The sequence below is a fragment of the Trichechus manatus genome, unplaced genomic scaffold, assembly GCF_000243295.1.
Source record: "Trichechus manatus latirostris isolate Lorelei unplaced genomic scaffold, TriManLat1.0 scaffold00190, whole genome shotgun sequence".
Lineage (NCBI taxonomy): Eukaryota > Metazoa > Chordata > Mammalia > Sirenia > Trichechidae > Trichechus > Trichechus manatus.
The window spans coordinates 3060536-3131881 of NW_004444126.1; the positions used below are offsets into that span (position 1 = coordinate 3060536).

At 47.0% G+C, this 71346-nt stretch overlaps 2 protein-coding genes across 2 annotated transcripts; one reads left to right on the forward strand and one right to left on the reverse strand.

Moving 5' to 3' along the window:
- Nucleotides 1-24634: 24634 nt before the first annotated feature.
- Nucleotides 24635-34281, reverse strand: CRYBA4 (crystallin beta A4). The gene is made up of 5 exons (XM_004387621.3): nucleotides 34216-34281; nucleotides 32288-32406; nucleotides 29619-29760; nucleotides 26861-27003; nucleotides 24635-24921 (listed from the first exon to the last, which is right to left on the reverse strand). The coding sequence occupies exons 1-5, from the start codon at nucleotides 34252-34254 to the stop codon at nucleotides 24774-24776; spliced, it is 591 nt and encodes a 196-aa protein (XP_004387678.1). The 5' UTR covers nucleotides 34255-34281; the 3' UTR covers nucleotides 24635-24773.
- Nucleotides 34282-41825: 7544 nt separating this feature from the next.
- On the forward strand, nucleotides 41826-54847 carry CRYBB1 (crystallin beta B1). The gene is made up of 5 exons (XM_004387622.2): nucleotides 41826-41999; nucleotides 45192-45310; nucleotides 51838-51970; nucleotides 53115-53257; nucleotides 54478-54847. The coding sequence occupies exons 1-5, from the start codon at nucleotides 41826-41828 to the stop codon at nucleotides 54659-54661; spliced, it is 753 nt and encodes a 250-aa protein (XP_004387679.1). The 3' UTR covers nucleotides 54662-54847.
- The last annotated feature ends 16499 nt before the right edge of the window (nucleotides 54848-71346 follow it).

The following is a 71346-nucleotide window of genomic DNA, read 5'->3' on the forward strand; positions in this document are numbered from 1 at the left end:
TGCTGTCCCCCAAAAATATGTGTCAACTTGTTTAGGCCATGATTCCCAGTATTATGTGGTTGTCCTCCATTTTGTGATTGATATAATTTTCCTATATGCTGTAAATTCTAATCTCTGCCTGTGGTTAATGAGGCAAGATTGGATTATGTCAAAGAAGTTTAGGGTGGGATGTAACACCCTTGCTCAGGTCACATCCCTGATCCAATGTAAAGGGAGTTTCCCTGGAGTGTGGCCTGCACCACCTTCTATCTTACAAGAGATAAAAGGAAAAGGAAGTGAGCAGAGAGTAGGGGACCTCATACCACCAAGAAAGCAGTGCCCAGAGCAGAGCGTGTCTTTTGGACCAGGGGTTCCTGCGTGCGTGGAGAAGCTCCTTAACCAGGGGAAGATTGATGACAAGGACCTTCCTCCAGAGCCGACAGAGAACGCCTTTCCCTGGAGCTGATGCCCTGAATTTGGACTTGTAGCTTACTAGACTGTGAGAAAATAAATTTGTCTTTGTTAAAACCATCCAGTTGTGGTATTTCTGTTTATAGCAGCACTGGATAACTAAGACACCTGGGAACTGACTAGAAATGCAAATTCTCAGGTTCCACCAAAGAGTTACTGAATCAAAAACTCTGAATCCCTCCTCCCACGATCTGTGTTTCCGCAAGCCCACCAGAGAATTCTGACCAATGGTTAAGCTTGACAACTACTGTGTTAGAACATTCCAGTGGCCTCTATAATCAGACCGTCCTGAGTTTAAATTTCATCTCTGTACCCCTTACTGGCTGTGACCTTAGACAAGTTATATGCACCTTCTGAGACTCAGTTTCCTAGCCCATAAAGCAGGGATAATAATGGAATTCACATCATAGGTTTGTGTGGATTGAATGAGAAAATACGTGGGGGGGGGGCAGGGAGATCTCAGCAAAATGCCTGCCACCTAGTAAGGGCTCAAAACACATGCTCATTATTATACTATGGCATCTCCTTTAATTTTCACACTTTTGTGAATATTGTTTATTTGTTACTTGCTCAGATAAGGAAACAGACTCAGAGAAGCAGTGAGAGCTGCTAAGGCCACTGCAAGGGACTCAGGTGGGATTTGAACCCACCCTTTCAGTGTCCAAGTTTACTAACTGTCCTCTACTGCACAATTCTTGTTAGGCCACCCAGAAAATACAAACCCAATTCAACAAGCAGAACCCAAGGCCAGTGCAGGAACCCTGGAGGTCCCAGAGAGGGCCCAAATGCTGCCTCCACTCTAGCAGAATTAACAGTCTTACCTGAGAACTAAGACCCACATAGAACAGTTAGACAAAAAGCACAACAGGGTGTGGTCACCACATTGCCCAGAACCCGTAGCCAGACTGCTGTAATTACCCAGGTCTACGTAGGACTTTCCCCTGGTTCACTACTCTAGTCATCCTAAACTGTAAACAAGAAGAGGGATTACTAAGGTACCAATGGTTAACACATTCAGCTGCTGACCTAGAGGTTGACAGTTCGAGCCCACCCAGAGGCACCTCAGAAGAAAAGCCTGGTGATCTACTTCAGAAAAATCAGCCATTGAAAACTCTTTGGAGCATAGTTTTACTCTGACACATATGGGGTCGCCATGAGTTGGAGTCAACTTGACGGCAACTGGTTACTAGTTAAGATATGACATGTTTTACAAAATGATACTCGTGAAGAGTGTGCTCCTTAGCTTAAGTAGATACATGAGAATAAATGGGCAGCTTCTGTCCGGAGGTGAGATGAGAAGGCAGAGGGGGTCAGGAGCTGGTTGAATGGACACGGAAATCAGGGGTGGAAAGGAGGAGTGTGCTGTCACAGTATAGGGAGAGCAACGAGGGTCACATAATAATGTATGTATAAATTTTTTTCTAAGAGACTAACTTGAAATGCAAACTTTCACTTAAACTACAACAATAAACAAACAAACCAAAAAAAGATATGACATATTTTAAATGAATGCAGAGGGTGCTAGGGATTGATAATTTTAAGTATTCCCAAGCCTGTTTCATAATCTGTTTCCAAGTTCTTCTATTAGCTGTCACTTCCAGTATCTGTTTGGAAAAAATCAAGCCACTTGCCCACCCACAGGCTTTCAACACTTATCCTATTCCTTTGTCGTTGCTGTTGTTGTTGTCAGCTGTGACCCCGTGTGTGCAGAGAAGAACGGCTCCATAGGGTTTTCAAGGCTGTGACCTTTCAGAAGCAGATCACCAAGCCTTTCTCCCCAGGCGCCTCTGGGTGGGTCCGAACCCCTAACCTTTCAGCTACTAGTCCATCGTGTAACCGTTTGCACCACCCAGGGACTCTTCCTGTTCCCTGGGTCTTCTCAAAGATAAACAACAATAAGCTCACGATCCTGTTTCCAAGTATCTTTTGGTTTTAGGGATACATTTTCAAGGTGAGGGGGGCCAAAAGGGGTGATCACTGAGAATAGACAGGTCTAACTCAGATAGCTTGGGGTGAACTATAAACGGAGTAACATAAGCGGGAGAGACAGACTCCATGCATGCTTAGCAGGTATGGAAACCAGCACGGTCCTGCTGGCTGACCTTTGCCGTTGTTTCTCCAACAGCAACACTTGGATCTCCTTGTCACAGGGGGCAGCCCACACTAGCCCTCCTGGGGGATTCAATTGGTCCTTTGCCCTCCTTTTGTCCATCTGTTAAGCACCATTGTGATGAGCAAAACCTTCCCTTTGTTGTTGTTGTTGTTAGGTGCCTTGGAGTCGGCTCCAACTCATGGTAACCTTATGTACAACAGAACAAAACATTGCGTGGTCCTGTGCCATCTTTATGATCATTGGTATGATTGAGCCCATTGCTGTGGCTATTGTGTCAATCCATCTCATTGAGTGTTTCCCTCGTTTTCATTGGCCCTCTACTTTACCAACCATGAAGTCCTTTTCTAGCGAATGGCCACCACTTGTCTGTCCGTTTGTCTTACTGTGGTGACTTGCATGTTGATATGATGCTGGAAGCTATGCCACCAGTATTTCAAATACCAGCAAGGTCACCCATGGTGGACAGGTTTCAGCAGAGATTTCAGACTAAGAAAGACTAGGAAGAAAGGCCTGGTGATCTACTTCTGAAAATTAAGCAATGAAAACCCTATGAATCACAACAGAATATTGTCTGATGCAGTGCTGGAAGATGAGCCTCCTAGGTTGAAAGGCACTCAGAATACGCAGTGGCAGCAAGACTGGACCTCAACGAAAACCTTCCTTAGCATCCTCCATTGTCCTAGGGAGTGTTAGAGGCCTTCAGTTGAAGGTCTTTTGAAGGTTCAGTTGAAGGAGGGTTGGCCTCCTTCATCCCCTTTAGGTTCTGCCACTGTCATGGCCTCCCTCCCTTGCAATTCATGTCTAGTTTGATAGCTAGAGCTGGCACCCTTTTTGTCTCCCTATGGATGTAACTCTGACCCTCGCCTTAACCTGGTGGTTAGATCCAGGACACTGAAGAACACACACCAAGATGGCAAATGTCCTCCTTATGGCAAAGCACCAAGAGCTCTGATCTTTCAGAAGACACGTACAGTGTGAACCTGGGCCCCAAGAACCCAGGAGCTGACAAGAGCACCAGATGGTGCCAGAAAGAGAAGCCTCAACACCTCCCTTTCTGCCTCTCTTGAAAATTGCCTGACCACTTATTATGGAGCATCACCCATTATGGCAGCAGAGGCAGGGACTGGCAGAAGACGGCACCATTATACGCTTTAGAATAAACTTTGCTCCTTTAAGTTTGCTCCTCCATTCCCATGAGGTATCGTGGCTTCAAGGATCTGCAAGCTAGATAGTCTTTGTCTTCATGATATAGACCTGCAGCCTATGATCTCCAAGGGAATTCTAACACTGGGAGCGTGTCCAGGCGTGGGGAACCGAGTCCTCCATTCCCTTTATCCTTAGTGCAGCCCGTGGGGAAATGTGGGTGGGCCCAGATGCCTGGATTCCAGTCACAGGTTTGTTATCAGCCCACTGGGTGCTGCTGACCAGTCTTACACACACACATACACACACACACACACACACACACACACACTCCCTCATTTTTTTTTATTGAGTGGAAATTCACATAATATAAAATTAACCATGTTAAAGTGAACAATTCCATGACATGCAATCTTGTGCATCTACCTCCTTATCTCGTTCCAAAACATTTTCTTCACCCCAAAATAAAATCCCACACCCATTAGTGGTCACTTCCCATTCTCCCTTCCTCCCAGCCCCCAGCAACCACCAATCTGCTTTCTGTCTCTATACCAGTTGCCATCAAGTTGACTCCGATTTATGGCAACTCCTTGTGTGTCAGAGTAGAAATGGGCTCCATAGGGTGCTTCAGTGACTGATTTTTCAGAAGTAGATCACCAGACCTTTCTTCTGAGGCATCTCTGGGTGGATTCAAACCGCTGTTTGCACCACTTAGGCAGCCTGCTTAAAACAACACGCACTTATTATCTCAGTAATACATGCAATGTATACTTGTCAAAAGAATAAATAAATCTTGAAGATTAAAATGCCACAGTTCTGGAAGTTCTCTCAGAAACCATTTTATAGATGGACAAGCAGAGACCTAGAGAAGGAAAATGACTTGGCCGAAGTCTCTAGTTCTGTAGATCAGAAGTCTGACATGGATCTCATTGGGCTAAAATCACTGTGTTGGTAGGGCTGGTTCCTTCTGGAAGCTCCAGGGGATAATCTGTCTCCTCGCCTTTTCCAGCTTCTAAAGACCGCCTGCATTCCTTTGCTCATGGTCCCCTTCCGCCATCTTCAAAGCCAGCAATGGGGGGTTGAGTCCTTCTCGCATGAATCATTTTAATCTTCCTCCATAGTTCCATCTCCCTCTGCTTCCCTCGTCCACTTTTAAAGACCCTTGTGATTAGGTTGGCCCCACCCTGACAATCCAGAATAATCTTCCTATTTTATGGTCAACTGATTAACAGCCTTAATTCCTCTTTACCTTGTCATCTAACACATTCCCGGGTTCCAGGGGTTAGGATGTGGACATCTTTGGGGAACCATTATTCTGCCAACCACAGGAGGTAAAAATAACACAAATTCACTATAATTGACTACTGTGTCAGGCTATGCCAAAGTCTGGGTAATTTGAAAAAAAATAATTCCCCTTTGTTGAAGACCTACTATGTGTCAGACACTGGGTGGTGAGCTCCTCTAGGGCAGGGGCCATGTCTGACTCACCCAGCACATAGTAGGTTCTCAACTCAAAGCTATATGACTTCTTCCACTGGGCACAATAGCCCCATGATGTGCGCATTGCTGTCTGCATTTGACACACAAGGAAACTGAGGCTCAGAGAGGCGCAGTGAGATGCCCAAGGCCCAGCTTCCCCCGTCTGCAGAAGTAGTGGGAGGAGGAGCTCACCAGGAACTGCCAAGGCCTCAGGCCAGCCAACTCTTTGTCCTATTTGCTTTCTCTGCCTTCTTCTCAGCAGGGCTGGCAGGCAAGACATGGGCTCAGAAGTCAGGCAGACCAGAGTTTGAATCCCTCCTCTGCCCTATACTCACCATGTAAGTAACTTCACCTCTCTGGCCTCAGTTCTCTCTTCTGCAAAATGGGGACAACATAACCTCCCTTGAGGACCTTTTGGAAGAATTAAATGATCTGAGTGTGGAGAGCATCTGGCCGAGTCAGAATTCAATAAATGCCAGCTCCTTTCTTTGTGCGCACCCGGACTTCTCCCCATCTGTGATGGTTAAGATTGTGTGTCACCTTGGCTGGGCCATGATTCTCAGTGGTTTGGCAGTTATGATGTAGTTCGGCAGTCGTACAATGATGTAATCACCTCCATGATGAGATCTGATATAATATGATCACCTCCATGATGGGATCTGCTGTGAGTAGCCAATCAGTTGAAAACGAGTTTCCTTGGGGATGTGGCCTGCATCCAATATAGGTGGACATTCTGGCAAAGCTCACAGGCTTTTGCTCGCTCTGTATCCTGCAGCTGACTCCTGGTCATCTGACCTCCAGTTCTTGACTTGAGCTAGCAGTTTACCTGCTGATCTTGGGATTCATTGACCTCCGCAGCCTGTGACCCAGTGGCCTGTTGTCTGACCTGCCAGTTTGAGTTCACCAGTCCCTGCAGCTACGTGAATCAGGAGAAGCCTCCAGCCTGACCCGTGGACTTGGGACTTTACAGCCTCTACAACCACGTGAGCCATTTCCTTGATATAAATCTCTCTCTCTCTCTCTCTCTCTGTGGGTGTATGTATTATATATATATATACGTATATATATTTAGACACTTCCCTGGTTTTGCTTCTCTAGAAAACACAGCCTAAGACACCATCTCTCTTCCTTCTCTTTCTCTCTGCATCCAATGTTCTCTCCATCTCTCTTACAATTTCATTCCCTCTTCATCTCTCTTTCCATGTTTCTCTCTCCACTTCTCTCCCCCTCCTTCCCTCTCTCTCACTCTCTCACTTTTCTTTCTCTCTCCTTCTTGGTCTTGGTATGAAATACAACTTGACCTCTTATTTCTCTGCATTTTTTTCCTTCTTCTGAATATTTGAATATTTTGTGGTTTAGTTTCCCTGTCCCTTGGCCTCACGCAAGTCATTTTACTTGGGTCTTGGTATCTCTCTCTCTGGAGATATACGTTGTTACTGGCTGCCGTTCCGACTCATAGCAACCCCACGTACAACAGAACAAAACGCTGCCCGGTCTGCACCAACCTCACAATCATTTTTATGTTTGAGCCCGTTGTTGCAGCCACTGTGTCAATCCATCTCGTCAAGGGTCTTCCTCTTTTTCTCTGACCCTCTACTTTACCAGGTTGCGCATGAGCACAAAACCGATACATAAACTAAGAGGCAATTGTTCAAACAGAAAACCCTCTACTTTATGATATCTACGGTCTATTTTTCCTTCAAGAACATCATTGGGCTGGAGAAGTTCGGGGACCACCGGTCTCCCCAACCTCTTGGTTTTGTGGTGCCCCAAGCCAGGCTCAGAGACAAGGGGCCCCGGACCAAGGTCACGCAGAGCCCTTCTCCCCACACCCCTGCTTTGTGTGTGCCTCTCCTTTGTCCCCAGGCGTGTGTGCGTGCGTGTGTGTGTGTGTGTGTGTGTGTGTGTGTGTGTGTGTGTACACACCCAGGCCCTGAGGCCCTGCTGCTTCTTTGTCTGGGCTTTTGTGTCCAGATAACAGAGAAGGAGCTGAGCGTGTGCTGGTCTCATCCACCCCGTCTCATTATCCATCTGCAAACAGATCCTCCAGACGCTCTGCACCTGCTCCCTGGCCTCCCAGCCATCCTAGCAGGTGCTGTGTGCGGCAGCTTCTCGCTGCTGCAGAAAGAAAGGCGGAGAGGCGGGGGCGGCCGCCAGTGCAGCAGCTGCCTCCCCTGCCTGCACCCCACCTCTCAGCAGCAAGCGGGGCCTGAGGACATGAAGAGAAATCAGCCCCAGTGATTCTCATTACTCTTCCTATAGGGCAGGCAATGGCAGAGCCAGAGATGAGGGTGGGGAGAGGCTGAGCCCTGCAGAAGACTTTGCAAACACACCCTTATTTCTGAGTCAGCCTCCTCCCTTGATCCCGCAGATCCAACCCATCCCCAGACCTGTTCATTGATCCTCTTGGGCATTTCAGGAAGTCATTCCCACTGTTGCCACCCTGGTCCATGTCTCCACCATCCCCTGCTGGGGCCTCTGGCTTCCACTTCAGCCTCCCCCAATCTGTTACCCTTGCTGCAGCCAGAAGGTTCTAGAAAGGCAAAACTGACCTCATCAGTCCTTGTCCAAAGTCCTTCAGTGCCATCCTGCTGGTCTCAGGATATAGAGCAAGCTCTTCATCTTCACCTGCAAGGCCCTGCCCCCGCCCCCAGCCCCTGCTGACCACTCCACATCCATCTGTCACCAAGCTCCCACCACCCCAGCCCCACATTGCCCAGCCCAGCCCAGCCCAGCAGCATGGTCCCTGGAAAACCTTCTCTCACTCGCTGAAAGCCAATTCCTTTAGTTCCACTCACTAGTTAATTGGCCCGGGCCCCCTCTTCGGGGCACTGATTTCAGTTTGGGGTTATATATTCATCAGCTTGTCTGTTGTGTTCATGTCTGATTCCCACCCACACGTTCCACACTCACTTGTGGGTACCTCATGGGACGACTCTGGTCTCTCTCTCCTCCATCACGGTCCTCACCAGGGCTTGGCACAGGGTCTGTCCGACACACAGGAGGCACTCAGTGTGTATTTGTCAAAAGGAACGAATAACTCAGAACTGCAGTTCTGAAGGAAAAGCTAATTACTAACTTTATATGGAAAGGAAAGAGATCCCGGATAAGCAAAACATTATTGAAGTATAAGAATAAAGTAGGAGGCTTCACACTACCTGATCTCAGAACCTACTATACAGCCACAGTAGTCAAAACGGCCTGGTACTGGTACAACAACAGACACGTAGACAAATGGAATCGAGAATCCAGAAATAAATCCATCCAGCTATGGTCAGCTGATCTTTGACAAAGGACCAAAGGCCATTAAATGGGGAAAAGACAGTTTTTTTTGACAAATGATGCTGGCAAAACTGGATGTCCATTTGTAAAAAAATGAAACAGGACTCATACCTTACACTATACATAAAAATTAACTCAAAATGGATCTAAGACCTAAATGTAAAACTTAACACAATAAAGATCATAGGAAAAAAAATAGGGACAATGCTAAGGACCCTAATGTATGGCATAAATACAACACAAACCATAACTAACAATGAAAAACACCATAAGATAAACTAGATAACTGGGAGCACCTAAAAATTAAACACATATGCTCATCAAAAGACTTCACCAAAAGAGAACCTACAGACTGGGAAAAAAAATTTATCTGTGACACATCTGACAAAGGTCAAATCCCTAAAATTGGTAGAATACTTCAACATCTCAACAACAAAAAGACAAGTAATCCAATTAAAAAATGGGCAAAGGATATGAACAAACACTTCACCAAAGAAGACATTCAGGCGGCTAACAGACACATGAGGAAATGCTCACAATCATTAGCCATTAGAGAAATAAAACCAAAACTACAATGAGATACCATCTCACCCTGACATTACTGGTACTGATCAAAAAAACAGAAAATGACAAATGGTGGAGAGGCTGTGGGCAGATTGGAACTCTTATGCACCGCTGGTGGGAATGTAAAATGGTACAACCACTATGGAAAACGATATGGCACCTCCTTAAAAAGCTAGAAATAGAAATATCATACGATTCAGCAATCCCACTCCTAGAAATACATCCTGGAGAAATAAGAGCCATCACACGAATAGACATATGCACACCCATGTTCATTGTAGCATTGTTCACAATAGCAAAAAGATGGAAATGACCTAAGTGCACATCAACAGAGGAATGGAAAAATTATGGTACATACACACAATGGAATACTACACAACGATAAAGAACAATGAAGAATCTGTGAAACATCTCACAACATGGATGAATCTGGAGGGCTTTATGCAGAGTAAAATAAGTCAATCACAAAAGGATGAATACTGTCTGAGACCACTATTATAAAAACCCAAGAAAAGGTTTGCACACAGAAAAAAAAATCTTTGATGGTTATGAGGGGGCGGGGGTGAGGAAGGGAAATCACTAACTAGACAGTAGACAAGTTAACTTCGGTAAGGGGAAAGACAACGCACAATATAGGGGAAGGCAGCACAACTTGACCAAGGCAAAGTCATAGAAGCTTCCTACACACATCCAAACACCCTGAGGGACTGAGTTACTGGAACTGAGGGCTGGGGACTATGGTCTCGGGGGACATCTAGGTCAATTGGTATAACATAGTTATAAAGAAAGTGTTCTACATCATACTTTGGTGAGTAGTGTCTGGGGTCTTAAAAGCATGCGAGCGGCCATCTAAGACACATCTACTCACATATGGAGCAAAGGAAAATGAAGAAAGCAAAAGACACAAGGAAAATATTAGTCAAAAGGACTAACGGACCACATGAACCACAGCCTCCACCAGCCTGAGTCCCAATGGTACCCAGCTACCACCACCACCAACCACTCTGACAGGGATCACAGTAGAGGGTCCAAGACAGAGCAGGAGAAAAATGTAGAACAAAATTCAAGTTAACAAAAAAATGACCAGACTTATTGATCTAACAGAGACTGGAGGAATCCCCAGACTATGGCCCCCAGACACCCTGCTAACTCCTGAAGTCCACCTTTGAGCTAAAGATGAGACAGGCCTATAAAACAATAACACATGTGAGAAACGTGCTTCTTAGTTCAATCAAGTATACAAGACCAAATGGGCAACACCTGCCCAAAAGAAAAGACAAGAAGGCAGGAAGGGACAGGAAAACTGGACTAATGGACATGGAGAACCCAGGGTGGAAAGCAAAAGGGGGAGCATGCTGACACAGTGAGGGGCTTGCAACCGATGTCACAAAACAATTTGTGTATAATTTTTGAATGAAAAACTAATTTGCACTGTAAACTTTCACCTAAAACGCATTAAAAAAAAAAAAAAGCTGCAGTTCTGGAAAGCCTCTTAGAAACCATTTTATAGATGGACAAATAGAGGCCCAGAGAAGGAAAGTGACCTGTCCAAGGTCTCTGTTCCCATATGACCACGGTGACCATTTAATCCAAGTGTCCCCAGTGTTCCCACCTCCTTCTGCCTTCCAAAGGTCAACCTCTCCTTTATAAGCCAATCAAAACACCTCAAGCGCCCTCCCCTGAAACAGCCGCAGAAGTGCTGTCCCTTCCGGGAATTTGTCTGGCTTGTTGGGGTCGGTGGTGGTGTCTTCATCTCTTGTTTCAAATGGCTGCTCCTGTCACCTTCTTGATCACTTATACCTGTACCTCCGCATTGCTGTCCTCTCCCCAAGTACAGATACAGGCCCCAACCCCATCCTCCCTGTTGTCCCAAAAGCACAAACAACACAAGGCTCTTAGGGAAGGCGCTAAGGAAGTTTGTAGCAGATAAAAACATTTACTAAGCAGTTACTGGGTTCCAAGTTCTGGACTAAATGCTATAAATGTAATAACTAGAGCAGCCAAATGGCCCCAGTTACTGTTATCATCCTCATTTTGCAGAAGAAGAAACTGAGGCTAAAGGGACTCAGCTAGAAGGTGCCTGCGTCAAGATTCAGCCCCAATAGGCTGCATCCAGATCTTGGCCTCTGGAGCCCCCTCCCCAGCCTGGTCCCACTGTGCCTTCCCAGGCTCCTATCCTCCCCTGCCAGTCCATTGCTCCCTGGCTCCTTCCTAGTGGCTCCCTGCCGAATCCAGCCTGCCCACCCCCGCACTGCCCATCGCAGACATTCTGCAGAACAGTACATTTTTTATTTATGAGCTGCATCTGGGCTCCCTGCAAATCAGTACAGAACACAGTGGCGCCTGCAAGAGGGAGGCAGAGGGCTCTGGAAGCCAGAAGTGCTCCAGGGGGCAAGCAGGGACAGGGTACAGGATACCAGGCTCCAGCAGGGGCACCAGTGGGCCTACAGAGTGCAGAGTAGGGCTGGAGACAAAGTGATCTGTGCTTCAGATCGCCTTTATATCCTGGCCTGCTCAAGGCAGGCAGCAGAGAGCCCTGGGGGCACAGGTGGTGGGAAATATGATGAATATGAATATTACTTGAGCATCTCATCAAACTCACGCAGAACCATGAAAGGCCCACTTTACAGGAGAGGAGACTGAGGCTTGCAGAAGTTAGACAAGCTCTTTCTGAATGTATAACCCTGTTTTTCCTGCCCTCCTCCCCCAAAGGAAGGGAGTTAAGATGGCTTATAAGGATGCCTTCTGTAAAATCAGAAAAGTAAATGTGAAATAAGATAGAGAAAAGGGGCCCAGAAAAAGGAATATGGAGCCAAGGATTAAGTTCCTCTCCCAAATGCCTGCTACATGGTCCTGTTCATCTGCTAATGGTGACCAGTACACTGGTCTCAAGCATCCTGGCAGCCAATGCAAAAAGGGAACGCAGTTAGCTTCATAAGTTCCCAACGTCTACAAGGAGACATAGACACCGCATTGGACAGTGTATTAGTTTCTTACAGCTGCTGTAACAAATTATCACAAATTTAGTGGCTTAAAACAACAGAAATTTATTCTCTTACAGTTCTGGAGGCCAGAAGTCAGAAATGAGGGCTAAAATCAAGTAGAGTTGGTTCTTCTGAAGTTCCAAGGGAGAATCCATTCCTTGCCTCTTCCAGCACCCAGTGGCTTCCAGCATTCTTTGGCTTGTGGTGGCTTCTCTCCAGGCTCTGCTTCCATTGTCACATCGCCTTCTCTTCTGTAGCCAAATCTCCCAATGATTCCATCTCATAAGGACACTTGTGATTACATTTAGGGCTCACCCAGATAATCCAGGATAGTCTCCCCATCCCCAAATACTTAACCTAATCACATCTGCACAGTTCATTTTGCCATATAAGGTAATACTCACAGGTTCCAGGGATTAAGACATGGAGATCTTGGGGGTGTAGTGAAATGAGTTCCTTTCTGTGGCCTTTTGCCTTGGTTCTTTGGAAAAACAGCTTGAGAGATTTTTCCCCTAAACCCAAAACGTTTGCCCTAGTTTTCTGCCGCAGAAGTTTTATTACTTTTGTCCAGGTTAATTAACAATTCCTGGGCAAATTGTAAATGACTTGATAGTTTGATACTTTTTTTATCTAGCCCTGGGTTGCAGTCTGCCCTGTGATTGGTCTATTTTACTCACCTTGCAGGGATTGGTCCGTTTACTAAGCAAAGTGAGTGATTTGCAGTCCACTGAAGGGATTGGTCAGTTTGTGGTCCTTCTGGGAGGTCCATGCCTTGAAATTGTCAAGGAGTTTGCTTATATAAGCAGCCAACCCCATAGAGGTTTTAGAGAGGGAAGAAGAGAGAAGAAGCAGAGAAAGAGGAGGTGAGGAACCTCCTAAAAGATCTGTAACACAGGTCAAAGGCTGCCACATTGAAGACAGTGAGAAGCCTGAAAGAGGCCCTGTGGAACAGCCCGTGGTGACAGGCCATGATAGGGCCCTGTGGCAGAGTTGGTAGTGGCAGCCTGGAGGGGGCCCTGTGGCAGAGTCACTGGTGGTGGCAGAAACATTCTGTGAGAAGCGTGCGATGGTCTTTATTGTCCCTCAGGAATCCAGACAATTTTTGACGGTACCGCAATACCGGGGTCACTATTCAGCCTACAACAGACACATCGCTATGGGTGGTATTGAGAACAAAAGAGGAGGCTCAGGCCCCCTAATCTAATCTCAGAACCTAATCTCCCAGGAACTGCTCCGCCCCATCATCCTCTTTCCCAGTCCCTCCACCCCACCACGCCAGGTAGAATCAGAATCTTCTGACAAAGCTTCTTGTAGGATGTGTTTCCACATCTCACCACCAGGTGTCAGGATGGGGCAAGTCTCAGGAGCCTGGTGGGCTGGAGGGGAAGGGCCTCAGCAAGTCAGTGCCCCAGCCTTTGGGTCAACCTCAACAAGGACATCAGTCCCACACTCCGGTGGGATCAGGCTGCACTCACAGCAGGTACTCGAAGGAAGAACCCTGGACAGGGAGCCAGGAGTCCTGCGGTCAAGTCCTAGCTCTTCTCATCTGAGCGAGGGGGTGGTAATAATGTCTGTTGGCAGAAGAATAGACTGAGGCAGGGACAGGGGCTGGCCATGATCACAGCCAAAGGATGAAGGACCAAGAGATTCTGAGCTACAGGGGAGAAAAAGGGCCACCTTCCCAGAAATAAAAGCCTCCAGGACCCCTATCAAGGGACTGGAGGGGAAGTGGTAGGCTCCTTTTTATTTGTTCTGGTAAGTATGGGGAGTAAAAGAGTCATAAGTATTACAAGTGTAAATGACAGAAACCCCTTAAAATATCTTAAACAACAACACAAAAAGGAAGGATGTGATACAAAATGCACAGGGAGTTCGCATAAACAGATGATTACACGCTTCTCCACCTCTCCATCTCTGGACTCTGCTTCCCCCTACATTGGCTTGTTTTCAGAAGGGCTTTGATGGCTAGTAGATCCTTGCATGGCACAAACAGATGTGCTCATTTACTAACCTAAAGGTTGGCAGTTGGAATCCACTCAGCAGCGCAGTGGAAGAAAGGCCTAGCGATCTACTTCCATAAAGATTAATCCCCTTCAAAAAAAACTACGTTGTCGTTGGGTCAATTCCAACTCATAGCACCCCTATAGGGCTGGGTAGAACTGGCCCATAGGGTTTCCAAGGCTGTAGTCTTTACAGGGTGCAGCTGGTGGGTTCAAACCGCTGATCCTTCTGTTAGCAGCCAAGCACTTAACCCCAAGGCCACCAGGGCTCCTCCATAAAGATTACAGCCTAGAAAACCCTGTGGAGCAGTCCTACTCTGTAACACATGGGGTCTCCATGAGTTGAAATCAACTCAACAGCAACAAGTTTGGGTTTTGTTCGTTTTAGGTGACAAGTACTAAGCTTACATCCTGTCAACTTCACAACCACAGCGAAAAAAAGATCTTCTGTTTCAAGATAGTTCCAGTGAAAGTTCCAGAGTTGACTTTCATTGGCTCAAATTGGGTTATGTGCCCATTCCTGACCCAATCATAATGACTCTTATTGACCTTCCCCTGGGTGGTGCAAACAGTTAACTCACTGGGCTGCTAACTGAAGGCTGGTGGTTCAGGTCCATTCAGAGATACCTCAGAAGAAAGGCTCGGCCATCTACTTCCGAAAAATCAGCCACTGAAAACCCTACAGAGCACAGCTCTACTCTGACACACACGGGGTCATCATAAGTCAGCATCAACTCGACAACAACTGGTAATTAGTGACCAGAGCTGGGCCATGTCCTCACCTCCGCAATCAGGATGGGTCAGCCCCATTCCATATAATATACTGTCTCAGAGGGGAGGAAGAATGATTCCTTAAACAAAACTGGGGTCACCTACCAGAAGCTACCCAAGGTCCTCGGGACATACAAACAGCAGATGGCTACCTCAGATAGGGATTGTCAGGACCTATAGGCCTGCCTCCCTGGGCTATTTGCAGCAAAAGGAGATTCCAGGGAGCTCTTAGGAGGAAAAGGAAGGGCCTCCCCACCCCCTGATATTTCCCCTCCTTTAATCTTGTAATTACAGCAACTGTAAAGAGAGGCCCCAGAAAGTGGGGGTGGGCGGGCACTCACCACCCACTGAGCAGGCTGGAGCAAGACCCTGCCCCACAGGCAGAGGGTGCCTCACGGTCAGAGGGACCTGGGTTTTCGTCCTGGCTGGTCACCAGCTGGTGGCTCTGACAAGGGACTTCCCTGTGGGAACTCATTTCCCTCATTGGTGAAGTGAGGCGAGGCAGCCGGCCGCCCCTGTGAGGGCCTCAGAGACAATGGATGTGTGAGGGCCTGGCCCGGTGCCCAGCACGGAGTCAGCACTCAACAGATCCTGCTTCCCTCTTCCTCCACGGAGGGCCCTGGCGAGGTGTTACCATCATTGCTCATAGGGGCCCTAGGGGCCCAGTGGTTAAATCTCAGCTGCTAAGCAAAAGGTTGCCAGTTGGAATCCACCAGCCGCTCCTTGGAAACCCTGTGGGGCAGCTCTACCCTGTCCTATAGGGTTGCTATGAGTTGGAATCCAATAGACAGCAATGGATTTTTGGTCCTCATTAATAATGAATATGTGTTCCGAAAAAGACCAGATTTATTGGTCTGACAGAGACATGAGGAACCTCGAGACTACAGCCCCCAGACACAGACACCCTGCTAACTCAGAACTGAAGTCACTCCCGAAGTTCACCCTTCAACCAAAGATTACACAGGTTTATAAAACAAACAATAGCTGGGGATGGCAAAACACTATCTAGACAAAAAAAAAAAAAAAAGAATTATTGGCAGAGAGATTGAAAAAAAAAAAAATAGCATACGTGCGGAACGTGCTTCTTAGCTCAGTCATGTAATCATGAGACCAAATGGGCAACATCTGCCCAAAAGCAAAGACAAGAAGGCCGAAAGGGACAGGAAAACTGGACGAATGGAAACGGGGAACCCAGGGTGGAGAAGGGGAGAGTGCTGACACATCTCAGGGATTGCAACCAATGTCACGAAACAATCTGTGTATAAATTGTTGAAAGAGAAACTAATTTGCTCTGTAAACTTTCACCTAAAACACAATAATAATAATGAATATGCGTTCCATGTGGCCACTTCTCCTGGGACTGTGTAAGAGAAAGCTGATTCTCTCTCTCCCTCCCTCCCTTTTTCTCCCTTTTCTCTTTCCTCTTCTCTCTCTCTCCCTGTTCTCTCTCTCTCCCTGTTCTCTCTCTCTCCTTCTCTCCTTCCCTCCCTCTCATAAAAACACTCAAGATGAGTAAGATCTTCAACTTTTCACCCCGTGTCATTTTCTTGTTGTTAGTTGCCGGGTCTGACTCCTGTATAACAGAACAAAACATTGCCCATCCCTGGTCTATTTTCACCATCGCTGGTATGTTCGAGTCCACCGTTGTGATCATTGTGTATAGTGAGTGACTTCCAACCTGGGGGACTCATCTTTCAGCGCTATATTGGACAATAATTCTGTTGTGATCCATAAGGTTTTCACTGGCTAATTTTTGGAAGTAGATCACCAGGCCTTTCTTCCTAGCCTGTCTTAGTCTGGAAGCTCCGCTGAAACCTGTCCACCATGGGTGACCCTGCTGGTATTTGAAATATTGGTGGCATAGCTTCCAGCATTGCAGCAACATGCAAGCCCCCACAATACACAAACTGACAGATGGGTGGCCTTTCATTCTAGGTGGTTTCTTTCTTTTTTACTTGACATTCCCACTGATGTCTTTGTTACAGAGTCTTTACTCCTGCAGGAGCAGTAAGGCAAAGAGCAGGTGGTGGAGGGATAGGAGGAAGAACCCGACAGACCAGGGTGGAGGGGACAGGAGAGAGAGCAAGGAAAGAACCAGAAAGAGAGGACACCCGTTCCTGTAGCAGCTTATTTTCTGCAGAACTTTTCCAGGCATCAACTTCCTTGACCCTCCCAGCAACCTCCCCTTCAAGAGGTGAGGAAAATGAGGCTCAGTGAAGCAAAGCAACTGACCAAAGACCACCCTGTCTGGTGAACGTGCAATCCAGGATCCACACCCAGGTGTGTGCAACTCCAAACGTGTTCTCTTGCTTTGCATTGTGGCCCACTCACGGACGTGAGCAGCAACACCGACAGCACTTGCTGTGTGGTTTGGACAAGTCGCTTCCCCTCTCTGGGCTTCACTCCCCTCGCCTGCACGAAGAGGACCAAGAGGATGTGGTCAGTCCTGCCAGCAAAGCTCAGTGTTTTGGGTGATGGGTGTTCCATGCCTACCTCTCACTTTTGACCAAATAGCATCAATAACCCAAGTTCCCTTTCCTTTATAACCTAGGAAAATTGTCTCCTGGCAAGATATGAAAAATAATTTCACGCTCTCTTTCTTCCCCTCCCAAGATCCCCCCTAACAAATCTTCTCTTTATTGCCTATCACCCTAGCTAGCATCTCACATCTGGGGCCCAATTTTTTATAACTGCCTCTCTCTCTCGGCTCATTCTGGGGCTAGCTCTTAATTGGGCCTCCGTCAAAGTCCAGTGAGATTCCCTATTTATTCATTCATTCATTCCATAAATATTGCCTGCTTTGTCCCCCAAGGATCTGCGGGTTTCTTATTACAGAAGAGCAATTCCTTAGTTATTCACCAAAGTGTGAGGGGCTACTCTCTTAATCTTTTAAGACTTAAAACATTAACCCAGGAACTGACTGGTTACAAATTCCACTGGTGCCCATTCTCTCTTTAATTTCCCAGGAATCTTGCTCAACCCATAGTGGCCTCAGACAAGTAGCTTGACCTCTCTGAGCCTTGAGTTCTTGATGGTTTTTTAAATTTTGTTTTTGTTGTTATTTGTGACTTAGGAGGCCCCATGTGTTACAGAGTAGGACTGCTCCATAGAGTTTTCTTGGCTGTAACCTTTATGGAAGCAAATCGCCAGGCCTTTCTTCCATGGTGCCACTAGGTGGGTTTGAACCACCAACCTTTCAGTTACCAGCAGAGCACAAACCATTTGTGCCACCCAGGGACCTTACTTGAAGGGTTTTTAAGGGATAATAATGACGTCAAGGGGTTACTATGAAGTTAAATTATATACCATGTGGGAAGAAAAGGACCAGTATATAATTTATGGTCAATATTATCATTTATCATCATTATTATGAGGAAAGCAGGCCCAGAGTAAGGAGACTGTGGCGTGGAGACTCAAAGCAAAGAGACAGAGAAAGGTAGAATAACACTAACAACCAGAGAATGATAACAACAACTCCCATCAACCATTATTGAGAGCCTACCACGTGTCTTACACATGCCCTGAGCCTGGACAGGTATAACATGTCATTTAACTTCCTGCAAGCAGAGTGTCGGGTATTGCGTTTTCCTAGTTAACATTTAAGGAAACTGTGGTTATCAGCTGGTGAGCCCAGGATGCAAACCCAGGGCTGTGATAGCCTCTTTCCTGGAGGCTGGTGCCAAATAGAGCTGTCAGGTCAAACAGCCATCCCTCGCAGTGGATACAGCTGAGCCCTCTATGTTCAGTGCCTTCCAGGGCTCAGGAGTCAGAATGAGGACACATCTAGAAGATGGTGACCAGGCCCGGACACTTTCCTGCGCCTCAGCAAAACCTCAGAGTCCACAGATATTGACTTCAGGGCCCTATCTCTAAATTGTCCTCACCTCTGTGTCTTCGTAAGGTCCTTGGGCGATACAAATGGTTTGCACTGGACTACTAACCAAAAGATTGGCAGTTCGAATCTACCCAGTGGTGCCATGGAAGAAAGTCCTGGTGATCTACTTCTGTAAGATTACAGCCATGGAAAACCGTAGGGAGCACAGTTCTACTCTGATACATGTGGGTTTGCCAGGAGTCAGAATCAACTCAATAGCAATGGATTTTCTTCCATGTCTTTGTTGGAGTGCCTGGGTGGTGCAAATGGTTAAGCGCTTGGCTACTAACTGAAAGGTTGACAGTTCAAAATCACCTTGAGGCACATCAGAAGAAAGTCCTGGCTATCTACTTCCAAAAGGTCACAGCCATTGAAAACCCTATGAAGCATAGTTCTACTCTGACACACACGAGGTCGCCATGAGTCAGAATCAAACTCAACAGCAACTGGTTTTCTATGTCTTCATAAAACCTATTGCATAGGATTGACCATGAGACCACTTTCTGGACAGTACCCCCGTTCCCATAGTACCTCTTACCACTTCTGCAGTACATTCCCTAAAGCCCTGCTGAGTGTCAAGAGCTAAACAAACTACTTCATACTAGGCTGTAAATGGCTATCATGGCTAATTCCAACAATTCCCAACTTGTGTTCCACAGGACACACTCATCATGTGAAATGCTCCACGAAAAAGAAAAAAGATAATAATAGTTGTGTGATCAAATAAGTTTGTGAAATTCTAATACTTCATTCTCCTTCGCAGAGAATTACAACAGATGTTAAACTATTTCAGACTCTGAGAAGCCCTGCAATATAGAAACCAACATTACCTAAACCTACTGGACATGATTTTTTTTTTCAAGGAACAAGGTAATAACATCCACGGAACAGTCTTTGATAAATCCTGACTACTAAGGCACCATGGAGGCATGCAAGTAACATGTGTCTACACCATCTAGAATGGAAATCATTTGAAGAGGGATTATTTTCTGTTTTGTTCCCTGTTAGATCCGGAATGCCTGTAATAGTGTTTGGTACACAGCAGAAGTGTGGTAAATGTTTATTGGATGGATGGATGAATGGATGGATGGATAGATGGATGGATAGATGGACGGATGGATGGAAGGTGGCCTGGGGAATGTCATCAGGTCTACATTCTGATCCTGGATTTGTCTCCAACTCTCTGTGAGATGTTGGGCAAGTCCCCAGCCCTCCCTCAGTTTCCATTTCCTTACAGGTAAAATAAAAAGGTGAGACCGGACCATCTATTCTTAACGAGGGCAATAGCACCACCAAGGGGTGAAAATTGACTCTTGGAAAGCAAAAAATCTTACTCTTTTTATGTATAAGACACAGATGTACATACAGTACTACAGTACATAAAAAGATATTCATTATATCTGTCACATTTAAGTTTCATGAGGTGGGGGGAAATTAGGAAACAAATGTCTAGAAATACTCCTTAGGTGAGTGACAATTTAAAAAAAGGTTGAAAAACACTAGATTAGATGGTCTTTGAGGTTCCTTCCAGGTGTAACAGTCTATGAACCTTTGCCTTTAGGTAAGGGGGTGGATGGAAGATATCTGGAAGAATGTTCTAGAAACAGGGAACAGCAAGAGCCAAAACTCTAAAAGTGGGAATATACTCCATTGCTATCAAACCAATTCTGTCTCATGGTGACCCAAGTGTTACAGAGTAGAACTGTGCTCCATAGGGTTTTCAATGGCTGTAATCTTTATAGAAGCAGATTGCCAGGCCTTTCTTCCGTGGCTCTGCTGGGTAGGTTTGAAAGAACAATCTTTCAGTTAGCAGCCAAGTGCAAACCATTTGCATCACCCAAGGAACAGCCAATACAGGGAGATGAGGTCAGAGAGGCCATGTGGGGAGGCAGATGATGGAGAACCTTGTAGGACTAGGAAATTGTTTTTTTTTTTTTTTTCCTCAGAGTGGAATAGAGAGCATGGGAGAGTTTTAAGCAGGGAAGAGACATGATCTTCCTTACATTTGAAAAGGATCACTCTGGCTGCTGGGTGCTGAACAGACTATTCGGGGGCAAAGGTGGAAGCTGGGAGACCAGTGAGGAGAAGAGAGAAGGTGGTGGCTTAGACCAGGGTGGTAGCAGTGGGGATGCTAATAAGTGGTTGGATTCAGGATACATTTTGAAAGCAAAGCCAGCGGATTTGCTGATGGATTGGATTGTGGGTTGTGAGACAAAGGGAAGAGTTATAGATTCTTCCAAAGTTTTGCCTGAATAACCGCGGGAAAAAGTAGCTTCAGTTTTGGATGGGTTCCATTTGAGATGTGTATTAGGCATCTAAGGAGCCCTGGTGGTGCAGCTCTTAAGTGCTCAGCTAACAGAAATGCTAGTGGTTTGAACCCATCCAGCGGCTCCACAGGAGAAAGACCTGGCGATCTGCTCCCATAAAGATTACAGCCTAGGAAACCCTATGGGGCAGTTCTACTCTGTCACAGGGGGTCGCTATGAGTTGGAATCAACTCAACGGCTCCCAACAACATTAGATATTCATGTGGGAGTGTCAAGTAGGCAATTGGATATTCAGGGATGAAGTTGAGAGAAGAAGTCTGAGTGGAAAGACACACTAATAAGATTCTGCCTCTCCCCATCCCTCTCACAGCCCATCCTTATCTCTCCCAGCCCTACAGCCCTCTGCCCTTCCCCATCACAGCTCCTATCCCCTTCATACACTTGTCTGTTTCCCTCCATCAAACTGGATGAGAGCAAGTGCCTGATGCTTCTTGTTTAGCTTTGTCTTTCCCAGGACCTGGCTTGCGCACAGTAGGTCCCAGGCAAATTATCTGCTGGATGAAAGGAAAGGATGATACAATGAGGGGTTAAAAAGTATTAAAGTAAAAATATTCCCAAACATTCCCTCCCTTCCTGAGCCAGATAATCTATTTTCCAGCAGGCTACTCAGATCCCCACCCCTTCCTGTCCCTATCAGACTAATTGGGCACAGGGATATGGGCCAAGAGAGGCCGGAAAAGGAACTAAGGGCCTATGAGAGTTATTAAGACAATCTATAGAATAAAGAATCAGGAGAGTGGAAGGAGAAGAGGGAGAGGAAGATTGCTTATATACCTATTGTATTGTATTGTATTGTATTGTATTGTATTGTATTGTATTGTATTGTATTGTATTGAATTGTATTGTATTGTATTGAATTGTATTGTATTGTATTGAATTGTATTGTATTGAATTGAACTGTATTGTATAGTATTATATTGTATTGTATAGTATTGTATTGTATAGTATTGTATTGTGTTGCATTGTATTGAATTGTATTGTATTGTATTGAATTGAACTGTATTGCATAGTATTGTATTGTATTGTATTGTATAGTATTGTATTATATTGTTTTGAATTGAACTGTATTGTATAGTATTGTATTGTATTAAATTGTATTGTATTGAATTAAACTGTATTGTATAATATTGTAGTGTATTGTATAGTATTGTATTGTATTGTATTGAATTGTATTGTATTAAATTAAACTGTATTGTATAGTATTGTATTGTATTGAACTGTATTGTATTGTATTGAATTGAACTGTATTGTATCGTATTGTATTATAGCAATGATTCTGAGGATGGCTGTCATGATTTGAATTATGTCCCCCAAAAAATGTGTGTATCAATTTGGCTAGGCCATGATTCCTGGCACTGTGTGATTTTCCTGTATGTTGTAAACCTGCCTCTATGATGTTAATGAGGGAGGATGGGTGGCAGTTGTGTTAGTGAGGTAGGACTGGATCTACAAGACTGGATTGTGTCCTGAGGCAATCTCTTGAGATATAAAAGACAGAAGTGAGCAGTGAGACAGGGGGACCTCATACCATCAAGAAAGCAGTGCCGGGAGCAGAGCGCGTCCTTTGGACCTGGGGTCCCTGTGCAGAGAAGCTCCTAGTCCGGGAGAACACCAAAGAGAAGAAGGCCGACAGAGAGAAAAAGCCTTCCCCTGGAGGTGACCCCCTGAATTTGGACTTTTAAGCTACTTGACTGTGAGGAAATAAACTTCTCTTCATCAAAACCATCACTTGTAGTATTTCTGTTGGAGAAGTACTAGGTGACTAAGACAATGGCACAGGACCGGATGGTGTTTTGTTCTGTTGTACATGGGGTCGCTATGAGTCAGAACCTACTCAATGGGACCTAACAACAAGAACATTATATTACATTACATTAGATAGAGAGAGAGGTATCCCACCACTGCTCAGGCTGGCAGTGGAATGGGAGTTTGTTTTGTTTCACAGGCTTTCTTTGGAGGGTGGGGGGTGTTAAATGAGAGACTTCAGGACAGCGCGTGTGAGAGAAAATTGGGAAGACAGAAAAGGTGTGTGAGGAATTTTGTTAGGGGAGGGGGCTAGCTCCTCATGCGTGTCTTTGAAAAACACAGGTTAGGAGCAATTTACCAGGAAATAATAGCAATGGTAAATATATATGCACCTAATAACAAAGTATCACAATTCTTAAAGAAAAAAAAAAATCTGGAAGCAAAAATGGACAGAACTAAAGGGAGAAACAGATAAATCCAAATCACAGTACGAGATATTAGCAGCCTTCACTCAGTAAATGATAAACATTGATTTTTAAAAAATCAGTAAGAATATAGCAAAATCTAACTAGTACTGTCAACCAACTTGACCTGACATTTACAGAGCACTCTACCCAGCCCTGGTGGTGCAGTGGTTAAGAGATCAGCTCTTAACCAAAATGTCAGCAGTTCGAATCCACGATCTGCTCCTTGGAAACCCTATGGGGCAGTTCTACTCTGTCCTATAGGGTTGCTACGAGTTGCCTCTGTCCTATAGGGTCGCTATGAGTTGAATCAACTCAGCAGCAGTGGGTTATGGGTTATACCCAACAACTGCAGAATGTATATTATTTTCAGGAACATATCCAGGTCTATCAAATATAGGCCATATGCTAGGCCATAAAACAAATCTCAATCTCAGATGACTGAAATCTTACAGAGCATGTTCTCTGACAAGAACGGAATTAATGACAATAAAAGATCTAGAAAATCCTAAAATATTTGGGCTTTAGATAACATTTTTAAATAAACCATGAGCCAAAGGAGACATCGCAAGGGAAATTAGAAAATATCAGGCTGAATATTAATGAAAATACATCAAATTAAAATTGGTGATAAGCAGCTAAAGCAATACTCGGAGGGAAGTGTTTAGCTTTATATATGTATATTAGAAAAGAAGAAAGGCCTGCAACCAGTGACCCAAGATTCTACCTTAAAAAGCTTGAGAAAGAAGAACAAAGTAAACTTGAAGTAAATTATTATTACTGTTGTTGTTTGCCATGGAGTCAATTCCAACTCATAGCGACCGTATAGAACAGAGTAGAACTGCCCCGCAGGGTTTCTAACGAGTGGCTGGTGGATTCAAACTGCCGACCTTTTGGTTAGCAGCCTGAGCTCTTAACCACTTCACCACCAGGGCTCCTTGAAGTAAACAGGAAGAGGGAAATAATAAAAATAAGAGCAAGAGTACAGACCCAGGACACCGTTTTCACTCAGTAATGAAGTCACTCCCAAGGTTCACCCTTCAGCCAAAGATTTGACAACCCTGTAAAACAAAACGAGACTAATTGGGCACAGCAGCCCAAGGACAAGGACTAGAAGGCAGGAGAGGACAGGAAAGCTGGTAACAGGGAATCCAAGGTCAAGAAGGGAGAGTGTTGACATGTCGTGGGGTTGTTAACCAATGTCATAAAACAATATGTGTACTAACTGTTTAATGAGAAACTACTTGTTCTGTAAACCTTCATCTAAAGTACAATAAAAACTTTTTAAAAGAGCAAAAATCAGTGAAATAAAACACAAACAAATGATAGAGAAAAGTAAAAAAGTTAACAACTGGTTCTTGGAAAAGATTAATGAAATTGAAAAACACAAGCAAACATTGGATCTTCTTTTTTATTACTTCTAGTTTTTTGAACTGACTGTGCATAGACTGGCCCACATGGGTGCTGGCTTTACATGGGTTACGTAGGGAGGCAGAATGAGAGAGCACATAACAACCTCCAAAGCCCTGCCATTCCAGGCAAGCACAGTTGCGTTCCTCAGTGCCAGGCTCCCTGCTCACTGCTGGATCCTGCGAATACTCTGCACCTGGAAGGTCTGGGCATGAGAGCCCCACTCCCGGAAATGCTTGTAGTTGCCCGAGGGGCGATCGCACTCCAGCACGTACTGAAAACCTCGGTAGCCAGGAAACTGGGAGCAAACCCAGCTGGAGGAGGGAAGAGACAGATTGTTACCCTAAAGAGGCACCAGCACAATTATCAAGACAGGGACAAAGGGGTCCACATTCCAGCCACCTTGGCCTTTTTGCAGTGTCCAGAATGTGTCGTGCTCTTTCTAGTACTGGGCCTTTGATCATGCTGTTCCCTCTGCCAGAAACACCATTCCAGCCGTTTTTTGTCTTGCCAAGTTCAACTTGTCCTTCAGATTTCAGCTCAATCATCATTTCATCAGGAAACCCTTCCCTGTTCCCCAAAACAGACCACAGTCCCTTACTGTACCATTTCTTAGTATCCTGTGTCCTTTGTTTGTAGGACTTGCAATCACTAATTGTCAAATTATTTGTAACATGTCAGCCGCCCCTGCCAGGAGATAAGCTCCCTGAGAGTAGGGATGTGTGTGTCTTGTTCCTTGTTATCCCCAGTGCCTAGCACAATGCCTGGCAAAGAGAAGGGTCTCAATAAATATTTGGTGAATGAATGAATAGATGAATGAAGGGAAGTCTAATTCTTTCCCTTTCCTCCCTTATCCAGAGACACTTCCAAGGAAAGGGCTATTGTTCTTTGAATTCGTTGACCACCCTGTTATGGATTGAACTGGGTCTCCAAAAATTAGGTGTTGGAATACTAACCCCTGTACCTATGGATGTGATCCTGCTTGGAAAAAGGGTTTTCTTTGTTATGTTGATGAGGTCGTACTAACATAGGGTGTGTCCCTATGAGTTATAAAAAAAGCAGATTAGATACAGACGGGGCAGGGGGCACAAACTGGGGAAGACAGATGCCATGTGAGGATCATCTACAAGCCAAGGACGACAAGGAAGGAATCCACACGACCAAGACCCTGATTTGGACCTTTAACTCCAGGACTTTCTATTCTTTAAAGTCATCCACTTGTAGTATTTCTGTTCCAGCAGCACTGGGAAATTAAGACCCCCTCACATTGTTCAGAACTGGACAAGGATTGATGTCTTGTTTTCGGAGCTTTTGTTTCCCCTTCTGTAAAAGAAGGAAGTGGCCTCAAGAATCACAAAGGGTTCATCTTACTCTGAAAGAAAATGATTCCCTGGTGGTTCCTGAGAAAACTGAAAAGACAACAAAACAAAAAATCCTACCTCCTCCCTCAGCCCCTGCCTACCAGAAGCCAAAGAACAACTTAGAAGATGGCTCTGTTGTCCTCACTAAGCAAGGATCTCACACCTCAGCCTTCACCTGCCCCCTCCTGGGTGGAAAGGGTGAGAAAGGTCAGTCAGTCCTGGGCTTGAGGCTGGATTCAGTCACTTACCTGGTACTGGACTATGAGCAAATCGCTTAGCTCACATCTGTTTGTTTTATGACTAGGCGTCTATCCCCCCTCTTCCGGTGATAGACCTGATACCCCTCCCCTTCGAGTGGGACTGACTCCCACAATGAGCATGTGACCAGGCCTAGCCAACGAGAGCATCCCACTCCTGTGGGCATGGTGACTAGTTGAGAGTTGACCACATGAGAAGCGGCCAATGAGAGCCTTTCCTGGAACTCTGAATAGAATCACTAAGAAAGAGGCACTCTCTTTCCCTGGGGCTTTTTGTGTAGGGAAGAAGCAGTGATCTTTGACTTTACATGTGAAGAGCCTGCCTGAGAATGTAGCCACACAGAGGCAGGCAGAGCAAGAAGAGGAGAAAGATCCCTGCTGTAGCATCTGGATCCAGCTGTGCCTGAAACTGTTGCAGCAGACAACAAATCTCCTTTTGTTTTAAGCCAGTTTGATCTGGGTTTCTATCTCTGGCAGTTCCACAGATTCTGGCCAATAACTCCCTGTGCATCAGTGTCCTTCTCTGGAATGTGGGCATCAAAGCTCCAAAGCCTCCAGGGTTTTTACAGGAAGTGCCCCTACCCATCCCAACAACCTCTCTTTCCCCTACCAGGCAGAGCCCTGGAGCCACTTACGCTCCTGAGTGGACACGGAAGGAGCCTACTTCATTGCCTTCCCAGCCCATGGCCTGGAGGGAGGGGCAGTCATCACTCAGCTCCCCTTTCCTGCCCAGGAAGTTCTCTTGCTCAAAGATGGTCAGCTTTGAGTCACGGTGGTTCTGTGGGGACAGAGAACAGTTGCAGACCCCTAGACACCCAGTTGAAAACCCAAGAGCCTCTGCTGGCCCCCACACCTATGCCCTTGGGTCTCCCAACATCAGCCCCCCTCGCAAACCTTTGGGAGGGCAATAAGGCAACAGGTACCAGAAACCTTAGACAAGGTGTATCCTTTGCCCAGCAATCCCCCTTCCAGAAATTTACACAAAGGAAATTACCAGGGAACAAATTAGCCATTAAAGATACTCATCCTCAGCTTTGGTGATAACAGTAAAACACCAACAAACAACAGAAATAAACCTGGAATCAACCTAAATGTCCAAAAATAGGGGACCAGGTGGTGAGATTTCGCCATGGTTAAGAGGAAGGGTGCAGAGACCTGGGTTCAAATCCTATCTCTGCCACTTACGGGTGGACTAAGCTTAGTCACATGGCATTTCGGAGCCTCTGCTTCCATATCTCATATAGGGTCGCTATGAGTCGGAATCGACCCCATGGCTACGGGTTTGGTTTTGGTGGTTTGTTTCCACAGCTGTAAAATGAAACTAACCACACCTTCTTTTCAGGGTTGTTCTGAGGATTAAATGAATTCAGAAGTTCATCCTCTGCTGAATTGTAAACGGTGTGAGGTCAAGGATTGCATCTGTCACATTTCACCAAGGGTCCCTGTATTTAGCACAATGTCTGGGAAATTGGTGGAATAAATAAGCAGATGAGTTATTCACACAGTGGAACACTACAGAGCTATGAAAAATGACGTTGCAAATGAAATTTAATCACCAGGGAGGAGATTGTGAAATATTTGCCTAGCAAGGAAAACCAACTGGTTCATTCTGATTCCATTTTTGTAACAACTTTTATGTGACAGTTAAGGTTGTGGGTCAACTTGGCTGGGCCACGATTCTCAGTGGTTTGGCAGTTATGCAATGATGTAATCACCTCCATGATGAGATCTGCTATGAGCAGCCAATCAGTTGAAAGAGACTTTCCTTGGGGGTATGGCCTGCATCCAATATGTATGGACTTTCTGCAAAGCTCGCTGGCTTTTGCTATCCTCTGGATCCTGCATTTGGCTCACTATTATCTGAACTCTGGTTCTTGGGACTTGAGCCAGCTTACCTGCCCATCTTGGATTTGTCAGCTTCCGTAGCCTGTGAGCCAGCGACCTGCTGTCTGACCCGCTGATCTTGGGTTTGTCAGCCCCTGCAGCTACATGAGTCAGGAGAAGCCTCCAGCCTGCTGCCTGACCCACAGACTAGGGACTTTCCAGCCTCTACAACCACGTGAGCTGTTTCCTTGATATAAATCTCTCTCTCTCTGTCTCTCTCTCTATATATATGTACATGCTTCACTGGTTTTGCTTCTCTACAGAACTCAGCCTACGACTGTATATATATATATATATATACACATATATACATATATGTATGTGTATATATATAACGTTTATCTGTGGATAGCAAAGAAGACCAGAAAGAAATCCACAGCACTATTAACAGTGGCCTTCTGTCTCAGAGGTGTGGTTGTAAACGACTTCTGTTTTCTTATTCTGCTATATCAGGTTTTCCCTCTAAATCTTGGACAATAAATATCTTATGTGGTTTTTAATCAATAAAAATTGTTTTCGAAGTAAAAAAGAACAAAATACACCTTCCTAAGCCTCAGTTTTTTCATCTGTAAGTTGGGTATAAAAAACCAAACTCATTGCCGTAAAGTCAATTCTGACTCACGTGGCACAAACCATTTGCACCGGCCTACTAACTGAAAGGCTGGCAGTTCGAACCCACCCAGAGACACAGCAGAAGAAAGGCCTGGTGATCTGCTTCCATAAAAATTACAGCCAAGGAAACCCTAATGGAGAATTTGTACTCTGTAACACTCGGTGTTGCCATGAGTCAGAATCAACTCAACAGCAATGGGTTTGGTTTGGGTTTTAAGATGGGAATAATGATGCCTACCCCACCCATACTCCATAAGCAGCAGCTAAAATATAAAATCGAGGGCACTGGTGATGAATCAGAAACATGAAATAGAACTCTTCCACCCCACCTCATCCTGCCACCTCTGGTACCCAGCTTCTTCCAAGATCCCTGAGTCATGAAGTGGGGTTGCAAAGCACACATGAGCACATATCATAACCACAGTTGCTGTGGACAGAGTGTTTATGGCAGACTCTGTCCAGACGCTTTACATTTTTCTTCCCCACCATACAGGTACTGGAGTCCCTGGGTGATGCCAACAGTTAATGGGTTCAGCTACTAACCGAAAGTTTGGAGGTTTGAGTCCACCCAGAGGCACCTCAGAAGAAAGTCCTGATGATCTACTTCTGAAAAATCAGCCAGTGAAAACCCTATGGAGCACAATTCTACTCTGACACACAAGGGGTCACCATCAAAGTCGACTTGACGGCAACTGGTACTGTTATACCACTACGGTCCCATTTCAAGATGAAAAAACTGAGGCTCCGAGAAAGGAGGGACTGCCCAAGTCTCACAGCTTAAAGAGGTGACGTGAGAATTCGTACCCTGGGACATCTGATTGCCAAGCCCCCAGTGAAGGCTGGAAGCCAGGAGGGAGGCTCAGTATCTCCCTGGGACCAGGCAGGGGCAGTACTCACAGTGCAGGCCAAGGGCCGGAAAGAGGTGAGCCTTTCAGAGGGGTAGGCCGTGTTGCCACTCCAGGCATCCCAGCACGGGTACTCGCCCCTCTCCAGCACGTACTGCTGTCCTTGGTAGCTGGCGTGCTCAAAGCCCACCCACCTGTGGACAGAGGGCAGGCGGTGTAGGAAGTGAGAGACCTTCAGCTGAGTCCTAGAGCAGTGGTTGTCCCTAGGAGACATTTAACAATGTCTGGAAACTTCCTTTTTTCCTGAGCCCCTGTGTGATGCATACAGTTAACGCGCTCACCTGCTAACTAAAAGGTTAGAGATTTGAGTCTACCCAGAGGAGGCTTGGAAGAAAGCCCTGGCAATCTACTTCTGAAAGATCAGCCATTGAAAACCCCATGGAGCACAGTTCTACTCTGACACATGGGGTTGCCATGAGTCAGAATTGACTCGATGGCAACAGTTTTTGTTTTCGATTTGTTTTGGAGACATTTTGGGTTGTCACAAATGGGGGAGCAGGTACTACTGTCATCTTGAGGGTTGAGCAGGGATGCTGCCCATCATCTTACAATGCACAGGATGGCTGCCACCACAAAGAAGTCTTCAGCCCAAGATATCAAGAGCACAAGGTTGAGAAAGCATGTTCTGGACCCAGAGGTCCGCTGATTTGTTGTGTGTCCTATAGGTTGAGGAACTGCCCCCTGCTGGTGTCCTGAAGACCTTGCACACGTCCATATAGGCCACGCAGGCCTATATGACCTAAGCCTTGGTGGAACTCCTCGTCACCTCCCCGGAAGACAGGCCGTTTCTCACTTGCCTCCCTATCGTGAGAGAGGCTACTATGAGGCAGTTTCTTATCTACCCCTGTGGTTCTGAAGAGACATGGGCCTTCCCACCTTGACACACTGTGGGCTACAGCAGCTGGCAATAAAATCACTTAGCTGTTGCGTGGAAATGGCTCCCAGCAGCAGAATGTCCCCTTTCCCCTCTCCTGCTCCTGTTGCCTGTCATCTGTTGACCCTTTTGTGTTGGTGGGACACTTGTCCCTGTGGGACAAGGGACACTGGAGGTTGACACCCAGCTGACCTGGCGTTTGCTTCTATGCAAGGAATACACTGTCTGCACTGATCAGGGCTCATCTCCTTACCGGCCTGCTTGACATCTCTGGACAGGCCACTGTCCTCCTCTGAGCCCCACTTCCCCACCTGTACAAAGCAGAAGCTAAAAGAGTGTTTACCATAATGTGAGATGTGTAAATATCACTCACAGTGACCTTAGTGGCACTCACAGGCAGAGCATTAAATGACTCGAGTCACATAGGGAGGACATCATTCTCCTTTCAATTTACTTTTGAACCTTCTAGAACTATGCTATCCAACATGGTAGCCACTAGCCACATGTAGCTAATTAAATTCATTAATTAAAATTAAATACAGGTAGTCCCTGAGTTACTACAGGGTTCTGTACCGAAGACTCTATCATAAGTCAGTTCTGAACATTAAGTCGAATGCCTCTTTTTTTTTCTTTTTTTGAGTTTTCATTATTATTGCCTTTTATTAGCAGAATCTTTAGAAATCTGATCTTTGAACATCTGCTAGTGAACATCAGCAAATTACAAGCTGCAACATACGATAAAATGTACAAGAAATCCCAAAACAGATGGTCATAAGTGCAGTTTGTCGTAACCTGAATACGTCATAAGTCGGGGACTACCTATAAATCAAAATGCAGTTACATTTCAAGCCCTCAATAGTCACATGTGGCCAGTGGCTCTGAATTGGGGGGTACACAGGAAGAATATTCCCATCACTGCAGAAAGTTCTATTGAATGCTGCTGGTCTAGAAAGTCTCAGTGTGTTATCTGGTGGTCCAGTAGTAGAATTCTTGTCTTCCATGTGGGAGACCTGGGTTTGATTCCCAGCCAATGCATCTCATACTCCGTCACCACCCATCTGTCAGTGGAGGCTTTCAAGTTGCTGTGATGCTGTACAATTTTCAGCAGAGCTTCCAGACTAAGACAGACTAGGAAGAAAGACCTGTCGATCTACTTCTAAAAATTCAGCCAGTGAAAACGCTATGGACCACTAACGGTCCGATCCAATTGTGCATGGGGTTGCCTTGAGTCAAGGCCTGGCTGGACAGCAATTAACAACAACAATACCTCTTTCACAACCAAAAATGGGGACAGCGCAGGACCAGGCAGCATTTTTTTCTTCGTGCATGAGGTCATCAAACCACAGCTAACAATTAACACCTCTCCACATCTCACTAAGCCATTTAAAAAACAAAAAAAACAAAAGAGGGCAGGTCTCAGCTTATGCTCAGAGCCTCAAGGAGGCAATACTTTGCTAAAAATGATTAGCATTATTTTGGACTATATTTATTTTCACTTTTGGTGAGTGATGTTGGCTTCTGATTTATGCAACTGGAACATTTCTGACCAGACATTGCTGCATCCAGGGGGCAGGGTGTGTATGAATGGCTCCCCCTACAGTTAAGCAGTACACAACCCGCATAATCTTACACGGCAGTCCTGCACACTCCTCAGCACCTCAGGCCCAAGGGAGGCACAAGAGAACAGTTAGAGTCTGGGAAGACAGAACATCTGAAAATCCAAGCACCACACTCCAGGCCCCTCCCTGCACCCCACCCCACCCCGATTCAGGTCCCCCTGGACTCACGCTCCACTCAGCACTTTCAAGGATCGCACCGTCTCAAAGCCAAGCTCCAGTACGCTAGGGCACTCGGCCGTGAACTCATGCCTCCTGCCCTGGAAGCCCTCCTCGTCCCACACCACCATCTAGACCGGAGAGGAGAAAAGGTGAACGCCCACCTAAGAACCCTGTGGGGGGTGAGGGGTGAGGGGCTCACCCCAGAACTCAGGGTGGGGCAGGGCAGGTAGGTCCAACTTATGGCAACTCCATGTGCATTCACAGTAGACTTGTGCTCCATAGGGTTTTTAATGGCTGATTTTTTTGGAAGTAGATCTCCAGGCCTTTCTTCTGAGGTGCCTCTGGGAGAATCTGAATTTGAACTGCCAACTTCTTCACTAGTAGCTGAGTGCGTAATTGTTTGGGCCACCCAGGGACTCCATCTCCAAGGTAAAGCAGGAGATAAAGCAGGAATTGAGAACTCAGATGCAGCCAGGGTCCAGGCAAGTGAGGTAGGTGGGGCCTGTGAGGACTGGAGATCACAGGCCCCACATAAAGGGGTGGCTACAGCTCGTTGCCACTGTTGCCGCGTGGGAATGTGAGCCAGTGCTTCCAATTCTCAAGACAACTCACAAATTCAGAATTAAAAAAAATTTTTTTTAAGTGTTTTAAAACACAAAGGAGGTCAACGAAATCATTCCCAAAGACGGTGTGCAATCCTTGGGCTGCCAGTTTGCTCCCTCTCCAGAGAGTGTTCCCTGGATGGGGTAAATGGTTAACAGGCTCACAAAGGCATAGTGGAGGCGGGAGGACAACAGCGTACTTGCCCCCGGGCACAAGTCCAAGGAGGCACCAGTGGCATCACTAGGGAAGTGAGGGGGTGCAGACCACACCAGGTGACATTGTCAGAGGGTGTGACACCACGCAGTCTGGAGATGCGTCCAAGGCCAATCTATACAGGACTCGAACGACTCTAGAAAGCCCACGCCCGCTTCAGCCTTGTTTCGGTGCTGCTCTCTGTTGCTGTGGCTCTCGGTGTCTGCAGGGGTGATTCACCAGCCAGGAGGCGCCGCCGCAGGCCAGGACCCAGCCAGCCTGTCAGCCTGCCACCCGGGACAGCCTTCCCGGCAGCAAATTGTTGCCGCTGTCAATGTCTAGGAGCCTTGGTGGTGCAGTGGTTAAAAACACTTGACTGTTAACCAAAAGGTCAGCGGTTTGAACCCACTAGCTGGTCCATGGGATAAAGATGTGGCAGTCGGCTTCTGTAAAGACTTACAGCCTTGGGAACCCTGTGGGCACTTCTAGTCTGTCCTACAGGGTCACTATGAGTCAGAATCAACTCGATGGCAGTGGGTTTAGTTTTTATCAACTCTATGGCAATGGGATTCATCTTAAATTTGGAGGAGTGAGGCGCAACTTAGAGATTTCTCCTAGGTGCTGGATTTGGAGAGGGGCGCAATTTAGAGATTGCCCCTGGGTGCTCGTTACCCTCACTACGGGCCTGCACGCTTGGTGGCTAACTGAAAGGTTGAGGTTCGAGTCTGTCCAGAGGTACCTTGAAAGAAAGGCCTGGCCATCTACTTCCAAAAATCAGCCATTGAAAATCCTATGGAGCACAGTTCTACTCTGACATGCATGGGGTCAGATGAGTTGGAGTCAATTCAATTGGTGGTGGCAGTAGTGGTGGATCCAGAGAATAATATAGTTAATGTTTTGGAACCGGAAAGACACAAGTTCAAGTTTAATTTTGAGCTCTCTCTCTGCTCCTGTGAGGGACCTTTCTTCCCCTCTCTGAGCCCCAGTTGCACCCTCTGTGAAAGGGGGCAATCGTAAACCCCGTCTCCTAGAAGTGACCTGGAGATTCAGTGAAAGTGGAGGAGGGGTCCTCTGGATCCAGGTTTGAAACCCGCCCCCTCCCTGCTCCCCACCACCTCCCTCACCCCCGTGCCTCTTCCTACCTTCCAGGGTCCCCCCAACTTGGTACACTGCAGCGTCATGCCAGCCCCTTCCTACACAGGAGAGGAACATAATCACCTTCTGCCCTAACCCTGCTCTCCTCCCTGACACTGAAGGCTGGTTTGGGCTGAGTTGGGATCTAGATGGGGTTCAGATGTGACTGGGCTAGGCGCAAAGTGTGGCTTTGGCCTGCCCTTCTCTTTCCCTTCCCATATCCTTTTTTCCCTTCCTGTGGCCATCTCAGAACATCCCCGTTCTGGGTCCTGGTGGCTCTGCCCCCCACCTGTCTTGTTTTATCCTCTCTCTAGGAGAACATTCTATGTCTGTCAGAGGGTAGATGCATCACCCGGCAAGTACCTCTTCCAGAGACAGTCCCTAACCCAAAGGGTGCAAATGCAGCCAACAGGACTATGAGAATAGATTTGCTTTTAAATCAGAGTAAAAGCCCTGATGGCAAAATGGTTAAACACTCAGCTGCCAACCAAAAGGTCAGCAGTTCAAACCCGCCCCCCACCAGAGGCTCCAAGGGAGAAAGACCTGGAGATCTGCTCCTGTAAAGATTATAGCCAAGGAAGCTCTATGGGGCAGTTCTACTCTGTCAACGTGGACTTGCTATGAGTCAAAATTGACCCAAGGGCACCTGGCAACAAGAAGATAGGTGTAGGTCTTGATGCCTAGACCCATCCTCGGTTAGGGTGAGGATGGCATTCTGGATGACACAAAGATGTCCCCAGGATTGGGGATCTGGACTCCCTGCCTCCCAGGTCAGGCTCACTCAAAGCTCCTGATCCTCCCCTTCCCCAAGTCTGGAACTTACCTAGCTGAGCCCAGAGAACATGCCAGACCTGGGCCAGCTGCAGCCAGGCTCTTATAGTCTGGGTGGGGAGAGGGGCCCCCAGGAGACAAAGCCCCAACTCAGCAAATGAGCGGCAGAAACAAAAGCAAGTGCTGGAGAGGGATCAGCAGCTCTGGCTTTGGCTGGGAGGGAATGGGCTGGCTCGCCAACCTCAGAGACCAGCTGTGAAGAAGGCAAGAGGAGGAAGGTCTGCCATAATCAGCTCCACTGAGCTTCTGTCTGGAGCAATAGAATGAGCACTGAATGAGGAGTCCAAAAATTTCATTCTCATCCTGCCTAGCCATGCGACCTTGGGCAAGTCATTTCCCCTCCATTTCTGCCTACAAAAGGAGATAAGAATAAACTTGGGTTGTTGTGAGGTTATGTAACATGTCTGACACAGAGCAAACGCTCAGCAAATTCGTTTCTCCCTTTCCACCCCGTTCCTCTTCCAGCTGGGGCAATCGAGGTAGGCTTCATGTTGGAGGTGGCATTTAAACTCGATTCCGAAGGGTGGGAGGATTTGCGCAAAGTGAAAAGGAAGCAGGGGCATTCCAAGCAGAGGAAACAAACAAAAGTGCAGTGGTAGAATTTGCGGCACATGTACCAGAAAGAGCCGGTAGCCTGATGTGGCTGGAGCAGATGGAGAGAGGCAGAAGAGGTGGGCTGGGTCAGGACCTGCAGGGCCCAAAAAGTTACATGGATGAGTCTGCTGGCTCTGAGGACAGAATAAAGGAGCTGGTGGGTGAGAGCATGCTTTGCAAACTGTACAGCACCTGTCGACTCTCGAGGGTTTATAGGATTCACTTTGTGCACCCTCGTCCTGCATCCCTGGCCTCTCATAGCTTAGGAAAGAGCTTGGCTGGGAGTCAGGGCACTGAGAGTGAGATCTGACCCTGTTCTTACCACCTGGGTCACCTAGAGGCTGACTGAGCCCCAGCTTACGGCCTGGGAAAGGGCAGCACCAGTTCCCTGTGGGGAGGGTTAAGGACCCTGCCGGTACAACGGTTAAGTACTCGGCAGCTAAGCAAAAGGTTGGTGGTTTGAACTCACCCATCAACTCTGCGGAAGAAAGAGCTGGTGATCTGCTTCTTTAAAAGATTACAGCCTAGGAAACCATATGAGGCAGTCCTACTCTGTCACATGGGGTTGCTATGAGTTGGAACTGACTCGATCGCACCCAACAACAACAACATTTAACGCATGACTTTGATAAACTGTTGCCATGAAAACTAAAGGCTAAGAACACAACCTCTGCAGCCAGACAGAGTGAATTTGAATCCCATGCTTACCGGCTGGGTGACCTTGTGCATGTTACTGAACCTCTCTGAGCCTCAGTTTCCTCATGTGTAAAATGGGTATAACAAAGTAAATTGGGTTTAACCTAAGAGACAGGTATTGTGAGGATCTGTGTGAGTTATACATGAATAGCACTGGAAACTGCTTCTAGAAAAAAAAAAGATTAAAAGAAAACGTTATCTGTCATCATCGTCATTATTGCTAATACTAACAAGGATTATTATTAAATAAAAATTATTAAAAAAGCAGGTCCCTAAGCAAACAAACGGTTTGCACTCAACTGCTAACCTAAAGGTTGGCAATGCAAACCCACCCAGAGGTGCCACAAAAGGAAAGCCTGTCGATCTGCTTGCATTAAGATTACAGCCAAGAAAACCCTATGGAGCAGTTCTACTGCGTAACACGCGGGGTCGTCATGAGACAGAATCAACTCAACCGCACCTAACAAGTACTGCAACAATAAAAAAGCAGGAGTGCATAGTTTTTAAGAGCTTGGGTTCATAGGGCAACATGTGTACTAACTGCTTAACAAGAAACTATTTTGTTCTGTAAACCTTCATCTAAAGTGAGAACAGCAGCACAACCGGAAGAGTGTAGTCGATGTCACTGAACTGCGCACGTAGAAATTTTTGAAATGGTGTATCTTTGGCTATGTGTATTTTCACCAAAAAAAAAAAAAAAAGGTCGAGAAGGGAGAGGGTTGACATGTCGTGGGGTTGTTAACCAATTTCATAAAACAATATGTGTACTACTGTTTCATGAGAAACTATTTGTTCTGTAAACCTTCATCTGACGTGCAATAAATAAATAGATAAATAAATAAATAAAGAGCTTGGGCTCAGGAGTTAAAAAGATGTGAGCCCCCAACTCCACTTTACAGATGAGAAAACTGAGGCTGAGAGAGGCAAAAGGGACTTGCCTCAGTTTTCTCATCTGTAAATGGGGCTAACCACAGCCTTCAACGTACGAGGTCATAGTGAGGATTACAGGAGCTGAGAGCCATAAAACACTCATAGGGGTGCTCACATGAGGGCACCCCCACTTCCACCCCCATCTGGCCCTTTGACGGGGGCTCATTGCCAAACTGGGTCCGGAACTGCCCAGAGACAAGACGGCCTGGCCTCACGGCCCAGACCTGTGGGTGGCCCCACCGCAGGCATCTTGGCTGTGGCTCCAGTGTTCCTCATCCTGTGGTTCCTGCCCCCCACCCCAGGCCTTGGCCCAAGATGAAAGGCTGAGGGGAAAGCTGGAAAGTGAGGGGTGCCAGGTGGGGACAGGGTGATCTCCAGCAGAACTGGGCCGTATGGGGGGCCTGGGGCCCTGAATCCCCATAGAAGAGGCAGGAACCTATGAAGACCCTCCACCCAGGGGCAAGAGAGTGAGTTCCCCTGGGTCCCTCTGCTGGCCTTGCTGGTAGTGCACCTTGAGACTTTGTTCAAGTCACTCGTCCCACCTGGCCTCATTTTCTCTGTTTGTGAAGTGAGGTAGTGAGTGATACAATTTCTGGGATTTGTTCCATTGTTCAAAGTCTTTATTGCTCTACCTCGACCTGTGTGTGTGTGTGTGTGTGTGTGTGTGCGCGCGCGCGCCTTTCTCTCTGTGTCTCTATCTGTGTGTATGTGTGTGTGTGTCTCTTTATCTGTGTGTCTCTGTGTGTGTCAGCATCTCTCTCTCTATCTCTGTGTGTCTCTATATCTAGGTGTCTGGGTGTCTGGGTACCTCTCTCTGTCTGGCGTGTCTCTATCCGTGTGTGCCTCTGCATGTGTCTCTACCTGTACGTATTGTGGGGGGTGTGTCTGTGTGCGTGTCTCTCTCCTTCACCAGCCATCTCCCCCTTCTGCACTCTGATCTCTGTCTACATCGTCTCTTTCTTTTTGGGTGCTCTCCACCTTGCCCAATCTGTCTCCCCGTTTCTCTCTCCCCATCTTGGTTTCCCTTTCTCTCCCTGCATCCCACCTTCTGTTATGACCCGTGGGCAAGACCATCTAGTCACCCAATGTTGATGGAGGTCTTGCTGGGTGCCAGGCCCTGTGCCAGCGCTGGGTGTGCAGTGGTGAGCAAATGTGTTATGTCTAGGCAGCTCTATCCCTGGGTCAGATAATTAGGGGTCTGCAGGCAGTAAACAAAGCAGGGAAACAGGAAGGGAGGAAGCTGGGCCCAGTGGGGAATGTGGGACAGGCCCCACGCCTTGAATGCTCAGTTCACCCAAGCACACCCCTACCCAGAAACAGGGAGCCAGGCTAGGGCCAAGGTCAATCCCACAAGAGTTGAGCGTATAGACCCTGGAGCCAGCCTGCCTGGGCCGCTTCCTGCTCTGGTCTCTCTGTGCCTGCACTCTTCTCATCTGTGAAATGGGTATAATGAAAGTACCAAATAAGTCGGGCTATCCTGGGCATTGACTGAGATGGTGTGGGTAAAGCATTTGGTACCCAGCTTCACACACATAAAACCAGAAAAACCAGTTGCCGTTGAGTCAGTTCGGATTCCTGGCAACCCCATGTGTGTCAGAGTAGAACTGTGCTCCATAGGGTTTTCAATGGCTGATTTTTTAGAAGTAGATTGCCAGACCTTTCCTCCAAAGTGCCTCTGGGTGGACTCAAACCTCGAATTTTCAGTTAGCAGGAGAGCGTGTTAACTGTTTGCACCACCCAGGGACTCCTAACACACATAAGCACTTGGTAAGTAGAGTCATTGATAGCACACCCACGTCTGCCTTTACCAAGCGTTGTCCTGCTCATCATAACCTTCTCTTCTGCACAGCACTCCAGTAGGGATGCTTGTGCCCACTTTATAATTGCAGACACAGAGACCCCAAAGATAGCTTTTGTCGTCAGCTGCCGTCAAGTCTAGTTTCAACTCATAGTGACCCCATGTGACAGAGCAGAACTGCCGCATAGGATTTTCTAGGCTGTAATCTTTACAGAAGCATTTCGCCAGGTCTTTCTCCTGTGGAGCCGCTGGAGGGGTTCGAACCACCAACCTTTTGGGTAGAAGCCAAACACTTAACCGCTGGACCACCAGGGCAGACACCTGCCAATTGCCATGTAGTACGTAGTGATCAAGCCAGGATTCAAATGCAGGTCTCCTAGCTCCCTGGGGGCTCCCCTTTTCCCAGGCCCCATGGCTGACAACAGCAGGTAACTTGTGGCTGGCCCTTCCCCCAGCTGGGGGTGATAGGAGAGCAGTGTGGTAGGGGCAAAGCAGAGGGCAGGTCAAAAGGTGGATCCTTGCCGTTAGGGTTTTTGCTGTGCCTGCCAGGCTCACAATGGAAAATGCAGCTCTCAGCAGTAAGCTGGGACAGGCAGGCCCCCTTGGGCCTGCTGAGCCAGCTCCCCGTTTGTGCCACGTACCATAGGCCTGGTGTCTGCCAGATTATAAAATGGGGGGTCGGCCCCAGTCACCCAAAGCACCCACCTGCCCACCCACTCTCAAACAAGAAGTAGCAGGTCCCCAGGTAAGAGGGAACCCACCTCACTGCACAGAGCTGAAGGGAGGGGAGGAGAAGAGGGGAGTCAGAGAGAAGGGGGGCAAAGGAACAGCAACACAAGAGAGTCAGAGAGAAGTCAGAACAAGAAAATTACAGAGTTGAGAAAAAGATGAGAGAGAGAGGAAAACAAAGAACTGATAGACGGGCAGAGATCCAAAGAAGACAAGTACAGGGGAAGAAAGAGACAGAAAGATAGAAAGGGAGACAGACAGAGAGAAGGAGACAGAGAGAGGGACAGTCACAGAGAGACAGACAGACGGAGACTCATACAGAAAGAGAGAGAGAGGGACAGAAAGAAAGACACACAGACAAAGAAAAGCAGAGAGAGACAGACAGACACACACAAAGAGAAGAAGGCAGACAGAGACTCAGAGACAGAGACAGACAGAAAGACACACACACACACACACACATAGAGAAAAGCAGAGAGAGACAGACAGACACACACAAAGAGAAAAAGGCAGACAGAGACTCAGAGACAGAGACAGACAGAAAGACACATAAACAGAGAGAGAGAGAAAAGCAGAGAGACATCAGAGAGATACAGACAGGCAGAGGGAAAGAGAGAAAAAGAATGAGAACATTTCCTGGCCAGAACGAGCCCAGCCAGCACCCCAAGGTAGTGTTGATTCACAGGCTGATGTGGGGTAGCACGGGCCTGGAAGGTACAGATATGGCCCAGATGTCTGGTCTGCCCTCAGAGGTCAGAGCCCAGAGCAGTGACAGCCCTACTGGTAGACAGATGGGGAGGCGTCTGCCTGCTCCAATAAGAGTGCTCAGGAGTCCAGTGGGCCAGAGGGTCTGCATCTGAGCTGCCAAGGGGTCTTGAATCCCTTGAAAGTCTCTCCAAAACTGAAGGGGGCGTTTTTGTTTCTGGTGACAAGGTGAAGATTTCATCAATCAAAGGCAACTACGACACCATAGCGATTAGGACCCACTGGCACTGACCAAAGCCTTCTCCACCCAATGCCCGCATGGCCACAAGCCTCCTTTTTAGAAGCCCCAACATGCACTAAATATGTCCTCCTGGGTCCTCCTTTAGGCCCCAAGCCCCAGCCCTGGGTCAGCCCCCACTTACCCGCTCTAGAGAATTCCAGAGGCAGCGATTAGAAAAAGAGATGGGAACATGCATTCATTCATTCTTTGAACAGCTGTTTACTGCGAATCTCCTATGTGCCAGGCACAGATCCAAGTGCTGGGAGAGTAGAAAGGGCGAATAAAACAGAACCAATAAAAGAGCAGAGCAATTAGGAACCCAGTTGCTGGGGTCTGTCCACTAGAGTTGGAATTGGAGATCTACTGCTTACTAGCTGTATGGGTTACTAAGCCTCGGTTTGCTCAGTGAGGATAGTGATAGCACCTTACCAAATGGGTTACAAGGAGCCCTGGTGGCATAATGGTTATGCACTCGGCTGCTAACTGAAAGGCTGACGGTTCAAAATCCACTCAGTGGTGCTTCAGAAGAAATGCCTGATGATCTCCTCCCGTAAAGATTACAGCCTAGAAACCCTATGGGTAACTCTACTCTGTCATATAGGGTCTCTGTGAGTCAGAATCGACTCCACAGCACCCAACAACAATAACATGGGCTTACGGTGTGAGTCAGATGAGTTCATTAATGAATGTAATAGTGCTTAGCATACGGTTTACTAGTCAAGTGCTGAACCATTTATGCCACCCAGGGGCTCCTGAGGTGGTAATCTACTTGGGGTAGAAGGGAAGGCATTCTTGCTGGCGGGAACCATGGCCAAAGGACTAGAGGAAAAGATGTATGGGCTTAGTGGTCCTAGACAGGAAACTCTTGCCTCGGGTAGGGGATGAGATGATCAAATTCAAGGCTTAAGTTTTAGAAGGAGAAAGAAGGGAAATGAGTTCGAAGGAGCCTCACAATACGAGGTGAGGGGGTGTGAGAATGGGGAGGCAGCTCGTGGGTGCCATCCTGAATTAACCTAGGCTGAGGGTTTCTTTACAGACCGCTGCAGGCAGGAATCATGTCTCAGGCTGTGATGGCCCCAGCAACAGCTGCGGTGAACCCAGGGCCTGATGGGAAGGGGAAGGGGGCCCCACCTGCAGGGCCATCCCCAGCCACCTATCCCACCCAGGCCCCAGCATCTGTGCCCGTGCCCAGTGCCAAAGTGGGGGACCTTCTTCCTGGGAACTACAAGGTAAGGACCTGGTGGGGGCATGGCTGGGCTCTACTGGCTCCCCCTCTTTCTCCTCCTCTTCTTGTTCCTCCCCTTACCCCCTCCTCCTCCTCTTCCTCCTCCTTCTCCCTCCTCCCCCCATTCTTCTTCTTCCTCCCTTCTTCCTCCTGTTCCTCCCCCTCTTCTCTTCCCCTCCTCCTCTTCCCCTTCTTCCCTCTCATCTCCCTTTCACGCCCCTCCTTTGCCGAATTTCTCTCCTTTCCCGTCTTCTCTCCTTCCTCCTCCTCCACCCCTCATCCTGCCCCTCCTCTGTCTCTTCTCTCCTTTTCCTCCTCCTTTGTCCCCTCCTCCACTCCTCTTTCCCAGCCACAAATGTGACCCAGGCCAATCTGGGAGTCCAAGAACGTGGCCAGGGGCTTCAGCAAACCTGGAAAAAGGAGTACCATTACTTCTGGAGCTGCTAAATAACCACCACCACCAAAACGTAACACTGCACGCTTCAAGGGACACCTGCCAGTCGGGCCAGACCCGCGCAAGGCCGTGCACAGAGTTCGTCAAAAGCAAGAAGCAGACGGAGATCGAAAGCAGTGGGCTGGCTGCACTGCAGGAACAGCCTGTCTGAGGAGGTTTGCTAGGCCTGCAGGATGGCCTCAGACCCTCCTGAAGATTGTTCTCAGTGGTCAGGGCTGAAAGGGTTCCTGGAAAGCAAGGTGCCCAGTCCTCTGGGGTTTGGGTTGGTTTGGTGTCAACCTCAAATGCACAGAGCCGGATCATTTCAAAGTCCTCGGTCCACAACGTGCTGCGACTTGGTCCATGCAAGGCCTGCTTTCATATACCGAGGAGCCCCTGGCTGGTGCAGTTACCGCACTCAGCTGCTGACTGAAAAGTTGCAGTTTCAAGCCCACCCAGAGGCGCCTCGAAATAAAGCCCTGGTGATCTGCTTCCGAAAAATCAGCCTTTGGAAATCCTATGGAGCATAATTCTACTCTGACACACATTGCTGTCCAGTGATTCCGATTTTGGTGACCCCGTGTGATAGAACTGTTCCACAGGGTTTTCAAGGCTGTGACCTTTTGGAAGATCAACAGGCCTTTCTTCCCAGGTGCCTCTGGATGGATTCAAACTGCCAACCTTTCTGTTAGTAGTCGGGCGCTTAACCGATTGTGCCACCACAGCAACAAATAGGCTAGTATTTAATTTTTATTTAATTTGTAATACTGCAACAAGCACCTGCAAACCCACCCACCCCGCCGCCCCCATTAAAAGTCAGGACTTGTAAAAATCCTCTAACTGTACGGTGGCTCGTATGAGCCCACCCCCTGCCCCCCCGCCACCATCAAGGCAACAGCCATCCTTACCCCCGTGTCTGTCATCTGCTTGTTTTCTTTTTTATATACTTTTCTGCATTATTACTTTAAAAAGTATAGACACATGAAAAAGGCAGACATAGACAAGGGTCTTCCTTGTTAATTTATTGAAATATGCCGTATGCAGTTATCGCGGAAAGCAGCCCTCGTGGTACAACAATTAAGTGCTCAGCTGTTAACAGAAAGGTTGTTGGTTGGAACCTACCCAGCGGCGCCTCAAGAGAAAGACCTGGCGATCTGCTCCCGTAAAGATTACAGCCGAGGAAACCCTATGGGGCAGTTCTACTCTGTCACATGAGGTCGCTATGAGTTGGAATAGACACAATGGCACCTAACAACAACAGCTATCATTCTGGATTTTTCTGTTTTCTTCCACTTACTGTGAGATTGCTAATATTCACTCATAACGTTGTACGGTACTGTGGGTCATTTGTCTCAGCTGTCGGGTGGTATTTCAGAGTGTTTCCAGACCGCTATATACCCATCGCTCTCCTGCTGAGGACCATGGGGGTCGTGGCTAGGTTTTGCCTTCATGAACAGTGAGGCTGGGGTTTGCTTATCTATATTTCCCAGGGCACATATGCAAGAGGTCCTCTTGAATAGATAAGAGTAGGAGTGGCTGTGCCCCGGCCAAGTTATGTGGAAAAAGCAAGCTGCATTGTCGAGTCACCTCTGACTCATGAAGCCACCATGGGTGTCATAGGAGAACTGTGCCCTGTAGGGTTTTCAGTGGCTGATTTTTTGGTAGTAGGTCGCCAAGCCTTTCTTCCGAGGTGCCTCTGGGCAGACTCCAATCTCCAAACTTTCCTTAGCAGCCAAGTGCATGAACTATTGGCACCATCCAGGGACTCCTGTTCCTTTCACAGCTGGGGAAACTGAGGCTCAGGGAGGTAAGACCCTTGGCTCGGTTCTCACAGCAAGTGAAGAGCAAGGTTTTCCAACCCGGGCAGAAACAAAACCCAGGGCTTAGTGAAAGGAGGAGACGAGCCCAAGTTCACCGTGTAGTGGTCGAAAGACTGGCACGTGTTTCCTGAGCGTCAGCTCTGCAGCAGGCTCTGGGGATGGAGATACAGAAATGGATCATCCCCTGGCCTTGTCCTTGACGAACGCTTGTTTGAAGGGTGAGGACAAGGGAGGAGGAGGGGCACAGAGAGAGAGAGAGACCTAGAAGCAAAACAGCAGGAACTGTTCGGTGTGTTAATACACGGTGCTAATGGGATGAGTAAGGAGCCCTGTTGGCGCGACAGTTAAGCGCTTGGCCGCTAACCAAAAGGTTGGCAGTTCAAACCCACTCAGTGGCTCCATAGGAGAAAAACATGGTGATCTGCTTCCCTAAAGATCACAGCCAAGAAAACACTATGGGGCAGTTCTACTTTGTCACATGGAGTTGCTATGAATCAGAATTAACAGCGTCCAGTAACAACAATGGGATGAATACAATGTAGGGAACTCAATCAAGCCCAAATGGGAGAGGGCATCAGGGAAGGCTTCCTGGAGGAGGTGACAACTGAGCTAAGAATAGGAGCATGACTTTGGCCATGGGAGTTCTGGGATGGGAATGTGTGGTAGAGAGGGCATTCCAGGCCAAAGGAGCAGCACAGAGAAAGGCCTAGAAGGGAGATACATCAAGTCCAAATGATGGTGCAGGTTTTAAATACAAGAGTAGGGGAGGGAGGAGGACAGGATCATTTCACAGTCCCGGGTTCAGGACATGCTGTCATGTGGGCTGTACATGACCTGCTGTGCTTTAGGTACCTACTCGTTTTTGCCCCCCCACCTCCACCCCATCTGGAAGTAGCCCTCCCCTCTTACCCAGTCCCTCACCATGGGGGCTTCTCTCTTGCAGCTGGTGGTCTTCGAGCAGGAGAATTTCCAGGGCCGACGGGTAGAATTCTCAGGGGAGTGCTTGAACCTGGGAGACCATGGCTTCGACCGAGTGCGCAGCATCATCGTCACCTCGGGACCGTGAGTGTGTGTGGGTCCCTCCACCCTCTGCCACAGAAAAATAATAATAACAACCAGACAATTGCAGCTGCCACTTACTAGGAGCCTGCTCCTGCCTGCAACCATGCTTACAGTGGCACATATATTACTTCCAATCCTCATTCCAAACCCAGGAGTCCCTGGGTGATGCAAATGGTTAAGTGTTTGACTACTAGCTGAAAGGCTGGCGGTTCGAACCCAACCAGAGGTGCCCCAGAAGGCAGACCTACTGATCTGCTTCCAAAAGGTCAGCCTTGAAAATATGGAACAGTTCTACCCTGCACACATGGGGTCACCATGAGTCAGAATCAATGCAACGGCAACTAAAAACATTTCAAACCCAAGAGGGAGGTATTAGTCTCTTTCCCATTTTCCAGATGAGAAAATTGAGACTCAGAATGGTGATCCAATTAGTATAAGGTCACACAGCCGGTAAGTCATGATTCTGGGCTCCAGAAAAATGCTGCTTCTACTGCCAAAGGAGCCCTGGCTCATCACTGAGGCCAGGAGGAGGCCAAAGGGTCAAGGGTTCACCAACTGTCCCACCCCCAGACATCAAGCAGTTCTAGGAGTAATAATAAACATCTGTTGAGCACCCACTAGGTGCCAGGTTCTGGCTGAGGGCTTTCCTAGATGATCTCACAGTGCTCTATAAGGGAGGGACTATTCTTTTTTCACAATATTTTGTGAAACACCACTTCAACAACATCTACATGTACAACTCAGTTTCACTGATAACATTCTTCAAGTTGCGCCACCATTCTCACTATCCTTCTCCAAACTGTTCCACTACCATTAACTTAAACTCAACACTCCCCCTAAGCTTCTCATCTAAACTTCCGAGTTGCTGTTGTCAATTGGATCGCACACAGATAATTCTTTGAAAGAGCACAACGCTCAAGGCAGACATACATATTAAGATAAACTATTTTTTGGTTCAAAGCAGACTTCAGGGGATAGTTTTGGTTTAAGGTTTAAAGTTTAAAGATTATCTCAGGGCAACAGTTTCAGGGTTTCATCTGGCCTCAGTGGCTCCAGGAAATGTGGACTCCATGAGAATTTTCAATTCTGTTCTAAATTCATCCCCCTTTTGATCAGGATTCTTTATAGAATCTTTGATCAAAATGTTCAGTAATGGTAGCCGGACACCATCCAGTTCTTCTGGTCTCATGGCAAAGAAGGCAGTTGTTCAGGGAAGCAACCAGACATGCATCCATTTCCTCCTCTGATTGCTAACTCTCTTTCTTTGGGAGGGACTATTCTTACCCTCATTTGACAAATGGGGAAACTCAGGCTCAGAGTGTTTTTTTTTCAGCCCCAGTGCTTTAATAACCATGCTTCACTGCCTGGTTCCAATTGCCTCGGCTTCTCTGGGTCTCACAGCCCATTATAAAGCAGTAATGATTGTTCCTGTACACTGAGGTCAGTATGCTGGGCCAGCCTCAGGACAAGACTCACATGGCCCCTTAGCCTCTTTTTCCCCCACCCTGAAAGTCCCCAAGTGGTATGGGGCTGCAGCAAACAGGATTCAGCTTGTATTCTGAGCATCTATGGGCTCAGAGAGACCTGGGTTCAAGTCTCAACACCGTCATTTGCCTTGTCTATTCTCTGAGGCTCAGTTTTCCCATCTCTAAAACAGGGAGAATAATGGTTCCCACTGCCCCTCAATAGGATTATTCTGAGGGCTAAAGGAGATAATGCAGGATGTTGCTGCTGTTAGTTGCCATCAAGTTGATGCTGACTCATGGTGACCCCATGTGACAGAGTAGAACTGCTCCATAGGGTTTTCTTGGCTGTAATCTTTACGGGAGCAGATCGCCAGGTCTTCTCTTCTGCAGTGTCACCGGGTTGGTTTGAACTGCCAATCTTTTGCGTACCAGCCGAGCGCAAACTGTTTGCACCACCCAGCATCCTTAATGCAGGATCAGCCTGGCACTTCATGGGCACCCAAATATGCCAGGTCACTAGGATGATTCTTTCCCTCCCTGTTGCCCTGTGAGTTTAACCAAGTTACCCTGGTCAGGGGTAGGCCTGGGCAGGAGGTGGGGTGGGGAGGTGTATTTCCATCTCCTGTACCCACCCCACCCCCGATGTGATCAACACAGCCTCAGCCCCACCCTCAGCCCCACAGCCCAGCTGGAGACAGAAGCAGCCACCGGATGTGGCCAACTCGGGTTTTAAAGCTTTTTTCGGTGCTGGTGACTCAAACCCAGAGTATTTCTCCTGAAACCAAAAATCAGCTGGTATGTACTCTGTGGCTGTGCCCAATGGGGAGAGAAATGGGCCTGTGGTCCAGGGGCCTGGGTCTGTGTCAGGGCTGGGCAGGGCTGTGGGAGAGGCAATGGTGGGAAAGAAAATGAGGAGGACGAGGTGGGCAAGGGACAGGGGAGTGTGCTCCTCAGCACGGGGCTAGGAGACTTAAATCTGACACTTGACACCATCATGTGCCCTTAGACTGGTAACTTAATCCCCTTGAGCCTCAGTTTCCACATCCATAAGCTAAGATTTCTGCCCTACCTCTCTCACTGCTCATAAGGCCCAAATGAGTTATGCTGTGTTATTGTTAGGTGTTGTGGAGTTGATTTTGACTTATAGCAACCCTGTGTGTCCTGGTCGTCTAGTGCTGCTATAACAGAAATACCAGAAGTGGATGGCTTTAACAAAGAGACGTTTATTCTCTCATAGTCCTGTAGGCTAGAAATCTGAATTCAGGGCACCAGCTCCAGAGGAAGGCGTTCTCTCTCTGTCAGCTCTGGAGGAAGGTCCTTGTCATCAGTCTTCCCTTGGTCTGGGAGCATCTCAGCACTTGAACCTCAGGTCCAAAGGACGCGCTCTGCTCCCGGCACTGCTTTCTTGGTGGTATGATGTCCCCATGTCTCTGTGCTCACTTCTCTCTTTTATATCTCAAAAGAGATTGGCTTAAGACACTGTCTAATCTTGTAGATCTTATCAGTATAACTGCTGCTAATCCGTCTTATTACATCATAGTGATAGGATTTACAACACATAGGGAAATCACATCAGATTTCAAAATGGTAGGCAATCATACAATACTGAGAATCATGACCTAGCCAAGTTGACAGATATTTGGGGGGGACACAATTCAATCCATGACACCCATGTGACAGAGTAGAACTAACCCCATAGGGTTTTCTAGGTTGCAGTCTTTACAGAATCAGATCACCAGGTCTTTCTCCTGCAGAACTGCTGGGTGTGTTTGAACTGCCAATCTTTCAATTAGCAGCCAAGCACTTAACCACCACACCACCAGGGCTCCTTAATTCCCCACTCATACAGTGGGTCCTCACTGGACATTGTGACTCCTGATGTGGGTAGGATGGGGGATCTTTTCTTGGGGGGTAAGAAGGGTGGCAAGACCACATATGAGTGTCTGTCTTTCCATAGGCTCAGACCTCCAGCAGGTCCCCTCCCTCTTTAATCATAAGTTATTATTTATTGTGCTTACTCTGTGCTGAACCTGTTCCATGCTTTCCCTCTTTAAGCTCTCATTACCTCCTGACAAGGTGGGTGCAGTCATTTCCTCTCCTTTACTGAGGCTTAGTGCACTTAGATGATTTGCCCAAAGTCACGCAACAAATAAATGCTGAACAGGGAATTTGGACCAAAGTCTGTCTCTTTCCAGAGTTCACCTTCCAATCTCCCTTTCCATCCATCCATCCATTCATCATCCATCTATTTACCCATCTATATATCCATTCATGCGGTCATCATGAGTCAGAATCAACTCAATGGCAACCGGTTTAGGGTTTTTTTTGTGTGTGTGGTGTATGTGTAAATATATATGAATATATATATATATATATATATACACATACATTCATAGATTGATCCATCCATCTACCCACCCAATCATCCGTCAATCCAACGGTCCTTCCATTTATTCATCCATCAGTCCACCCATCCATTCATTCTTCCATCATCTAGCCATCTACAATACACCCATCCATCCATCCATCTACTCACCTACCCCTTCATCCATCTACACACTCATTCACCCACCCATTCTTTCAACCATCAATTCACTCATTAATCCATTGATCGATCGATTGATTCATCCATCCATCCATCCATCCATCCATCCGTCCATCCATCCGTCCATCCATCCATCCTTAGCTCTTTCATCCCAGCCTCAGGAAGGCTGAGGAAGATTTAACCCTATTTCTGGGTGGACAAGTCTATGTCTTTAATTCTGTCACTCTAGTGTGGATTGGCTCATCCCTCAGACAAGGGCCTTAGGTAGCTGGGACACATTCTGTTTCAATCCATGGTGGTAGCCCATCACCTTCATCTCCCTCTGGGTAGAGGAGGGTCCCAGCTGCATCCAGGGAGATGACACCTATGTCCCCTGTTCCCTGAGAACTCCTGGACACATCTTGAGCAAAGTTCAAGGAGCACCTTAGTCTCAGCCTTCTCATCTATGAAATGGGGATCTTCCTCTCCCCCCACTCCCCAGCAACCCTGGTCTCTCTAATACAAGATCACTTCCTAGCCTTAATTAGATTGCACTGGGAAAGCCAGGAAAAGCCCCCACCGGACTTCATACTTTGTAATTTGTCCCTATAGAGAAGTGAACGCCTTTATGTGCAATATCACATTTAATTCTCACAGGTATCTGAGAGGTAGGTATTACTATCATTCCTCTTCCACTGTCTCCATACCAATTACTGAGTGTCTTCTGTGTGCCAACCTTGCCTTTTTTTTTGGGAGGGGGAAGTATACACAGTGAAGGGTAAACCATTTTAACAATTTCTACATGTACAGTTCAGTGACATTGATTACATTATTCAAGTTGTGCCACCATTCTATCTATCCTTTTCCAAATTATTCCACCACTATTATCTTAAACTCAATGCCCCCAAGCTTCTCATCTAACCTTTCGAGTTGCTGTTGTCAGTTGGATGGCACATAGATAATTCTTTGAAAGAGCACAACGCTCAGGGCAGAGATACTTATTAAGATAAACTATTTTTTGGTTCAGAGCAGACTTCAGGGGATAGTTTTGGTTTAAAATTTAAAGATTATCTCAGGGCAATAGTTTTGGGGGGTGCCAGGCTTGTATTTACTCAACATTTGACTCAAGCCTCTATTGTGATTTGTTCTTATCCCAGCACCTCCAGGACTACTATTTATTTAATATGTTTCATTTAAATTGACCCTTTTTTTACACAGACAAATATATTTAAAAAGAAATTTTATATCACTTTTATAAATGGAAAGCTAGTATCACTTGCTCTAAGTAAAAGGCATCCCTAAAAAATTAATGCAATGAACACAAAGCATTGTTGTTACACAGTTGCCTGCTGGAGCATCTGAGCCTGAGGCCTGCTCTTCCTCTGGGACAAAGAGAAAGATTACCAGGTGTTAAGAGCTCAGCAGTTTGAACCCACCAGCAGCTCTGTGGGAGAAAAGACCTGGCAATCTGCTCCTGTAAAGATTACTGCAGTTCTCCTCTGTCCTATAGGCTCACTATGATTCCGAATAGACTTGAAGGCACGCAACACCACCCAAAGTTGCATTACCATCAAACAGAGACTTTCCCCTGGCTGTTGTTAGTTGCCATTTAGTCTGCTCCTACTCATGGCCACTTTATGGCTAACAGAACACAAAGTTCCTTGGTCCTGTGCCATCTTAATGATCTTTGATACATTTAAGCCCATTGTTGTGGCTACAGTGTCAATCCACCTCATTGAGAGTTTCCCTCATTTTTGCTGACCCTCTCCCAGCTGTAACCAGGATCATAAGAAAATGACTTTCTCCTTCTCTGTTATTTGACACCAGGTCCTCGTAGTACTTAAAATGACAGTGTGACTCCTACATTTGGGGAAATACTTTGCTCAGATGTTGTTGTTAGCTTCTGAGTTGGCCCTGACTCATGGTGACCCTGACTCATGGCAACCCCGTGCACAACGGTCTTGCGTCATCCCTATCATTGGTTTTGGATAGGATCATTGTGATCATTGGCTGATTTTTTGGAAGCACATCGCCAGAACTTTCCTCCTAGTCTATCTTAGTCTGGAAGCTCTGCTGAAACCTGTTCAGCATCATAGCAACACACAAGCCTCCACTGATAGATGGGTGGTGGCTGTGCATGAGGTGCACTGGCCAGGAACTGCAGCCGAGTCTCCTGCATATGGGAGGCAAGAATTTTGTCATTGCACTACCAATGCCTCTTTGCTGAGATAATTACACATATTATCTCATTTGATCCTTCACCAACTCCAAGAAAATAGGCATACTAGTGTAGATGAGGAAACTGAGGCTCAGAGAGGTGAAGCCATGTACCCATGGTCACACAGACAGTAAGTGGCATAGCCGAGAATCAAACCCATTGGTGTCAGGCCCCCTTTGGACGTTCCCACTGGCCTTGGGGCTGCCTTACAAGGGGGAGGTGGGAAGGCAAGGGGGGGTGGCTTCAGCTAATGATTTCTCTCCTCTCTGCCTCTTCCCCTCTGGGCCTTCTCCATCCCCACGGTCCCTCTCACGTCCAGTTGGGTCGCCTTTGAGCAGTCCAACTTCCGGGGGGAGATGTTTGTCCTGGAGAAGGGCGAGTACCCACGCTGGGATACATGGTCGAGCAGCTACCGCAGCGATCGGCTTGTTTCCTTCCGGCCAGTCAAGATGGTAAGTGGCTCTTGGGCCAGGGCTGGGTGACCAGTGCGGCAGGGCAGGGGCAAGTCTGAGATCTGACACTGAGTGAGGAAATGGGGTAGGGGGTGGAAGGCGGGAATAGTAGACAGGGAAGTGTAGCAACTGGGCTAGCTGTTACTCTGAACCGCGTGAGGCAAGGACAATCTCATTCTACAGATGAGCAAACTGAGGCTCGAGGGTGGGCAGGATAAAATGTCCAAAGTCACCAGCACAGAAGTGTCAGAGGCAGAATTTGAACCCATATCTGTGTTCCCCCAGTGCCCCATGGTGTCCTCAGGATCAATTCCTCACTTTCATCCAATTCATAAGAAACACACAACTGACCAATGGCACACAGAAATATTTTTCTGCTGTGTGATATTGGTCAAGAACCTTGACCTCTTTGAACCTCTCTGTCCCTGACCATAATAGTAAACATATGAGTAACTTTTTTGGAGCACCTGGTGTATGCCAAGCACAGTGCTAAGAGCTCTAGAGGGAGTAACTCATTTAAGCCTCATGACATCCTTATGAAGCAGAGATCGTTGTTATTGTTGTTAGGCACTTTTATGTCGATTCCAACTCATAACCTGTTGCTGTCAAGTCAACTCCAACTCACAGCAACCCTGTAGGACAGAGTAGAACTGCCCCATAGGGTTTCCAAAGCTATAATCTTTATGGAAGTAGACTGCCACATCTTTCTCCTGCAAAGTGGCTAGTGGGTTTGAACCACTGATTTCTGGTTAGCAGGAGAGCACTTAACCATTGCACAACCAGTGGTCCTTTCCCGACTCATAGCGACCCTATATGACAGAGTAGAACTGCCCCTCAACTGCCACATCTTTTCTCCGACGGAGCGGCTGCTGGGTTTGAACCACCAACCTTTTGGTTAGCAGCCGAGTGCTTAACCATTGTGCCACTGGGGCTCTTGAAGTGGGATCGTTGTCCCTCTTTTCAAAGATGAGGAAGTCCCTTTCAGGCCGGACAGCTAAGATCCCAGGAGAGTACCACGGTGTTCTGACCGCACTTAACTCTCTCTCACTTCTTATCTCTGGCCAACACCCAGGAGACCCCACGAAGTTACTTCTCTTTCCCCTGTCCATACTCGGCATGCCTGACCCTCCCTCTCGCTCCCCAGGACTCCCAGGAGCACAAGATCTGCCTGTTTGAAGGTGCCAACTTCAAGGGTAACGCCTTGGAGATCCAGGGAGATGATGTGCCCAGTCTCTGGGTCTACGGCTTCTGTGACCGCGTGGGCAGTGTGCGAGTCTCCAGTGGGACGTAAGCGTCCCTACAGTCTTGCCCTCGTCCCCTGCTTCAAGCACAGACAGGCTGGAGGCTGTGCCCTCATGAGATATCTTATCAGAGGCGTAGGAAAGGCCATGCCCCTCCCAGATCCTCCCAGTGCCCGTGCCTGGGACTCCACCAATAGAGCGTGATGGTTCTGGGGCGTGGAGTCACACTAATTACATGTCAGTGTAGACAAATCTGCCAATTGGTTCTAGAAAGCTGGAAGGTGGGGAGAATAGGCAGCTGCTAAACTCAGACTGGGATGGGGGAATAGATAAGCAAGGAGCTAGGGTTGATGTGGATAGATGATTCTGGATGTGTCTAGGGAAAGATAATATTCACAGAAATCCAGAGGGTTGGGGGGACATCAGCAGAATGGCTTCTGAGAGGTGAATCTGTATAATGAAAGACTGTTACTGATGACCTGTGAAGCCTGGGTGAGCCCCACTCCCCTCTCTATGCCTTAGTGTTGTTTATCCGACCCCTAACTCATCACTTGCAGTGGGATATGTATTAATCTGCCTACCTCCAGCAGGCAACATGCCGAGCGAGCTCTTTAGGTACATTTTCCCATTCGGCTCCTGCAACACCCTACTAAACCTGCTACCATGAGCATTCCCATTTTCCAGAAGTGGAAACTGAGGCCTGTCAGAGAAACGAACTCATTGCCCAGGATTGTCTGTGGACCAGGATTGTTGTTTGTTGCCGTCAAGTCGGCTCCGACTCACAGTGACTTTAATGTATGACAGAGCAAAACGCTGTCTGGTCCTGCACCATTTTCATGATCATTGGTATGTTTGAGGTTTCCCTCATTTTGTTGGCCCTCTGCTTTTACCAGACATGATGTTCTTTCTAGCAATTGGTCTTTCCTGATGCCATAGCCGAAGTAAGCAAGCCAAAGTCTTGCCATCTTCGCTTCTAAGATTCCTGTTGTATCTCTTCTAAGACTGATGTGCTCGTTCTTCTGGCAGTCCGCAGTTTATTCGGTATTCTTGGCTAACGCCACAGTTGGAACGCAGCAGGGGCACACAGCAGGCAGGGGTAAAGCCAGGGTAGAGGAGCCCTGTGTGATCCATGCCCGAACCCCAGAGGGGAAAGATGGAGAGCAGACCACAGGGAGAGATGGAAAACTGGCATGGGCTGGGCGAGGTCTGGGTGCAGGTCAGGGTAGCTGTCTGCGTCTCCACGCTGTCCTTCTTGCTTCCCTCCAGCTGGGTAGGCTATCAGTATCCTGGCTACCGTGGGTACCAGTATCTCCTGGAGCCCGGCAACTTCAAGCACTGGAACGAGTGGGGGGCCTTCCAGCCACAGATGCAGGCCGTGCGTCGCCTGCGTGACAGGCAGTGGCACCGGGAGGGCAGCTTCCCTGCCCCGGCCACTGAGCTCCCCAAGTGAGCCCCTACTCCACTCTGCTCTCATGCCCTACCCCTTCTTCAGGCCCCATTTTCCCTTCTTTCCCATGCAAATAAAAGTTCTAAGGCCAAAATGTCTCCTGCGTCTGTGAACAAGGGTATGCCTCGAGGTCTCCCATTACTGTGAGATGTGACTTTCTCAGTTACAGTAACAAAAATAGCAAGCACTGTGGAGTTCGTCACACACATTATCTTAGCATTTCCTTGTAAGGAAATATCTCCTCTAGGAAGCTGGTAGGAGCCCTGGGTTGTGCAATGGTTAAGCACTTAGCTGCTAACGGAAAGGTTGGCGGTTCGAATCCACCCAGTGGCTCTGTGGGAGAAAGATCTGGCGATCTAGTTCCCTATAGACTGCAGCCAAGAAAACCATATGGGGCAGTTCTGCTCTGTCATGTGGGGCTGCTGAGTCGAAATCAACTTGATGGCACCTAACAACAACAACAGCAAGTAGGTGTTAAAAAAAATCTGTTGTCATTGAGTCAGTTCCGACTCATGGGGACCCCATGTGCTTCATGGAGAGCTGTGCTTCACAAGGTTTTCTTGGCTGTAATTTTATGGAAGCAGATTGCCAAGTGTTTCTTCCAAGGTACTGTTGGGTGGATTCGAACCACCAATCTTTGGGTTAGTGGCAGAGAGCAAACTGTTATCTTCACCCAGGGACCTGGGTATTATAAGTATTCCCGTTTAACAAGTGAGGAAATTGAGGATTGGGGAGGGGAAGTGACTTGCCCAAGGTCACACAGCTAGTGAGTGGAGATTTAACCCCAGGCAGGCTGCCTCCAGAGCCTGCACTCTTCAACAAATCTGTTTTCAAACTCTAGTCCTTCATGCACCACCCTCAGGATTTCTTTCCCTACCTGCACACCACCTGTTCTGTTATTTACTTAATAATTTCATTTAAATCAACTCACTACTTTGTGTTTGAAATAAAACTTTATAACGCTACAGGAAGTGGAAAATCAGCATCATATATCATAGATAGAAAGCAATCCTAAAAATAAATACAGTTTAAAGAAGTCCAGGTATCTAACTCCCAGCACAAGCTACTACCTATGGAAGGCTCTTATCCTGGGATCTGCTTTCTCCTTGGCAAAATGGGTCATTAGCAAGTGTTGGAAAGAAGTGTGAAAGACACACTTGCACCAAACTGGGATTTCCTCTCCCTGCCCCATGCGATCAAAGAAGATTGACAAGAGCATTGTTTTTTCATATCTGATTCACTGTTGTTTAATCCCGGGTCCAGGTTCCACCTGGAATCATCTCTTGTATTACAAATGGTACGCGTCTTGCCCTTTAGAAATCTGTAGCAGGAAATCTCGCCTCCCATATCAATAGTTAATATTGATTGATGTTATTAATCTTTAATCCATTCAGGGAACGTGGTGGGAGGGAGGGGTGGAAATTTTCCTGGAGGAGGCGGTATTTGAAGGGGCCCTCGAGGATAGACCAGAAGCTTGTTTGGTGGAGAAGGGTGGCGGGGAGGCGCTATTCCAGGCAGAACAAACAGCATGGTCTCTGCTAGTCCATATGGCACCTTTGTGTAAATTTTACTGCCATCTGCCAGACATCGCTGATATAAATCTATGGTGCCTACGATGTGAATGCAGCATCCTTGTGATGTGCCCAACTTGGACAGCTGTACTTGGCAGCCGTGGAGCACCATGGGCAAAGGAGCAGAGGTTAAGAGAACTTGTGGGCTGGGAGCAGTAGCTTGGTGGTTGGGTGGGCAGAAGTAGGGGGTGGGAAGGAAGTGCTGACGTGGCAGGAGATGAAGCTGGCAAGAAAGGTGGGGCTTCATCAACGTCTACTCTGAGCTTCGAAGTTGAAGTACTACCTCATAGCGCTTTACCTTCTGGCATGCATACCCTCCTTCTCCCTTCCACCCTAGTTCTCCCCACCTCCACCGTCCAATATGACCAGCATCTTGGACTAGAAGACCTCTCTGTTACCCTTTTCATCTTTGTTTTAAAGTAATTGCTGACCGTTTGGTTTCATATAGGTGATTTTTCAAAGAAGCACAGTACTTAGGTGTGATATTCATTATCTTGTGAGCCAGTCTGTTATTTAGCTACAAGGTGGCCTCAGGGGTTAGTTTTGGTTCAAGGTTTGAAGAGTATCTCAGGGCCATAGTCTGGGGGAGTCCTCCAGTCTCAACCAGTCCAATAAATCTAGTTTAGTCTTTCTTTTTCATTGTCCCACTTTCCCGTGCATATGAGGTGATTAAAAAGACCATCCTGGTTCCTGAAAACCCTATGGGCTAAGGTTGTTGTTGTCATTGCTAGTTGCTGCCCAGTCTATTCTGACTCACGGTGACCCCATGTGTGCAGAGCAGAACTGATCCATAGTGTTTTCAAGGCTGTGAACTTTCAGAAGTAGATCGCCAGGCGTTTCTGGGGTGGGTTCGAACTGTCAACCTTTTGGTTAGTAGTCGAGCACTTAACCATTTGCGCCACCCAGGGACTCCTTGGACCAGGATTACTGAGCAGGAATCAGGAGTCCTCCTCTGCTGTTAGAAGCTCTAAAATGTTGGGCAAATCACTTCCATTCCCTGGGACTCGTTCTTCCCTTCTGTAAAATGACAGCTCAATTGTCCATTCCAGCTCCAAGGTTCTAACACTGAAATTCTATGATTCCAAAGTTCCACAGTTCTCTAAGAGTCTGTAATTCATCTCTAAGATTCTATGATTCTCTAATCCCAAAGTCAAGATACCAAGACTCCGATTCTCAGTTCCTAAGATTCTGTGAGTATGGCTTTAAATAAAATTCGACTGTGTGAAGTCAAGCCTTCCAATCAGGTGAGCCACATGAATTCAACTCTCACATTTCATCAACTCAAGACTCCATTGACTGTATGGTGCACCATTATTTTATGAAGAGATACTATTAAAGTATAGCACAGTTGCCTTCTGATCACTTGGAATTTTTATTTTATACTTGTTGAAAGAACTAGTCTGCACTTATTTAGGCATAACTTTTTTTTTCTCTGTATCAATCTTGGGAGTACTATAAAAGGGGAAAACAGTAGATATTCATTAAGTTATAAAGCTTCTTTGCGTTCATAATCTAAAATAAGTATTCTTGGCTAGTATTCTTGGAATGATTTCAACTCAGAGTTGTCGATATCTGTCTCAGGCTGGGATCTCCAGAGAAGCAAAACCAGTAAAGCATATAGATATATATACATATATAGAGAGAGATTTATATCAAGGAAATGGCTCTTGTGGTTGTAGAGGCTGGAACGTCCCAAGTCCATGGGTCAGGCTAGAGGTTTCTCCTGATTTACGTAGCTGCGGGGGCTGGCAAACCCAAGAACCCAAGGTCAGACAGCAGGGCTCTGGCTCACAGGTTGCGAACACCGTCAAATCCCAAGATCAGCAGGCAAGACAGGAGGTAAGCTGCTAGCTCAAGTCACAAGAACTGGAGGTGAGACAAACAGGAGCCAGCTGCAGGATCCAGAGTGAGCAAAAGCCCACGAGCCTTGCCAGAATGTCCACCCATACGGGAAGCAGGCCACACTCCCAAGGAAACTCCCATTCTCTAGAAGGGCTACTCACAGCAGATCCCATCATGGAGGTTATCACATTATATCAAATCTCATCATGGAGATGATCATATCATTATACGACTGCCAAACTACGTAACAACTGCCAAACCACTGAGAATCATGGCCCAGCCAAGTTGACACACAACCTTAATGACTACAATATCCTTATTGTCTCCCAAGTGTCGACATATAAAAAGAAGTATATATTAACATTGCCGAAATATGATATATACCAGTGACAAAACAAAAAAAGAAAAACTGGGGAAGAATCACAATTAAAGTAGTTACTTTATATTTAGCTTGTTATTTTATCAATAAATTTATTTAATATATGGTAAGGAATTTATCCACCACCATCTGCCAGTTTGTTGTACTGTGGTAGCTTATGTGTTATGATGCTGGAAGCTATGCCACTGGAATTCCAAATACCAGCAGGGTCACCTATGGTGGAGAGGCTTCAGTGGAGCTTCCAGACTAAGACAGACTAGGAAGAAAGACCTGGAAATCTACTTCTGAAAATTAGCCAATGGAAGAAGAACCTTATGGATCACAACAACACACTGTCTGACTCACTTGCTTTGGATATGTTATTAGGAGGCTGGAGGAGAACATCATGTCTGGTGAAGCAGAAGGCCAGCGAGGGCAAAGGAGACCTTTGATGAGATGGGTTGGCACAATAGCCTCATCAATAGACTCAAACGTGCTGGTAGTTGTGAGGATGGCATAGGACCTAGTAATGTTTTGTTCTGCTGTACATAAGGTCACCACGAGTCCGGGTCGACTCAACAGCTGCTAACAAAAACAACAATGAATTTTTAAATAAATAAACAATACATTTTGTAATTAACAAAAAATAAAAATTGCAAGCAGAAACAAATACGAAAGATTAAAAGAAAGTAACATATAAAAAGGCCAGCAGTGAGTATGTCATCGTTGTTATAACCCAGTGTTTGTTCTGTGGGTCCCAGTTTCGACATGCTATTTGCAATGTGAACATCTGAACCCCAGAGCAGAAATTCAGAGTTTAAAGATAAGTCACTTTTGTGCCTTGAAACTGAAACTTTGAGTTTCGACTTCATCGGGTGGTCAATCAAAGTAATAACCATGTGCATGGATGCTGGAAGAAGCCTGGGGAGCTGGACTCTCCGAGTGGCCAGGGGGTCCACAAGCCTTCTCCTGGGCTTCTCAGGGGTGATTCTGACTCTGCATGAGTTTTGCCCTAAACACTGAATTTAGAATTCAATGCCTGGCTAGCCCAGCCCAGGGTGACTTCGTTAAACTCACAGGGTAATAGGGAGGGAAAGAATCATCCTAGTGACCTGCCATGTTTGGGTGCTGTTATGGATTGAGTTGTGTCCCCTAAAAATGTGTGTCAACTTGGCTAGGCCATAATTCCCAGTATTGTGTGGTTGTCCTCTATTTTGTGGTCTGATGTTAGTATACTATATGTTGTAAATCCTAACCTTTATGATGTTAATGAGGCAGGATTAGAGGCAATTATGTTAATGAGGCAGGACACAATCTACAGGATTAGGTTGTATCTTGAGTACAATGTCTTTTGAGATATAAAAGAGAGATGTGAGCAGAGAGGAGAGGGACCTCATTACCACCAAGCAAGAAGAACCAAGAGTGGATCATGTCCTTTGGACCTGGGGTCCTTGTGCGGAGAAACTCCTAGACTAGGGGAAGACTGATGACAAGGACCTTCCTCCAGAGAGAGAAAGCCTTCGCCTGGAGCTGGCGCCCTGAATTTGGACTTCTAGCCTCCTAAACTGTGAGAGAATAAATTTCTGTTTGTTAAAGCCATCCACTTGTGGTACTTCTGTCTGGGCAGTACTAGATAACTCAGACAGGTGCCCGTGAAGTGCCAGACCAATCCAGCATTGAGGTGCCTGCGTGGTACAATCGGTTTGCATTCAGCTGGCAAATGAAAAGTTGGTGGTTCAATCCCAACCAGCAATACCATGGAAGAAAAGGCCTGGTAATCTGTTTCCATAAAGATTGTTGTTGTTGGGGACCATGGAGTTGATTCCCACTCATAGTGACCCCATGTAACAGAGCAGAACTGCCCCATAGGGTTTTCTTTTGCTGTAATCTTTACGGGAGCAGATAGCCAGGTCTTCTTCCCTCAGAGCCGCTGAGGGGGTTCAAACTGCCAAATGTTCAATAAGTCGCCAAGCACTTAACTGTTGCACCACCAGGGCTCCTCCAAGAAAACCCTGTGGAGCAGGTTCTACTCTGTAACACATGGGGTTGCCATGAATCAGAACAGATGGCACAAAACAACAACGACATCCTGCATTATCTCCTTTCAACACTAGACCCTAGCTCATGAGTCGCTGAGCCGCAGGTCTTTGGGAAGATAAAGCACTTTGGTTCCAGAACACCATCTCTCCTCCCCTGGAGCACAGGGCACAAAGTCAGCAGTGTAGGGGGCGGCAGGGCCACCCAGAGGCAGTGGGTGAAGCAATGAAGAGGCGTGTTGCTGCTGGTGCCTGCGTGGGATGTTGATGGGCACGTAGCAACTGAGTCACTGGTTCTGTGGAGAGGGCGTGGTACCAGGATGCCCCGAGGAGGTTCTAAGGAGGTGGGCATCATCTTTAGAGCTGTGTTGCCATGACAGCCAGACACCTGGGTCAGATACCCGAGATCAAAGAGTGCTTTGTGAAGCCTCGCTACTCAGCCAGGAATAGTCTCCCCACATCCTTCCAGCAGGAGAAGAGAAAATGCCTGGAGCTTGCACCTGCCCCATCTGTCCTCACCTGGCTCCCTGCCCACTGCTGGGCACGCCCCTCCCCCAGCGTACTGGAAAAAAAGTGTGAGAGAAGCCTGGGTGTGCATCCCAGCTCTGCCACTTACCAGCTGTCACCCCTGGGCAAGTCTAATGACCTGATGAAGCCTCTGTTTCCTCATCAGTAAAATGGGAGAGATGATAATAAAACCTCAGAAGGCTGATGGAACGAAAAAATGATCAGCTTGAATATAATGTTTATAAAATGCTTAGCACACAGCAGGCAGGGCCCCACACTTGCCCCCTTTCTGCTGGGCCTTTGCACCTACAGTTCCCTGTGCCCGGTACAGACTCCCACCCATGTCTCAGGGCTCAGCTTAAACACACTGGAGGTCACCCTTGGCTTGCCTTCCCTGGACCAGGCTAAGATGGCGTGCTCCTTCCTCTCCGCTTACAGGGCTCAGTGTACTGTGAACGCTTGTTGGAGGGTCTGGCTTTTCCTACTTGGGAGCAGGGCTCTTGTCGTCCTGTTGTCTGCTGAATCCCAGTGCCCAGAGCAGGTTGCTCAGGAAATGCTGTGGTTAAAATGCGACTAAACAAATGCCTGCATGCAGGCCACTTCCCTTGATCTCCATTTCTCCACCCACTAAAGGGTCATCATAAAACACGCTGCAGGATTATTGCTCGGATTAGGCATACCAAGCGTCTACTATGCACTCAGTCAACACTATATGATATTGTTATATGGTTTGCAGACCGGTCATCTCCAGAGACAGATGATTTCATTTTATCAGTCCCAGCCGCGTCCACGTGTCAGCACTAAATAACTATTTACTGGATACATGAATAAATTAATGAATGAGTTATGTTAACACATGGCTGACCTTGGACAAATGACCTAATATCTGTGTGCCTTGGTTTCTTCATCTGTAAGATGGGGATGATAATAGACCTAGCACAAGGTTCTTAAAGGTTTAAATATATAAATATATGATATTATATATGTAAAGTATTTAGAGCAATGCCTGGCACTTAGTAGGTGATATGAGATCTGGACAATGAATCAGGAAGACCAAAGAAGAATTGATGCCTTTGAATCAGAGTGTTGGTCAAGAATATTAAATACAGCACGGACTGCCAGAAGAACGAACAAGTCTGTCTTGGAAGACATACAGCCAGAGTGCTCCTTGGAAGCAAGGATGGCGAGGCTTCGTCTCATGTACTTTGGACTTGTTATCAGGAGGGACCAGTTCCTGGAGAAGGACATCATGCTTGGTAAAGTAGAGGGTCAGTAAAAAAGAGGAAGACCCTCAAAGGGATGGATTGATACTGTGGCTGCAACAATGGACTCAAGCATAACAATGATTGTGAAGATGGTGCGGGACCAGGCAGTGTTTCATTCTGTTGCACATAGTGTCTCTATGAGTTGGAACCAACTTGACGGTATCTTAACAACAACAATATATGTATACGTATACGCACATATATGTATGTATACGTATATGTATATACACATATACACGTACATACATATCTACATACATGTGTATACACATACACATATATATACTTTGTTGGGTGCTGGTGAGTCGATTCTGACTCATAGCTACCCCACATGACAGAGTAGAACTGCCTCACAGAATTTACAAGGCTGTAATTTTTATGGGAGCAGATCGCCAGGCCTTCCTCCTCCGGAGCCACTGGGTGGGTTCAAACCACCAACCTTTCGGTTTGCAGCCAAGCATGCTTAACTGTTGAGACACCAGGGCACGCTCTCTCTCTCTCTCTTTCTCTCTGTGTCTCTCTCTCTATATATATAACGACTGTATATGTACATGTATATGTACAGTTGTCAAGTCAGTTACAACTCATAGTGACCTATGTACAACAGAATGAAATGTTGCCTGGTCTGGTGTCGTTCTCACAATCCCCAGCATGTTTGAGTTGTTGCAGCAACTATGCCAATCCACCTCACCGAGGGTCTCCCATGCCCTCATTGGCCCTTTGCTTCATGATGTCTTCCTCTCACAATGGATCCCTCCTGATGTCATGTCCAAAGCAAGTGAGTCAGACAATGTTCTGTTGTGATCATAAGGTTGTCCTTGGCTAATTTTTGGAAGTAGATCACCAGGCCTTTCTTCCTAATCTGTCTCAGTCTGGAAGCTCTGCTGAAACCTGTCCACCATGGGTTAGCCTGCTGGTATTTGAAGTATCAGTGGCATAGCTTCCAGCATCATAGCAATATGCAAGTCACCACAGTATAACAAACGGATTGACAGGTGGTGGATTTATATATTACCAGTTTACCAGTTGCCATCAAGTTGATTCTAACTCATGGCAACCCCACGAATGTCAGAGTAGAACTGTGCTCCAGAGAGTTTACGGTTGCTGTAATCTTATAGAAGTAGACTGTCAGGCCTTTTTTCCAAGGCATCTCTGGTGGATTCAAACCGCCAACCTTTTGGTTAATAGCCAAGTACTTAACCATTTGCACCACACACACACACACACACACATTTGCTGTTATAGTTGTTAACCCAAACCAACCCAAACCTGTTGCCATCGAGTTGATTTCGATTCATAGTGGCCCTATAGGACAGAGTAGAACTGCCTCACAGGATTTTCAAGGCTGTAAATCTTTACAGAAGCAGACTGCCATGTCTTTCTCCTGTGTTAAAGTTATTAATACTATGAAATTTATTTTAAACAGGTAATGTATGCATATTGTAAAACAAAAATGTTTCAAACAGAACAAAAGGGTCACAGTGAAAAAAAGAAAAGCCTGCATCGCTTCCTTTCCCTTCCCTTCAGATATTTATTTCATACGCATAGAATCATAGATTGGTCCATTTTACAAATGAAGAAACAGTTACAGAGAGGTTAAATATCTTAGACTGAGGTGAGATTACCAGCCAAGAGTTTTATTTTATTCATGTACTGTATATCAGAAGTTCTCAACCTCTGCACGCAGACATTTTGGGCTGGACGGTTCTTTGCCGTGCCTTGTAGGATACTGAACACCCTTTACCCTGGCCTTTACCCACTAGATGCCAGTACCATCCCCCTGCCCCTCCGCAGGTGTGATAACCCAAGAAGTGTCCAGACATTGCCAAGTGTCCCCTGATGAGCAATTTTGTCTGTCTTCCCTCACGTTGAGAACCTTTGATATATACGAGTATGTATATGAAAATAGCTTCTCCCTCCTCTTTGCTTTGCTTTACACAAAAGTAGCTTAAATATACCGGTTCTGAACCTAGTTTTCTTCTCTTACACCTCTTTTTGGCCATCATTCCACTTTACTACTTGTAGATACAGGAACTTCTCTAAAACAGAGCTGTCCAGGGAGGCAAAGGGGTGAGCTGCCCGTCATGTAAAAGAAGAGCTTCAAGGGCTGTAGGGCTGGGGTTCCCTGAGCTCAAAGGAGTCTCTGTCAGCTGCCCAGGCCGCCCCTCCCAGTCCCGGGGCCAGGGGGCGGGCTGCAAGCGACCGGCAGCGGCGTGGGCGGTCAGGGGCGGGGCCGCGACGTGGACCCGCCCCTACATGACGTCACGGCGCCGCGGTACCGCCCCCCGCGCGGGCCCCTCCCCCTCCCCCGGCCGGGGAGGCTTGGGAGCTGGGAGTAGCTGGTGTATGCGGTCGTCTTGCAGTGCCTGGCTCGGTAGGTAGTCTGGGGCGGCGCGGGGATCTCGGGCTGCAGCCGGCGGCGCAAGGGGCACCTGGGGTCGGCCTCGGGCGCCGGAGGGGCCTCTGCCCTAGCGGCTTCCTCCCGGGCCCAGCGCGGTGCTCGGGCTCCTGGGCGGGGAGCTGGGAGGGAGGCGGCGCGGGCGGGAGGGCGGTTCGAGGATCCGCACCCGCCTGGCGCCCCGAGCGCTCTCCGCGGGATGCGGCAGGGACCGGGCTTCCATTACCGCGTTCTCAGCCCGGGACTCTGCGCCCGGGGAGGCGGTCCGCGTCTGTGTATCTGTGTGTGTGTGGTTGGGGCGGCGTGTCACCACCTTCGTAGCCCAGACCCCTCCCTGGTGCTCGGAGACCCCCCTGCGAACGCTCGGACAACACGCGGGGGGCACGTGGAAGTTAACTTTGCAGCCGCTGTGGAGTTGCGAGGCACGTCGAAAGTGGAGGCGCGGGGGGCGCCGAGAGCACTGGGTGGGGCGACCCCTGGTGTACTTGGGGGCCACCCGCGAGAAAGGGACGGAATTTGACTACAGTCACTGCGTCCTCCCTCCCACCCCGCAGCTTCCTTCTCGCAGTGTGAGCAGGGCAGGAGGTGGTGCCTCGGAACTGGTAAAGTTTGCCCTGATCTGGCAAACTCATTATCATGTGGGACAGAGGTCACAGTCTGGCTTTACCACTAAAGTTCCACCCCTTTGGGATCGGGGCATGGGAATCATCCTTTAACAGGTTGATTTTTATAAAGCACTTTGCCTATCACCTTGCTCCCTTGTCCTTTTACAAATGGAGAAGCTGAGGCTCGGAGAGGTCAGGTGCCAGTGGTCTTCGTCCCCACAGCTAGGAAGCAGCAGAGCTGAAATTCACCATCTGGCCTCCTGACTTCTTGTCCTGTAGAGGTGTGTGTATGTGTATGTGTGTGGGGTTGGGGTGGGCGGGTGGTTAGTGAACTCCTACGCATCCTTCAGAAGCCACCTGGGCAGCACCTCCTCTTGGTGGGTGCTTCCTGTTTTGAACTCCACAGAGGTAGCTCACCCTTTCCCTCTCTTAACAACCCCCTATTGGGTCTGTTTCCTGGACTGGGCTGTGATCTCCCCATGCCGTGTCATCCCACGCTCCATTACACTCCTTTTATGGCCTGTTGTGGTTGTAGGAGCCCTGGTGGCACAGTGGTTAAGCACTAGCTGCTAACTGAAAGCTTGGCGGTTGGAACTCACTAACTGCTCTTCAGGAAAGATGTGGCAGTTAGCTTCCATAAAGATTACAACCTTGGAAACCCTGTGGGACAGTTCTGCTTTGTCCTATGAGTTGCATTCGACTCTTTGGCAATAAGGTTGTTTTTTTGTTTGTTTGTTTGGTGGTTGTTGTTAGGTGTTGTCCAGTCTATTCTGACTCATAGCGACCCCATGTGACAGAGGAGAACTGTCCCGTAGGATTTCCTACTCTGTGATTTTTAGGGGAACAGATTGCCAGGTCTTTCTCCCGCAGAGCCACTTGTGAGTTCAAACTGCCAACCTTTCGATTAGCAGCCGAGCATTTAAGCATTGTCCATTGTGCCACCAGGGCTATCTTTTGTGCCCTAATGGTTAAGGACAGGCTTCTGGATTTGACAAATCTTTAGTATGACTCACTGGTTTAGTAGTGATGTGGCCTGGGCGAATCACCCCCCTCCCCCACCTCAGTTTTCATGACTGTAAAATTGGGTTTGTGGCATTGTCCTCAAGGGGTTATTGTGCCATGTGTGAATCATTTTACCCCATTGAACTCTGGTTGTGCTATTATTAATATATCCTTATGCCATCTTATTTTTTAAAATCTTATATAAATTTTTATAAGAGGTTTATTAAATATAATTCACATACCATGCAATTCAGCCTTTTAAAGTATACAATTCAGTGGTTTTTAGGGTATTCACAGGGTTGTGCAACCATCACCACTATCTAATTTTTTGTTGTTGTTTACTCAGTAATATTTATTTCATAGGCTTTGTATGTACAAACGTTTGTGTTAGATAACTGTTTGATAGGAACTTTGCAGATGTAATCAAGTTAAGATGAGGTCATATTGGATTAACCAGTTGCCCTCAAGTCGACTCTGACTCGTGAAGACTCCGTGAGTGTCAGAGTAGAACTGTGCTCTATAGGTTTTTCAGTGGCTGATTTTTCAGACATAGATTGTCAGACGTTTCCTCCCAGGAGCCTCTGGGTGGACTCGAACCTCCAACCTTTCGGTTAGCAGCCAAGTGTGTTAATCATTCATACCATCTGGGGACTCCCATACTGGATTAAAAGAAAAACGAAAAACAACCAAATCTGTTGCCATCGAGTCGATTCCAACTCATAGCAACCCTATAGGACAGAGTAGAACTGCCCCATAGGGTTTCCAAGGAGTGGCTGGGGGATTTGAACTGCTGACCTTTTGGTTAGCAGCCAAGCTCTTAGCCACTGCGCCACCAGGGCTCCTAATCCAATGACTGATGCTCTTATTAAGGGAGGAAAATGTGGACAGAGACTCTCGGGAGAAGACTATGTGAAGACTGAGGCAGAGATTGGAGTGATGCAGCTACAAACCAAGGAACGCCTGGGAATTACCCAGAGCCACCAGAAACTAGGAAGAGGCAAGGAGGGATTCTTCCCTACAGGCTCCAGAGAGAGTTTTGCCCTCCTGACACCTTGATTTCAGACTTTTAGCCTCCAGGGTCGTGAGAGAATAAATTTCTGTTATTTTAAGTCACCACTTTTGTAGTTATTTGTTGTGGCAGCCCTGGGAAATGAATACAATGGTAACTGCCGAGTAGGTTGGTTGGTTTCTTTTAAATTGCGCTTTAGGTGATAGTTTACAGCGCAAATTAGTTTCTCATTCAGAAATTCATACAGAAATTTCTTCCCGTCATTGGTTGCAATCCGTGCAATGTGTCAGCACTCTGCCGCTTTCCACCCTGGGTTCCCCATCCCCGGATTTCTGGTCCCTTCTTGCCGTCTCGTCTTGCTTTTGGGCAGGTGTTGCCCATTTAGTCTCGTGTACTTGATTGATCCTAGAAGCACATTCCTCTCATGAGTTGTTTGTTTTATAGGCCTGTCTAATCTGGAGCCCTGGTGGTGCAGTGGTTAAGAGCTTGGCTGCTAACCAAAAGATCAGCAGCTTTAGCCGCTCCTTGGAAACCCTATGAGGCAGTTCTACTCTGTCCTGTAGGGTTGCTATGAGTCGGAATCGACTCGATAGCAACAGGTTCGGTTTGATTTTTAATCTTTAGCTGAAAAGCGAACTTCAGGAGTGGCTTCAGTTCTAAGTTAGCAGGGTGTCTGGGGGGCCATAGTCTTGGGGATTCCTCCAGTCTCTGTCTGCTTAGTAAGTCTAGTCTTTTTTGTGCGTTTGAATTTTGTTCTACATTTTTCTCCTGCTCTGTCTTGGACCCTTTGTTGTGATCAGAGCAGTTGGTGGTGGTACCCAGGCACCATCTCTTCCTTCTGGGCTAAGGCTGGTGGCGGTTCATTGGTCCTTTAGCCCTTCAGCTGATATCTTCCCTGTGTCTTTGGTTTTCTTTATTCTCCTTTGCTCGGGATGGGATGGGACCAATAGATGTATCTTAGATGGCCGCTCACAAGGTTTTAAGACCTCATACTCTATTCACCAAAGTAGGATGTAGAACATTTTCTTTATGGACTGTATTATGCCAGTTGACCTAGGTATCACCTGAGACCGTGGTCCGCTGTCCTCAGCCTCAGTAACTCGGCTCCTCAAGGTATTCGGTTGTGTCTAGGAAGCTTCTGTGACTGCCCCCTTTGTATTCTTTTGTATATATGAATATATATGCTGTACATACAAATATGTATGTAAAAACATCCACAGTCTAACCTATATACATGTATGTGGGTATGCTCCTATATGCTCTCCTTCTCCTGTTTAGCGTACGTATCTGCCTGTATATCTATTTGTAAGTTATTGTTTTTTACAGTTGTTATAGGGTTGTATATGTTATAGTATTTACTGTGGTTGCCTTTTTTTTTCCTTCTGTTCCTCTAAGTGTCTTCCTTTGTGATGGTCAATTTGTGCTGACTTCCCGTGTATTGTGTATCGTCTTACCTTTCACCATAGTTAACACTTGTCTATATCTAGTTAGTAATTTCTCTTCCCCACCCGTCCCCTCCCTTGTAACCATCAAAGATTCTTTCTTTCTGTGTGTAAACCTTTTCTTGAGTTTTTGTAATAGTGGGCTCATACAGTATTTGTCCTTTTGTGACTGACTTATTTCACTCAGCATAATGCCTTCTAGATTCATCCATATTGTGAGGTGTTTTGCAGATTCATCATTGTTCTTTATTGTTGTGTAAGTACTCCATTGTGTGTATGTACCATAGTTTGTTTATCCATTCATCTGTTGATGGGCACTTAGGTTGTTTCCATCGTTTCGCTATTGTGAATAATGCTGCAGTGAACATGGGTGTGCAAATGTCTATTCATGTGACAGCTCGTATTTCTCTAAGGTATATACCTAGGAGTGGGATTGTTGGATCATTTGATATTTCTATTTCTGGTTTTTTAAGGAAGCGCCATATCATTGTCCTCCATAGTGGTTGTACCATTTTATATTCCCACCAGCAGTGTATAAGACTTCTAATCTCCCCACAACCTCCCCAGCGTTTTTTTTTTCTGTTTTTTTGATTTGTGCCAGTAATGTTGGGGTGAGATGGTATCTCATCATGGTTTTGGTTTGCAACTCTCTAATGGCTAATGATCACGAGCATCTATTAATGTATTTGTTGGCCGCCTGGATGTCGTCTTTGGTGAAGTGTCTGTTCATGTCCTTTGCCCATTTTGTGATTGGGTTGCTTGTCTTTTTATTATTGAGTTGTTAAAGTTTTCTGTATATTTTAGAGATTAAACCTTTATCAGATATGTCATTGTCAAAGATTTTTTCCCAGTCTGTAGACTCTCTTTATACTCCTTGGAAAAGGCTTTTGATGAGTATAAGTATTTAAATTTTAGGAGGTCCCAGTTATCTAGTTTGTCTTCTGGAGTCTGCATTTTCAGTTATGCTTGATATTCTGTTTATGCCATAAATTAACACTATCTAATTTTAACACGTTTTGATCACCCCAAAAAGAAACCCGATACCATTAGCAGTCATTCTCCACTCCCTGGCAACCACTAAACTACTTTCCGTCTCTATGGCTTTGCCTATGCTGGGCATTTCATATAAATGTGTAAATTTCATAAACTATGTGGCCTTTTGTGACTGGTGGCTTTCACTTAGAATGATGATTTCAAGGTTCATCCACACTGTGACATGTACCTACTTCATTCTTTTTTAATGGTTGAATACTATTTTATTGCATGGATGTAGGAAAAGTGGTTAAATGCTATGACTGCTAACCAGAAGGTTGGCAGTTTCAAATCCACCAGGCGCTCCTTGGAAACTCTGTGGTGCCGTTCTACTCTGTCGTATATGGTCACTAGGAGTCAGAGTCGACTTGACGGCAATGGGTTTGGTTTTCGGTTTGGTATGAATGTAGTACATGTCATCATCAGTTAATGGACATTTGGATTGTTTCTCCTCCTTATGGCTGTTATGGCTGTTATAAATAATGCTTCAATGAACATTTGTGTTCAAGTCTTTGTGTGGACATGTGTTTTAAGTCTCTTGGGTATATACCTAGGAGTGCAGTTGCTGAGTCATATAGTAACTTCATGTTTAACCTTTTGAGAAATGGCCACACTGTGTTCGAAAGCAGCTGTGCATCGTTTTATATTCCCACCAGCAGTATACAAACCAAAAAAACCAAACCCATTGCTGTTGAGTTGATTGTGACTCAGTGACCCTATAGGACAGAGTAGAGCTACCCCATAGGGTTTCCAAGGCTGTAAATCTTTACGGGGGCAGACTGCCACATCTTTCTCCTGCAGAGCGACTGATGAGTTTGAATTGCAAACCTTTCAGTTAGCAGCCGAATGCTTAATCACTGTGCCACCAGGGCTCCTTAGCAGCGTACAAGGGTTCCAATAATCTTACATAAATTTAGTCTCCTCTTAAAGCAATCATAATCTGTGAAGTCACTGACTTTGATATGCCGGTTATGTTATTTTCTAATATACATTAAATTAAGTGCCTCGTTAACAGACTGAGGAGCATCTCCTGAACTATCAGTCAGGGAAACTGGTCAGGCTGGTAGAGCACTTAGCCTTGGTATCTGTGCACTTACGTTCTTTGTAATAGAGTGAGTATCCTCCACACCACCTTCTCCTGCCAGGCGCTGCACAGGGCAGGGTGGAGGCAGTGAGGAACCCGGGAGTTCACGGCACCCATTCCAGAGCCTGGCACACAGTAGGCGCTTATTAAGAGCCTGTGGGTTGGATGATGGAAAAGTGGAACAGCTCAGACCTTCCAGCCCCAGGCCGGGGGCCCCCTTGACAGCTGAGCTTCCGCAGAAGCCAGGGAGACCCTTTGTGGGTCTCCTACATCTCAACCCAAAGGGGACCCCTCTGCCCTGAAATCCAGTCTGGTCCTGCCCATGCCCCCCTGTGACCCCGATGCTCACTCTGAAGGTGACCTCCCCAGGTGGCTCTGTGAGGTGGGAGGTCCTTAGACTTAAGTTGCTGTTGTTAGGTGATGTCAAGTTGATTTTCAAGTCATAGCAACCCAGGTGACTGAGTAGAACTGCCCCATAGGGTTTGCTAGGCTATAATCTTTATGGGAGCAGATCATCAGGTCTTTTCTCCTGCATAG

Excerpts from the sequence above, each read along its gene's own strand:
- CRYBA4 (XM_004387621.3), bottom strand. The coding sequence starts at position 34,254 with ATGACGCTGCAGTGTACCAAGTTGGGGGGACCCTGGAAG. Across the intron at positions 27,004-29,618 it reads TCCGGCCCTTGGCCTGCACT|AACCACCGTGACTCAAAGCT; the intron begins GTGAGTACTGCC and ends CTGTCCCCACAG. Across the intron at positions 24,922-26,860 it reads TTCCGTGTCCACTCAGGAGC|CTGGGTTTGCTCCCAGTTTC; the intron begins GTAAGTGGCTCC and ends TCCCTCCTCCAG.
- CRYBB1 (XM_004387622.2), top strand. The coding sequence starts at position 41,826 with ATGTCTCAGGCTGTGATGGCCCCAGCAACAGCTGCGGTGAACCCAGGG. Across the intron at positions 42,000-45,191 it reads TTCTTCCTGGGAACTACAAG|CTGGTGGTCTTCGAGCAGGA; the intron begins GTAAGGACCTGG and ends TCTCTCTTGCAG. Across the intron at positions 45,311-51,837 it reads ATCATCGTCACCTCGGGACC|TTGGGTCGCCTTTGAGCAGT; the intron begins GTGAGTGTGTGT and ends TCTCACGTCCAG.